The 72,089-nt window shown below is 44.5% G+C and overlaps 10 non-coding genes and 1 pseudogene across 10 annotated transcripts; all 11 read right to left on the reverse strand.

Moving 5' to 3' along the window:
* Nucleotides 1–9,903: 9,903 nt before the first annotated feature.
* Trnaq-cug lies at nt 9,904–9,975 on the reverse strand. The gene has a single exon. It is a non-coding gene; the product is annotated as a tRNA-Gln (tRNA).
* Nucleotides 9,976–11,002: 1,027 nt separating this feature from the next.
* Nucleotides 11,003–11,697, reverse strand: LOC120845342 (annotated as a pseudogene).
* A 607-nt stretch (nt 11,698–12,304) lies between these two features.
* On the reverse strand, nt 12,305–12,376 carry Trnaq-cug. Its single transcript has one exon. It is a non-coding gene; the product is annotated as a tRNA-Gln (tRNA).
* A 6-nt stretch (nt 12,377–12,382) lies between these two features.
* On the reverse strand, nt 12,383–12,454 carry Trnae-cuc. Its single transcript has one exon. It is a non-coding gene; the product is annotated as a tRNA-Glu (tRNA).
* Nucleotides 12,455–12,525: 71 nt separating this feature from the next.
* Trnaq-cug lies at nt 12,526–12,597 on the reverse strand. The gene has a single exon. It is a non-coding gene; the product is annotated as a tRNA-Gln (tRNA).
* Nucleotides 12,598–22,481: 9,884 nt separating this feature from the next.
* On the reverse strand, nt 22,482–22,553 carry Trnaq-cug. The gene has a single exon. It is a non-coding gene; the product is annotated as a tRNA-Gln (tRNA).
* A 6-nt stretch (nt 22,554–22,559) lies between these two features.
* On the reverse strand, nt 22,560–22,631 carry Trnae-cuc. The gene has a single exon. It is a non-coding gene; the product is annotated as a tRNA-Glu (tRNA).
* Nucleotides 22,632–28,729: 6,098 nt separating this feature from the next.
* Trnae-cuc lies at nt 28,730–28,801 on the reverse strand. The gene has a single exon. It is a non-coding gene; the product is annotated as a tRNA-Glu (tRNA).
* Nucleotides 28,802–34,559: 5,758 nt separating this feature from the next.
* On the reverse strand, nt 34,560–34,631 carry Trnae-cuc. The gene has a single exon. It is a non-coding gene; the product is annotated as a tRNA-Glu (tRNA).
* Nucleotides 34,632–52,857: 18,226 nt separating this feature from the next.
* Trnaq-cug lies at nt 52,858–52,929 on the reverse strand. Its single transcript has one exon. It is a non-coding gene; the product is annotated as a tRNA-Gln (tRNA).
* A 6-nt stretch (nt 52,930–52,935) lies between these two features.
* On the reverse strand, nt 52,936–53,007 carry Trnae-cuc. The gene has a single exon. It is a non-coding gene; the product is annotated as a tRNA-Glu (tRNA).
* Nucleotides 53,008–72,089: the final 19,082 nt, after the last annotated feature.

The following is a 72,089-nucleotide window of genomic DNA, read 5'->3' on the forward strand; positions in this document are numbered from 1 at the left end:
GCCCCGCTTCGACCAACTTGAGCTTGGCCACGTCGGTATGAAGTTTGAGCAGCCAGACGTGGGACATTTGGTATGCCCCGATGCCAGCCACTTCCCTGATGACACCCAGTTCTTCCAGCGGCCGCCGAAAATCCTCAATGCGGTACGGTCTTCTGGCAATGTCGCAGTGCCGAACAACTGCCTTCTTCATTGCATCACCTGATGGCAAGGGCGGCAAAGAAATACGATATTCCTTCGGAGCAAAAGAATCCGAGTCACCGCGGCCGGCGTCGGCCGTTATCGCAGCTCCGTGGGAGCCAGTCATCTTGCGTCCGCTCCAATCGGCTGCCGGAAACAGAATGCTCTGTACAATTCTCTTAAGTAAACAATATGCTCGATAAAGTAATCCCGCACGGGGCGAGCATCGACGTCAGCATGTCGCACAGCCATCCTCGATTTCCACATGCTGTGCAGGGCCAAGGCCATCAACATGTCGTAGGGAACGCCCCCTTCACTTTCTACGGGAAGAAAACGGATGCCATAGGATGACACAGGGAGACGCTTTTTTAAAGTACGCTGCATAATGTACCAGCGGAATACCGCATCCGAGCAATCCAAGAAAATATGATCGATAGTCTCGGGTTTCCGGCACAAGAGGCAGTTAATCGACAAAGGAACAAAAATGCCTTTTTTCTTCAAGCCAGGGCTTAACGGGAAGCGTGCCGGTGTGCAGCTGAAAAAAGAAAGACTTCACGGCTGGCCTTACTGGCATCCGTTTATATCTTTTGAGGACATCCTGGCCCGGGACCTCACAGAAAAGAGACCGATACAAAGGCACGGGGAAGACCACCTCGACTAAGTCTTTGTACAGGCGCTTTCGTGTAACTTCGCTTAAGTACTCCAACGAAAATCGAACCTTGAGAAAATGGAAAGCCAAAATCACTTCGCGCAGAAAACCTCGAACCCGCGTACATCTGACATCACTCGGGGACACAACAAACTCAGACAATGCATTACGGAGCCTAACTTGTAATACAGTCCGCAGAAAAGGATCCCCCTGATCCCGCAGGAACATAAATCTTGACACCACTTGCCTCAGAAACAGATGAGCCAGGCCTAGCCCGCCACTTTTCACAGAGCGGAACAAATTTGTACGACCGGTGCGCTCCCACACCGACCCCCACACAAAAATCGCGAACACTTGGTGAAACTTTTGAACGCTGGAGCACGTGGCTAAAGCCTGGAGCACGTACCAGACTTTAGCCACAATAAACAAATTACAAACTGTGGAGCAAGCAGACATTGAAAGATTTAGAACCCCCCCCCCTCCCCCCCCCCCCCCCCCCCACACACACACACACACACTTTGCCGTTTTATCCCGAGCCCTCTCGACTTCTTCCCTCCAGTAATCAGTAGAATCGTGGTAATGCTCAAGCGGCACTCCGAGGTACCTGCCTGGCAAACAAGACCAAGTAACTCTTTCAAAAATAGCTGGTGTACTTTCCCAGCTACCATGCCAGTAACCCACGCATTTATTGCAACTGATAACACTGCCCGAAAATTTACACAAATTAAGTGCTTCTTTGACTACCTCGCAAACACTTTCTTTGTCGTCGCAGAAGACAGCAACATCGTCTGCATACGAAAGTACCTTGATTTCACTCGACAACAGCCTAAAACCGCGTATTCTTTCATTGAAAAGAAGTTTTAAACAAAAAGGTTCTAAATAGAGAGCAAACAACAATGGCGATAATGGGCATCCTTGCCGTACCGAGGAGAGTACTTGAAAACTTTCAGTAACTTTCTTATTAACCATCACACTCTTAAAACACTCCATGTAGGACATTTTAACCCAATCCAACGTACAATAAAAACCCAACGTTCACGTGCTCTAAAATACAAAAAAGGACGCCATGTGCTACTTTATCAAACGCCTTTTCGAAATCAAGCTGCAACATGGCTACGCGACCTTCGAAAGCATCATAACATTCCAAGATACTTCTTGCTACGTGTATGTTAGTTGCAATCGTTCGCCCCTTGATGCCACATGTTTGGTGGGGCCCGACGATAGATTTTATTACACCTTGCAGCCTTCGCGCTAAGACCTTTATGACGATTTTATAGTCAGCGTTTGTTAGGCTAATGCGACGGTATGACTTAACAGACAACAGTTTCACGGGATCATCACTTTTGGGGATTAATACTATATGCGTTTTCCGGAAGGATGGAGGCACTGCTTTTCAATCGTACGCCTCCGCTATCATGCGGTGCAGGACCTCCGCCACATCAGCTTTGAAAGCCTTGTAGAAGGCGGCACCTAAGCCGTCGGGACCGGGCGATTTCCCTGGATTCAGTTCGTCGATAGCCTTCTCTATTTCTCTCACGCTAATCGGTGCCTCAAGGTCGGCTTTAATTTCGTCATCTAATTTTGGCATGAGTGGCAAAAGGACGCTGGCAAATCCTTCTTCCACGTGTCTGCGGTGACCCAAAAGATTTTGATAATATTCCACGAAGGCGCGTTCGATGGTCTCTTTATCGCAAGTCACGGCGGCCCCATGCTCTATGTTATAACTTCGCCTCGGTGGTCGTCGACCGAGATCCAGACAACAGACACCCGGCTTCGATCGCACCCGCGTTCCAACTGGCACGAGGCTTTTATTTGTGAGACAAAGAAGAAGAAGACCAAAACACGCGACGCCCTCCTAGCGGAGGTAAATCATTCAGTTACTACATTTCCCCACACTAATCCAAAACACACGTTACACAGTACAACAGCAACACTTCAACTTGGTCTACCAACCAGGCAATAAGTAAGCCTGTCGGGTTGCCTACTTATTCGCGTGCTGTGCCTTACAGAAGGAGCGGGCACACCAGGTTCGTCATCGTCATGACTATTGAAGTGGTTCTCAGGCTCCGAGTCCGAGTCATCTGAATCCGTGGATGCTGCCGGCTCACCGTGGTCCACCGGTGAGCTCCGTTCAGTATCAAATCCATTTTGGGATTTTGGCCTCAGGTGATCACGGTGTACAAAACAAATCCTACTAAAGTCTCGCACCAAGTATGTAAGAGCACTAATTTTCTTCGTCACCTTTCCTCTTGCCCATTCCGTTTTCTCCCCTCTCACGTTTCGCACCCACACATTGTCTCTGACATTGAACTCCCTCGGCCCTGCCTGTTGGGTGTCAACGGTCTTCTTGGCTTCATTTTGTTTTTCTCGCCGAAAAGAAGCAGAACCGGGTTTCAACAAGGCAAGACGTGTCCGTGGCAAGCGCCCAAGAAAGAGCTCTGCCGGCGTCTTCCCATTTACCACGTGGGGAGTTGTTCTGTACTGGAACAAAAAGTTTGACAGCTTCAGCTGCATGCTCCTCTTTCCACCCCGCTCCCTGTCCTCCAGCACCTGTTTCAGAAGGGACTTCTTCACCGTCTGAACTGCGCATTCGGCAAGTCCATTGGATGCCGAGTGGTAAGGAGGAGTTGTCGTGTGCAAGATTCCATTTTCACGCATGAAGGATCTGAACTCTTCAGACACCAGCTGTGGTCCATTATCTGTGACCACTTCCTCTGGCAACCCGAATTGCGAGAATATCATCTGCAGCTTTTCGATGGTGTGCCAAGAGGTCGTAGACGACATTAGAATGGCTTCCAGCCATTTTGAGTGGTCATCAACTAGGATCAGTATGTTGGATTGATCTTTCTGTGCGAAATCTAAGTGCACGCGTTCGAAGATCCTGGTAGCCAACGGCCAATGTTGGACCGGAGCACGGGGGGGGGGGGGGGGGGGGGGGTTGTTCTGCGTTGCTTGACAGACGTGGCACGTTCGCACCAGATTCTCAATCGCAGCGTCTAATCCATTCCACCAGACATGCTGTCTCGCCAGCATCTTCATTTTAGATGCTCTTGGGTGCCCTTCGTGTAGAAGACGGATGATGACGTCATGCAATGCTTTTGGGATGACCACTCTCGTGCCCCATACCAAGCATTCCTGGTCGGTAGACAACGCTTTTCTTCTCTGGAAAAAGGGAATTAAGTCCGGATCGTCTACTTTCTTAGGCCATCCTCGTTTCGTGAGTTCGATGATTCGAGGTAGTAGGGTATCCTTTTTAGTCTCCTCCTGCACTGTCCAGCTTGTGATCGGAACATGATCGAGCGGCGAAAAGTAGTTAACCTGGTCACAGTCTTCTGTTTTCGCGGGAAGGGGGAGCCTTGAAAGGGCGTCGGCGTGACTAATGCTGGTACCCTTCGCGAAAACGATCACAAAGTCGTACTCAGCTAACAGAAGTCGCGATCTCTGAATACGTGCAGCGGCCATGCCGGTTGACTTCTGCCCTTGCTTCAAAAGTGTGGTGAGAGGGTAGTGGTCAGTGACCAATGTGAATCTTCTACCGAAAAGGTACTTATGAAACTTCTTGACGGCGAATACGATGGCAAGCGCTTCCTTTTCTACTTGCGAGTAGTTTTGTTCGGCCGTCGTCAATGTCCTTGAAGCGTACTCAACCGGTCTGTAAACTCCCTTCCTCACTTCATGAGCCAAAACTGCCCCTACACCATAATTAGAAGCGTCGCAGGTCAACCTAACAGGCTCACTTGGACAGTACAAGGTCAACACATCAGCACTACATAGAAGCTCTTTAGCTTTCCTCACACACTTCTCACATTCTTTTCACCACAACCATTCAGCCCCTTTTTCTAGCAAGTCGTACAGAGGCCGCAGCAGTGCTGCCAAGTCTGGCAGAAACTTGGCGTAGAAGTTTAACATTCCTAGAAAACTGCGGAGCTCATGTACATTTGTAGGAGGCGGAGCGCTTTTGACCGCTTCCACCTTGTCGGAGCAAGGCCGGAGCCCGTGTTTGTCAAGCATATACCCAAGGTACTTCACTTCGCCCACAAAAAACTTGCTCTTTTCCAGGTTCAAGCTCACACAATGCTTGGCAAGTCGTTCTAACACGCGTTTCACATTGTCGAAACATTCATCATGGTTCCTGCCTCCAATCAACAGATCGTCAATGTAACATGCAACCTTCGGCAACCCAAGCAAAATCTTATCCATGGTAGCCTGAAAAATAGCTGGAGCGCTCGACACGCCGTACGACAATCGCGAAAACTCGAAAAGACCGAGGTGAGTGTGTACTGTCAGCGCTTTCCTTGCGTTGCTATCAAGTTTCAGTTGCAAATACGCAGCACGCAGGTCAAGAACCGTCTACACGCGGCACTCCGTGAACGTTGCGAACAACTCGTCCACCATTGGCAAGGGGTAGTGTTCCGTACGCAAGTTCGGATTTACTGAGACACTGTAATCGCCACAGATACGAATCTTTCCGCCGGGCTTCGGAACAATGACTAGCAGAGTTGCCCAGTCACTCGTCTTCACAGGAGACAAGATACCATCGTCAATCATTCGCCTCAACTCGCAATCAACAGCGTCCCTAAACGCAAAGGGGACGGTACGATGCTTGCAGAACACTGGCTGAGCATTATCCTTGAAAACAAGGCTTGCCGTGAATCCTGTTATTGCTCCGGATTCTTTCTTAAACACTGACGGAAACAACACTTTCAATGTTTCAAGAGATTTCTCTTCTGCTGTAACTGCGAAAACTGACCTCCAGTCCAGCTTTACTTGCTGCAGCCAGTTTCTACCAAGCAGCGTTGGTAGCCGCACATTGCCGTTTCTTACCACCACTAAAGGCAGCACATGTTTCCCATGACCGCAAGCTACCTCGACGTCGGATACACCGACAACGTTAACTTTTTCCCCGGTGTACGTACGCAAGCTGAGCTCACACCGTTTTAGCACTCCTCGAGGTAGAATCTTTCGATACGCCTCTTCTGGCATAAGGGTAACTGCAGAGCCCGTATCAACCTCCAACTCTACCTCGTGACCTGCTATTTCCAACGTAGTCGTAACCGGTGGCGCCCCCGCGACTACGTTACAACGCACAACGCACACGTCTCCGGGACCCACCTTAGGCCAGCTCTTTGGCTTACCCCTGGTCTGTTCTCCTGTGCACATTATTTTGATGTGTCCTTCTTTTCCGCACTTGAAGCACTTCGCTTTAAGGAATGGACACTTACAAGGTTCATGCGCAGAAGAACCACATCGACTCCAGACAGTTCCTGGCTGTCGCTACTGTTCCTGGTCTTGTCTGTCCCACAACCGATGCACGTCGGTGGTATCCGGACCGCTCTGTCTCTGCAGCTCTTTACTCTGCTCTGTAGTCAGTTCCCTTGCCAGTGCCACCTTGTAGACGTCCCCGAATATGGAACTGCCATCCATCTCGAGAAGCGGTCGCTGAATCTCGGCATCGAGGCAACCAGCAACGAACCGGTCTCGAAGAGCAGTGTCGAAGAATTCACCAAAGTCACAAGTCATAGCCAGCTTCTTGAGGGCAATCACAAAGTCTGCCAGGCTTTCGCCGTCCTTCTGGTACCTCCGGTGGAATTTCGTCCGCTCCGCTATGGTAGACTTGGCCGGCGAGAAGTGGTTCTTGAGTACACATGTCAATTCTGACAAGCTCTTGGAAATCGGAAGCGCGGGCACCAGCAATTCTTTAAGAGTGCGATATGCATTTGTCCCGAGGAAGTTCAAAAACGTTGCCGCCGCATCCTCTGGTTTTACAGCATTCACTTGCACAAAAATCTGGAAGCGTTCCAGGTAGTCGCCGAACGTTTCCTCGTCCGGGCGGAACTCGTGGAACTTCGGCATGCTGTCTGTTCATCCCATCCTCGTCGCCAGTTGTTATAACTTCGCCTCGGTGGTCGTCGACCGAGATCCAGACAACAGACACCCGGCTTCGATCGCACCCGCGTTCCAACTGGCACGGGGCTTTTATTTGTGAGACAAAGAAGAAGAAGACCAAAACACGCGACGCCCTCCTAGCGGGGGTAAATCATTCAGTTACTACACTCTATTTCTTTTATTTCATTTTTGCGTCGCATATCTTTTTTTATTCCCAAGTGAACGCTTCGTCGGCGTTTCACCCAACCACAGACGTTCGGCGCGGGCTCTTATCACGGCTCCTCTATATTTTTCGACATCGAGAAGCTCCAGTTTACTTTTTACTTCTTTTATTTCTCTCGTAAACTTTCCGGGTTGTGCACATTCAACGCTTAAAAGGAAATCTAACTGACACTGTAGCTCTTTTTCTTTTTGCTTTTCCTGGCGGCGTAAGATACACGATCTTTCAATCGCGCTGATTTTGACTTCATCTTTAAAGTGCTCCCACAGTTCAACAGAGTTTCCCGACTCAGCCTCCAGCAATCTCCCAGTGCTTTGTTTTACCCCGTCCATAAAAACCTCATCTCTTAGTAGCTTATCATTAAATTTCCACAATTCCCAGTTGAACTGCGATTTTGTGTCCTTCGATCCGATTGAAAATATTACCAGGCTATGATCACTAAAAGAAACGTGTTTCACTTCGTAATTCTCGCACAGGGGAACCAGGGCTGCGGAGATATACGCTCTGTCTAACCTCGCGTGACTCTCGCGTTGGAAGTGTGTAAACTGGGGAAAATCAGGGGAAGATTGGTGGCCGAGTGGTCTAGCGCACACCAGCTCGGAGCACGCGGAGCGAAAGCTCGCGCTGGAGAACCCAGGGATCCTGGGTTCGAGCCCCACCCCTGCCCGTTTCGATCTGGATGAGCATCGTACCGGCGTGCGGTCGTGTATCACTACTGCGTGATGCACGTTAAAGACCCCAGGCTAGCGGGTGTACCGCACTGGCTAAATTTCTCATCTACAGCTGGGAGACTCGTCGCCCCTGTGAGGCAGACCAAGTTCTAGGCTGTATAAACACACACACAACCCAATTTTTTGGGGGAAAATCTGCCATCGACAAAACAAACCCGACGTCCTCTAAATTGCACTCCTGCACTAACGAGTTCAAAAGTAAAGCACTCTGGTCCCGAAGCGGCAGCTGTCGCGCCCTGTCTTCTATTGCGCCGACGCAGTTAAAATCACCCCCAAAAACAAATTTTTCACAGTTTAGGTAAGATTCAACGCGTTCGGAAAACATTCTCCTATCACTCTCCCGGTTTGGCGCATAAACGCAGATAGCTCGCCACTGCAACCCCGAAAAAGAAAAATCACAAAAAATCAAGCGGCCTGATTCACAAACAATCACTGTTTCTTCCACAATTCCCAAAGAATTAAGCAAAAAAAGAGCACAACCCCCTGAAGTACCAACAGAGTGGCACACACATACATTGTATCGCGATCTGAAAGGTTGCAGCATGCGGTCCGTTTGCTCTTCGCCTTCCACCTTTGTCTCTTGGACAGCGTCTACGTCAAGGTAGTTTTCCAGGAAAAGGCGGCTCAGCTGGTACTGCCGCCGTCTTGCTCCCAGGCCTCGCACGTTCAACGTGGCGACGCGAAGCGCTGTCTCGAGGCTTACTGCCATCAAAAACTAGATCAAACGGGCCGCATGGTGCTCACCTCAAGTCGCTGAAAAACGACGACAGACTCACAGTCCCGGTGTGCCGCCCGGTGGGTCCGACGAGAGAGTTGGCCGAAAGTTCGGGCCACAAATCGGCGGCACGAGGACATCGTCCCCTCAAAGTCTTGTCGGTTTCCAGTTCGAGAAGAGGTGCCCGACAAAAAAAGAATCATCGCACCTACGGGGGCGGTGTCGCCGGTGGTCGGCTCTCCGGAGGGATGTTGGGCTTAGGCTTGAGGCTGACACGACGCACAGGAGCCGCTTTTCGGGGCTGTTCCTCGGGAAGGGCCGCACTTACGGTTAGACCTTCGTCGACGTCTTCGCGAGCCCGCTTGGGGACTGCGCCGCTGGAGCCTGCCTCCTCGACGCTCATGGCTTCCGACTCCTCGCTGGGCGTCGCCGCTACAGACGAAACTGCGGTCTCTGTGACACCTTTCGAAGCAGGGGTATCGCCGACAGGCTGCGTCTCAGGCCGAAGGCGTCGCTCACCGTCGCTCCTGCTGTCGGCTCTGCCCCCGGCGGAAAGCTCGGTGGGCGTCGCCTCTGTGGGAGGCTCGCCACCTTCGCCGCCGGCTGCTTCTTGGGACTCGACCACATCCATGAGTAACTCGGACGTGTCCTCATTCCCCACGGGCCCCGTGACGCTTGCGTACGTCCTTACGCACTAGCTGTCTTTGTGGCCGAAGCGCCGACAGAGAGCACAACGCGGCACACGACACCCTCGACGAATGTGGCCTCTCCCTCGGCACCGGAGGCACAGCGGCCCCCTGCCCGGTACAACCACGAGCGCCAGGTCCCCAGCGACGCGCAGCTGATGAGGGAGGGAGTCCACGGTGAGGCCGGGCTTGAGCCTGATGGACACCGAGCGCGTCGTGGACCACATGCCGGCGCACCCCTGGGCCCGCCACATGTCTCTGGCGACTTCCGTCACCTTTCCGTAGGGCGCCAAGGCCACTCGCACTTCGTCGTCTGGGACGTGATGCAGCAGCCAGTGGAGCTTCAGACGCGTGTCCTGGTTGCTTGGGTCGACAACGACGCACCGTCCCTCCTTGACTGTGAAGTCCCCGGCGGCGAGCAGTTTTTTGTTGCCCTCGACAGTCTTAAAAGTGACGGCCCAAACGTGGTTGTACTGGTACGCCCCCAAGGCGACCACCTCGGGGAGCAGCGCCAGGCCAACCAGGGCGTCCCGAAAATCTTCCAGACGTTATGCGCTCATGGTCACATCGGCGTGCAAAAAAAGCAGTATTCAAAATTGTTGTACCTGTTGGAAGCGTTGGCAGGATAACTTGGTAGTCCTGTTCGGCAGAAGCCATGTTCCTGTTACCGCGGCCAGCGGCCGCTAAACCCGCTCCGACGGAGCTCATTATCACACGTCCTTTCGCTTCGGCGGCCGGAAGTAGAATGGCCACTAGGCCACGCCGGAACGGAAAGAACAGAAAAGTATGCGCTTTTTCTCTGGTGGTACTCCAACTGCGAGGGGATTTAAAAAAGGAAAGGTCTCACCGAGATTTGAACTCGGATCGCTGGATTCAGAGTCCAGAGTGCTAACCATTACACCATGAGACCCAATCCTTCCGACGCCGGGAATCGAACCCGGGCCTCCTGGGTGAGAGCCAGGTATCCTAGCCACTAGACCACGCCTTTTTTTTTTATTATTGCCTGGAACAGGACAGGGACATTCACCATCACTCCGTACTTAAAACAACAGGGATAAAAACGAGGACATCAGCCAGCTCGGCTGGTGTCAGAAATGCTGAAAGTCTTTTAGGGTAGTTAGCCCCTCAAAAGCAGGCAACCAATCAAGTCGTGGTTTCTGCGCCTTGTACACTTCAATCAGAAAACAAACATTTTCAACGAAATACTTGCGAACAGGGCGTATATCAACATCTGCGTGGCGTACAGCCATACGGCACCGCCATATACTGTGCAGGCCCAGGAGCATTATCATGTCATACGGCACATCGTCCGCTCTTTCTGTGGGTAAAAACCTAATTCCCTGAGGCGTTATTGGGAGGTCCTTTTTGAGAGTCCTCTGAAGGACGTCCCAAAAGAAAACCGCGTCCCAGCAGTGGATGAAGACGTGTTCAATAGTTTCTCGCTTTTTACACACAAAACAGTTTTCGGACCATGGTACCGGTATACCTTTCTCAGATAACCAAGCTTTAACGGGGAGTGTTTCGCTGAAACACTCCCCGTTAAAGGGGAGTGTTTCAGCGAAATGGTCAAATCGCACAGGACCATGCGACCAGATTCGCAACTACCAACTCTGGTCACAGACCCAAGAGACTTCTTGATAAATAAAAGGCACCCCCCCGACGTTCCCACAGCGTGACTAACGCACACATCGTAACGTGACTCAAAGAGCCGCACCATGCTCTCCGTCCGGTCTTCGCTCTCTATCTTCGACTCTTGCACGGCAATGACGTCGAGGTCTTTCTCAAAAAACAAACGGCTCACTTGGCATTGCCTACGCCTCGCGTTTAAACCTCGCACGTTTGAAGTGCCTACTCTCAAAGGCCTTTGAAACATGAAGGGCTAGAGAAAGACCACGCGGGGAGCACGGTGCTTACAGTCTGAAGCAGGCAGCAACGTGCCGAGACGACTCACTGTGGCTACTCCTTGTGGCGTACAGGAGACGCGGGCCGGCTCTTGAACCGTCCCACCTTCCCGCACCACTCACGCTCGAGGCGTCTCAGCTGTCCTTCCCCACCCCTGGACGGCGCATCATCCAGACGGCGCTTCACTGTAGCGGTTTCGACGACCATAACGTGGTCGTCGTCGCCACCCTTGGCGACCGCGGGCTCCCTTCCTTGGACGGCATCCACTGGTGCTTCCGGAGTCGCCATTCCATCCCTCGCCGAAGCACCACTGGTTCCTTCGGGAGTCGTCTTGGACGATGGCTCCGTCTTTGAAGCGGCGGTCTCTGTCTCGCTAGGGCCTCCCTTGGCTTCCTCCGAGTCGGGCTGCCCTTGAGGCACTAACGGCGCCGCCGTGTTCCGCCTCTTCTTCGTCCATCAGAAGCTCTGTGGACTCCGCATTGGTACTGCCGCCGGCTGCACGGGCGTACGTCTTGATGCAGTCCTTCGGCTCGTGTCCGAAGCCGCGGCAATCAGCACACCACGGTGCCCTGCAGTCGCGGCGGATATGCCCAGTGCGACGGCACCGGAGACATTTCGCCGCACGCCCGGGCACCACGACCAAGACGTTTCCACCGCAGAGACGGAGCTGGTGCGGCAGGCTCTCCAGCGAGACTCCCTTGTTGAGGGTGATCCTCACGACGAGGGACGTGGACTCAACGTCGACGAGACCATCTACCTTCCACTTTTCCCTCGCGACTTCTTTGACGGTTCCAAATGGTTCGAAGGCGCGCCGAATAGAGTCCACCGGCGCGTCGAGCGAGACCTAGTGAAGCTTAACGCGAAGCTCCCTCCGGTTCGGGTCGACGAGCTGGCACGTCAAACCTGTCACCTGAAGACTCCCTGCTTCCAAAAGCTTTGCTTTCGCTTCCGGAGTTTTCAGTTTAAGCAGCCAGACGTGGCTCATCTGGTAGGCGCCCAGACCCGCCACGTCTGATAAAACGCCCACCTGTTGCAACGGCTGCTTGAAGTCTTCAATCTTGTACGGGCGCCCGTCGAGGTCAGCATGCAAAACGACGGTGAGCTTTGCTGCATCACCGGTGGGCAGTGCATACGATATTCCTTAGCAGAAAAAGACCTGTTATCACCGCGGCCGGGTACGGCCGCCACCGCTTGCAAGGAGCGATCCATATCACGTGCGTCCGCTATCGGGACCGGCAGTGGAATCCGCCACTAGACCACGCCGGAACGGAGAGCGCAGAAAAGTATGTGCTTTTTCTCTGGTGGTACTCCAACTGCGAGGGAATTTAAAAAAAGAAAGGTATCACCGAGATTTGAACTCGGATCGCTGGATTCAGAGTCCAGAGTGATAACCACGACACCATGAGACCCAATCCTTCCGACGCCGGGAATCGAACCCGAGCCTCCTGGGTGAGAGCCAGGTATCCTAGCCACTAGACCACGCCGGAACGGAGAGCGCCAAAAATTATGTGTTTTTTGTCTGGTGCTACTCGAACTGCGAGGGGATTTAAAAAAAGAAAGGTCTTACCGAGATTTGAACTCGGATCGCTGGATTCAGAGTCCAGAGTGCCAACCATTACACCATAAGACTTTTTTTTTTTTTTTTTATTGCTTGTTTTTGCTTTTGGTACAGATAAAGTGCTAAAAAACGTCAATCACTTCTTTGTCGACGTGGTTACATTAAAGTCTCTTCAGGAGAACCAAATCATTCAGGACCTGCCACCAGTCTGGGGGTTCAGGTAGCGCCCGATACACCTCGCGAATGTAGGCCACACTTTCAACAAAGTTTTCTCTGACCGTGCGAACGTTCACGTCCGCATGGCGCACCCCCATCCTCGTCTTCCATATACTGTGAAGGCTGAGTGCCATAAACATGTCGTAGGGAACCCCGCCGTTATTGTCAACGGGCAGGAAGCGAATTCCCTGCGCTGTTATGGGTAGCTCTTTCTTAAGAGTGTGCTGGAGGATGTCCCAGTGGAAGATGGCATCCCAACATTCAATGAATACATGTTCTATGGTCTCAGGCTTTTTACACAAGAGACAATTGGTAGACCACGGTACAAATACGCCCTTTTCCTCCATCCATGTCTTAACTGGCAGGACGCCGCTGTGTAATCTAAAGAAAAACGATTTAACGGTGGGTTTTACCGGCATTCTTTTAACTCTTTTCAAAACGTCTAAACCCGGGCTATTGGGATATAAAGACCTGTACAGGGGGATTGGCAATAAAACATCCACTAAGTCCTTATACAGTTTTTTCCGTGAAACTGAACCCAAATACTCTAAAGAAAAACGCACTTTTAACATCTGGAATGACAGCACTACTTCACGCAAATAACCCCGGACACTCAAACACATGACGTTACTTGACGACACTACAAACTCAGGCAACAAGTTTCTTAATCGCGTCTGAATAACAGTGCGTAAGAAAATATCTTCCTGATCGCGCAGAAACATAAACCTCGATACAATTTGCCGAATAAACAAGTGAGACAAGCCTAGCCCACCACATCGAACTGATCGAAACAAGTTCGTACGAGCTGAGCGCTCCCAGGTTGAACCCCAGATGAAGACTGCGAACACTCTGTGCAGCCTCTGCACGTTGATGCGCGACATGGACAAAAACTGCAACACATACCATATTTTTGCCGTCAGAAAAAGGTTACAAACAGTGGCACACGCAAACGTTGACAAATCCCGGCTCTTCCAATTCTCCGTTTTTGTTCTCACCCTCTCTTTCTCGTCGTTCCAATATGGTTCAGTATCTCGGTAATGCTCTAGCGGCACTCCGAGATACCTCGCAGGCAAGGTTGTCCACTGAACATTCACAAAAACCTTAGGTGTTGTGTCCCAGTTCCCGTGCCAGAACCCTGTGCATTTCCCCCAGTTAATTAAGCTACCCGATTTCGCACAATAAGAAGAAACAGTGCTGACTACTTCGCGCAAACTGTCTTGGTCAACACAAAAGACGGCAATATCATCCGCGTATGAAAGGATTTTCACCTCGCTAGAGTGCAGTTTAAAACCCCGAATATTATGATTACTGGTGAGTCTTAAGCAAAAAGGTTCTAAGTAAATGGCAAAGAGTAGGGGCAACAAAGGGCAACCTTGTCGCACGGAGGACCGAACTTCGATTTTTTTCGCTTACACTTTTCTTATTTATGACTTTCTTTTGTATTGTAAATGCAAGCAACTTTAAATATGAAGCTCCCGTGCCCACTTCTGTTTGTGTACAAAACTTGTTTTTAGCCGCCCTAACTGTGTCGTTTCACAGACTCGGTACTGTCGAAGTACATCAGCGTATGGGGCAACGCTCGGGTATTACGGTACTGTTTGTTGCAAATATAAAGTTTTCACATTATGACATTATCATGAAATAGGTCACAGGTGGTTTTTCGATGTAGTAACCAGATAGGTTGCTTGCTGCAAAACAAGTTCTATATTTGAACAGGCAGAGTGCATTGAATTGCTGTACCTATACAGGTTTATCACAGGTCTAAGACATTTTTTTTTTTCAAAATATGTGCAATACCTTTTCCAAACTATGTGCAATACGTTTTTCAAACCAGCGCATCACAGTTTTAGAATGTTGTTATTTTTATACTTCTCTGGCAATTCGGGTTCCGTTACTGTTGCATCAGGTGTTCCTAGGGGTAGTGCACTCGGGCCTCTATTGTTTGTAATATATATCAATGACCTACCATCATCAATGAAATCGACCATTAGACTTTTCGCTGATGCTTGAGTTATTTACCGGAAAATTAATACACCTATAGTGATCACAGCATTGCCCAAGAGATTTAGATAAAATATCATCATGGTGTTCCGAATGGCAAATGAACATTAACACCTGTAAATGCAAAGAAATGTCCGTAATAAAGTCCTCCCCTAAAACACTAACCCAGTACTCGTTACTTTCCCAACCACTAGAACAATCATTGTCATACAAGTATTTGGGCGTGTATTTTACAGACTCATTATCATGGATTGAGCAAATAAAAAAGAGCACACTAAAAACACTTCGTTTGGGAAAGAGCCATTTTTATGAGAAAATTCTTGTGTTCAGTAAACACATGAATCATACAAGACATATAATAACCATATAATAACTATATAACATATAGGAACCATATAAGAAGCTTCTTATAAGTTTTTTTATGTTTTTATATATCTTATATAGTTTTTATATGGTTCTTATAGGGCTCTTATATGATTTTATGTATCTTGTTGTATGATTCATACGTGTTTATTGGACACAAATTTCTCCTACAAATGAGATTTTTCAGTAGGAACCTGGCTTGATCCCATTAAGACAAAACTACTCGCATACAAAACATTCATCCGCTGACTCTCAACTGAATTTTTATTCATCGTGACAGCACAATAAATACTTGTTTGGTCAAGACCATAAAAAAGATCAAACAGTCATGTATTAGCCTCTAAACGTATTTAAATGTATTAGCGTCAGATTCACTAGAAAAACTAAACTTATTCCTTCAACCTACCGTATCGGTAGCATTACACTTGAACTGGCCTCGGAGGCTAAATATTTGGGAGTTATTTTTTCGTCCGATTTAAGAGGGAATTAACAGGTTGACCATATTACTGCGAAAGCAAGCCGGTCACTGGGATTTATTAAACGTAATCTTAGGATGGCTGCCCCATCTTTGAAGGAGACATTATGATTTTCTCATGTGCGGTCTGTCCTCGACTACGCCAGTGAGCTATGAGATCCGTTCAGTCAGAACCTTATAGATCAAATCGAAAAGGTACAGAATCGTGCGGCGAGATTTGTTACCGGTAATTATGATTTTAGAGCTAGCACAACTGAACTTAAAGGGATGGTGAACCGTAATTTGGATTTAAAAAAAAACAATGCTGGAGATGTAGGCGGGACGCTACGATCTCTACAACGCTACTCGTAATGCGATATCTCAAATGGACGGCCGAATTTTCGGAAAAAGAAGTCGAGATTGAACCAGGCCGACGAGGCCCGTGACGTCAAGATACCTAGGTTCCTCCTCTCTTCGCTTCGCTCCCTCAAGGCCGCGAGGCGGAGAAGACGCGAGGCCGTTCCCTCTCCTTGTCGGAGAAACATGACGTCAACATTCCTGCCAAATGCGCCCCTTTTTTCAAAAAATACAGTCATCCGTTCGAGATATCGCTGTATGAGTGATGCTTTGGTGTTTGTAGCATCCCGTTGCACGGTTTTGCCGCGTGTTTCGGGGAATCCAGATTTCGGTTCAGCATCCCTTTAAATCATCTCTAAATTGGATGCCCCTGAGTCAACGACGGAAATTGTTCCGTCTCAAAATGCTACATAAAGGTTTTTACAACAATAGAGCAATTATTACGTCCACGTATATTTTTTGAGTCTGCCTATGTATCAGAAAGAAGAGATAATTCAAGAAACATTTGTCCATTTCACAGCAGAACTGATGTTTCTCAATTATCTTTTTTTCCCGCGGTCTGTTGAACATTGGAATAACCTGCCAAGTGACATTGTGGAAACGGCATTGTCGGAGCTGTTTTTTTTCCCCAAAAGATTCAATGTTTCTTCTAACTACCGTTGTGTATTACTTCTTGAATGATTGTGTTTCACCTTGTGTTTGTAGTGTACAAATTTTATGTCTGTGCCCCTCCCTACTATAATGCCTCTTCAGGCGATGTAGGTATGCAAATAAATAAATAAATAAACCCTGCTACGATGGGCGGGGGCGGAGAGACACGACGCATGTGAGGCCGAGTAATTGCGTGATTAGCGCCGAAGACTTGCGTTTCTGTGTGCCCGAAGCTCAAGGAAATTTGACGCACTTGAAAGAAAGGCTTGCCCCCCCCCCCCCCCCCCCCCCCCACCCAACATATGGATTTCGAGGTGTACACGCTGAACCCTCACTGAAAGGAGGCAAAAAAACAAAAACAAAAAGAAACATGCAGATTCGCCCTGCAGCTTATTTTGTGCATTCTGAGCTAGTACTTGTACTTTACTAAAGTATTTTTTCTGCTACTTTTCGGGGAAAATACAACTCCTGACTTCAAAGTGCATTCCCCAAATTTGAAAACAAAAATAGCCGTAGTGTCATGTGAAAGCGCGCTATCGTCCCTCGAGACGTCATCTGGACATTTCTTTGAGTTAAGTAAAGGCGGCTATAAGACCGATACAAATGAGCGCTTTATTAGTTGATTGTGTTAGATAGTTCATCAGCGAGATTCAAGCAACTACTCAGTGGCGACTGGACTTCATCCAATATTTGCCGCATTTCCGAGAAAACTGATGCACTTCCGATTGTCCCTGGATCAATTCATACCTGGTAAAAACACTGTATAGCAGATGAAAGGGCATCATGAAAGATTGCGTTAAAAAGTATATGTAGTTTACTTTTAAAGTACATTGCATCTATAGTACTTTACTTGAAATACATTGCACCCGGTGTACTTATGACTATTTGAAGTACATGACCTCTGATTAAGTTTGTACTTTACTTCAAGTGCTTTTTGGGTGTATTCCGCGCAACACTGTAAAAGGGAACACACTGTCTGCAAAAACAAGCTCAGGCAGTGCTAAACCTCAAAGTAGAAATGGAACATCGCGGCGCAGTATATCATTGGCCAAAAAAACAAAATAAGTACAAAACAATTAGGCATGAAGCAGAACCAGTTATTAAAGCATTTCTGTAAAATAACAAACCGCTTTATATTTGGTTAGCAGAATTTTTCTAACGGATCAAATCCTATATGCACTTTCTTTTCACCATAAAAAATAGAAGTAACTTCGAAAGTAATTAGCTACTGGTTACTGCGGTTAGTAATTTACTCAATTCCTTTTCATTTAAGTGATTTCTACTCTACTCAAATTAATTTTGAGGCCAATATTCAGTAACCTAAGTTAATTGCTTTATTTCAGTAACTCTTACATGTCTGGTTTATGGCTCTGCATAAGCTTGTCAGTTTTCCTGGAGCGGAACATAGCGCACCTCACTTTTGCCTGCTATTATCTTTAGATTGTGAGAGAACCATGTGTAAATATGGAATAACGACAAAACTTTTGTTTGCATCTTCTTTGCGGGCATTGTCCCCACTCTCGATTTCTTTGGGGATAGTCTCAAATATGTAATAACGTTTCCGTTATGGTGCTTCCTTTATGGTGTCTTCTGTATGCTAGAAGTCGGGGTGCGAGGTTTGGTTCAAACATGGAGCTTCATGCTTCCCTTACCAATGACTGTTTTTCATGTAGTTGAGTGGAATGTTTTTTTGTCAACTTCTTTATTTTCTATCATAGAAAGAAAAAAAAATCTAGTCATTCAACGCTCTATTGAAAAGATCACTATGTAGATGATCCGTCAAGAACGCAATCTTGGCTGTGTATTACGGTGAAAAATACTTTTCTATGTTAGTGTGGTGTTTTGAGATACGAGTCCAGAAGCCTTTCGTCTAAGCCTTATACGAAAGGCAACCAAAGGTATCCACTGTGTGTGTGTGTGCGCGCGCGTACGTGCGTGCGTGTGTGCGTATATCTGTGTGTGTGCTCATGTGTATATGGCAGTTCAAAAGCATTGTACATTTTTTTGTGACCTCTAGCTGTCTGGAAGTTTTTCTGTCTAAACCGAAAGGTGGTTGTTTTTTGTAGGTGGCCTCACTTCGTATTCTGATGTCGATAAGTGTTGCACACGCGACCTTGAAAATCAGGATGTTCGGTGGTTCTGTGGCGGTTGTAGTTCTGTATATACAGAGGTTGGGTTGAATAAAATGATTGGCTGAGTTAGAGACGCTGTCTCTGCCTGTTATCTTCTCTTTTAATGTGAAAAACAAACTTTTTCTTCCTTTGCCCCAATCTCGGGATAACTGGCAAACTGTATAAAAATACGGCAAACAAACTGCAAGTATTATGCCTTTATAAATAACCATGATCCCGTACGAGTTACAAAAATTAAAAACAAATTGAAATTTGATTAAAAAAACAAAGTGAAAGTTATCAGAGATTTCTGGACATTCGCAATGACAACCAAAAGTATGAGACACGATTCACTCTAGCTCTAACGAGCAGAAAGCAAACACGCACCAGTGTGAAGGAAATTATAATAATTAAGTGTCGTCGGTACAGAAATTGCATACGAAATGAAAAGGCATTTTATTAGCATAGGCACGTGGTCGGGGAAAAATACAAAGTTGAGATAACTGCATGCTGGTGAGAAATCAAATACGATCTATTATGCTTCTTCCATCGACACCAACTGAAATTGATAAAATAAAATGAAGTTTAGAAAATGATGTTGTTGCTGGTGATGATAAAATAAAAGCACTCCCAATTAAGTAAACCGCGAGCATAATAGGTCCTATATTATCCCACATGATATGTGGGATAATGTGCTTGAGTGCGGCGGTATTTTTCGTGATGAGCTAAAATTAGCGAGAGTAATTTCTTCTACAAGGAAGGCGGAGAGACATCAGTTATAGTTATAGGCCCATTTCAGTCCTCCCGGTGTTTTCAAAGGTTTCCAGGCGTGTAATCAAGAACAGGCTAAGTAGCCTTTTAAAGCATCATATTACAACTCTTGCTCAATATCGTTTCCAGAAGAAAAAGTATGCTAAATCAGCACCCGTCGACAACACAAATAAAATTGATGAAAATATTAAAATGTACACGCTTGGTTGATTTTTAGACTAAAAAACCTTTTGACACTGCAAAACTTGATATTTTACATTAAAACGTAAATGTACACATTGTACGACGAATAGGGCTGAAGTTAATTGAAACCAATCTCACTGAACCCTACCGATATGTATGCTTAAATAATAATTCATCTAGCAAAATGAAAATATAACATGGCGTTCCCCAAGGCTCTATTCTATGGCCTTTGCAATTTCTTGTGTATCTAAATGATATAATGGAAATACCAGGTGTCCTCAGCTAATTTTGTACTCACATGACACTTAAGTTTGTTAGCTGGTGACACTAAAATGTTCGTAGAGAAATTAGCCAATAACTATATTTTAAAATTTTAAGGCTGGTTAGAAACCAATCCTTTAAGTCTAGGTGCGAGTAAAACTATGTAATTTTAAAACACTGAAGTCATCGGAAAACAGCCCGGGTGATATGCTCTCCGCGTTAAGCAAATCTTGTAGCAGCCCCTTTAGCTCCGTAATTTCTTCTCTTTCCCCATGTGCTAAGGCAACAGATCTTTCAATGGCGCTCATCTTAAATTCTTGTTTTAACAGTGCCCATATCGCCTCGACACTTTTTCCTTCTTTTACTTTAACTAGTTGCTCGAGACTTTTACGCACCTCACTCGCAAAAGTATCGTATTGTAAAAGCTTCGAATTTAATTTCCACAGATCCCAACTGAAATTATTGGCTTTTTCCTTTGAAAAGCCCAATGTAAAAGAAACAAGACAGTGGTCGCTGAAAGACACTGGGTCCACTGCATACGTTTTACAGGACCTGACGAGTTCCAAAGAAACATAAGCTCAATCCAACCGTGCGTGACTAGCACCTTGGAAGTGAGTAAAAAATAGGCAGGTAGGACTTGACGCACATAGACCCACGTCTTCCAATTCACACTTCTGGACCATATCGCTTATAAAAATGGTACTCGTATCTCTATACTGTGTGCTGTTCGATCGGTCACGCGGCTCGCAAACGCAGTTAAAGTCCCCTAACAAAATGACAAGCCTATCGGTTTGGACGAACTCGAAAATGTTTAAAAAAAATACTAATCTTTCTTCCGCCTTATTAGGGGCGTAAACGCACAAAATACGAAACAGTTTACTTGAAATGGTCAAATCGCACAGGACCAGGCGACCAGGCTCGCAACTAACAACTCTAGTCACAGACCCAAGAGACTTCCTGATAAATAAAAGGCATCCCCCCGACGTTCCCACAGCGTGACTGACGCACACATCGTAACGTGACTCAAAGAGCCGCACCATGCTCTTCGTCCGGTATTCGCTCTCCATCTTCGACTCTTGCACGGCAATTACGTCGAGGTCTTTCTCAATAAATAAACGGCTCACTTGGCCTTGCCTACGTCTCGCGTTTAAACCTCGCACGTTTAAAGTGCCTGCTCTCAAAGGTTTTTGAAACATGAAGAAGGGCTAGAGAAAGACCAGGCGGGGAGCACGGTGCTTACAGTGTGAAGCAGGCATCAACGTGCCGAGACGACTCACTGTGGCAACTCCTTGTGGCGTACAGGAGACGCGGGCCGGCTTTTGAACCGTCCCACCTTCCCGCACCACTCACGCTCGAGGCGTCTCAGCTGTCCTTCCCCACCCCTGGACGGCGCATCATCCAGACGACGCTTCACTGTAGTGGTTTCGACGACCATAACGTGGTCGTCGTCGCCACCCTTGGCGACCGCGGGCCCCTTTCCTTGGACGGCATCCACTGGTGCTTACGGAGTCGCCATTCCATCCCTCGCCGAAGCACCACTGGTTCCTTCGGGAGCCGTTTTGGGCGATGGCTCCGTCTGAGAAGCGGCGGTCTCCGTCTCGCTAGGGCCTCCCTTGGCTTCCTCCGAGTCGAACTGCCCTTGAGGCACTGTCGGCGTCGCCGGTGCAGCCGCTTGTTCCGCCTCTTCTTCGTCCATCAGAATCTCTGTGGACTCCGCATTGGTACTGCCGCTGGCTGCACGGGCGTACGTCTTGACGCAGTCTTTGGGCTCGTGTCCGAAGCCGCGGCACTCAGCTCACTAGGGTGCCCTGCAGTCGCGGCGGATATGCCCAGTGCGACGGCACCGGAGACATTTCGCCGCACGTTCGGGCACCACGACCAAGACGTTTCCACCGCAGTGACGGAGCTGGTGCGGCAGGCTCTCCAGCAAGACTCCTTCGTTGAGGGCGATCCTCACGACGAGGGTCGTGGACTCAACGTCGACGAAACCATCCACCTTCCACTTTTCCCTCGCGACTTCTTTGACGGTCCCAAATGGTTCGAAGGCGCGCCGAATAGAGTCCACCGGCGCGTCGAACGAGACCCAGTGAGGTTTAACGCGAAGCTCCCTCCGGTTTGGGTGGACGAGCTGGCACGTCAAACCTTTCACCTGAAGACTCCCTGCTTCCAAAAGTTTTGATTTAGCTTCCGGAGTTTTCAGTTTAAGCAGCCAGACGTGGCTCATCTGGTAGGCGCCCAGACGCGCCACGTCTGACAAAACGCCCACCTGTTGCAACGGCTGCCTGAAGTCTTCAATCTTGCACGGGCGCCCGTCGAGGTCAGCGTGCAAAACGACGCTGAGCTTTGCAGCATCACCGGTGGGCACTGTCGGCAACTGCATACGATATTCCTTAGCAGCAAAAGACCTGTTATCACCGCGGCCGGGCACGGCCGCCACCGCTTGCAAGGAGCGATCCATATCACGTCCGTCCGCTATCGCGACCGGCAGTGGAATACCAGCCACTAGACCACGCCGGAACGGAGAGCGCTGAAAAGTATGTGCTTCTTCTCTGGTGGTACTCCGACTGCGAGGGGATATAAAAAAAGAAAGGTCTCACCGAGATTTGAACTCGGATCGCTGGATTCAGAGTCCAGAGTGCTAACCATTACACCATGAGACCGAATCCTTCCGACGCCGGGAATCGAACCCGGGCCTCCTGGGTGAGAGCCAGGTATCCTAGCCACTAGACCACGCCGGAACGGAGAGCGCTGAAAAGTATGTGCTTTTTCTCTGGTGGTACTCCGACTGCGAGGGGATATAAAAAAAGAAAGGTCGCACCGAGATTTGAACTCAGATCGCTGGATTCAGAGTCCAGAGTGATAACCACGGCACCATGAGACCCAATCCTTCCGACGCCGGCAATCGAACCCGGGCCTCCTGGGTGAGAGCCAGGTATCCTAGCCTTCCGCCTTTAATCTAACATTTTCGGTCTCTTCATTCCAATAATTTGTGGTGTCTCGATAATGTTCTAATAGACACTGCGAGATACTTCGTGGGTAAAGTCTCCCAACTAACATTCATGAACACTTCTGGCTTTCTTGACCAGTCACCGTGCCAGAAACCCACGCATTTATCAAAGTTCACCACGCTACCAGTTTGCGCGCAAAAATACGAAATTTATCGCTTCACGTACGCTGTCTCGATCGACACACAAAACAGCGACATCATCCGCGTAGGAAAGAACCTTTACTTCACTTGACTGAAATTTATAACCACGAATATTACTATTATGAATAAGCTTTAAACAAAAGGGCTCTAAATAAAGCGCGACCAGTAGTGGGGAAAGTGGGCAACCTTGCCTTAGAGAAGTCCTAACTTTGATACCTTCAGTGACTTCCTTATTTACAATCAAACTAGTCGTGCAATTTGTATATGCCATCTTTACGCCCTCAAAAATAACAGAGCCAATGTTCGCATGCTCTAGAACACTAAAAAGTACTTCATGCGAAACGCGATCGAACGCTTTTTCTAGGTCGAGCTGCAGCATCGCCACTCGTCCAGAAAAATCATCGCAGCACTCAAGCACCGATCTGGCCACGTGAATATTTGTAGCGATAGTGCGCCCTTTAATACCGCACGTCTGGTGCGGCCCCACGAGACATTGAATCACGGATTGCAACCGTCTAGCCAGAACTTTCATAAAAACTTTGTAATCCACATTGGTTAAACTGATTGGTCTATACGCTGATACAGACAGAAGCTTTACTGGATCTTCAGACTTGCGAGTGAGCACATTCTTCGCCCTTGAAAACGAGGGCGGCAACAAGTGAATTTCGTAGGCCTCGGCCAAAACCGTATGCAGTGCAACTGCTGCCTCACTTTTAAAAGTTTTATAGAAAACTGCCCCAAGGCCATCCTGCCCGGGCGTCTTGCCGGGACTTAATTCGTCGATAGCTTTTTCAATTTCTCTAATACTGATTGGCACTTCCAAGCTTTCGCAGACCTGCTCATCCAGTTGCGGCATCGATGACAAAAAACAAGTTTTATAACCAGTATCTAAAGGGAGACTGTTCTCTAGCAGATTGCGGTAATGTTCTACGAACGCTTTTTCAATCACATTCTTATCGCGGGTTAGAGTGGCGCCGTAACTTATCTCGTTGCGTTTTGATTTATCTTTTTTCGTCGCTAACCGAGCGCTTCGTCAGACTTTCTCCCATCAAATACTTTTCACTACGCGCTCGCACAATAGCCCCTCTGTACTTTTCAGCATCAATAATTTCCAATTGACTTTTAACATCTCTTATTTTTTTCGCGAACTCGCCGTGTTTCTTGCCTTCTTCGGCTATGAACATGTCTAACTTCCGCCGAAGATCGTTCTCTTTAATTTTTTCTTCTGATGAGTTATGACGCTACATCTCTCGACAGCGATAATTTTGACGTCCTTTTTAAAATAATTCCCCAATTTCCCCCCAATTAGCTTGGACATTCACAGTCAAATATTTAAACCATTGTCTAACTCGGGAAATAAAAGGTTGATCATTAACAAGACATCCGTTCATCTTCCACAGCTCCCATTCCCAACGCGGTAATTTCTTCTTGTTTTCAAGAGTAAAAAAAACCAAAGCATGGTCGCTAAAAGACACGTGTTTCACCTCGTAGTGGTCGCAAAGGGGAACAAGTTCATGTGAAATATACGCTCTGTCAAGCCTCGCATGGCTATTACCTTGAAAATGGGTGTGCTGAACCCCTCCTTTAGCTGCACAAACAGTGACGCCCTCTAATGTATTTCTTGCGGTAATTTCACTCAAAGAAAAGGCACTGGAATCTCGAAAACGCGCTTAATTTGCTCTATCATCTGGAGAGGAAACACAAGTAAAATCACCAAGAAAAATAACGACCCTATTACAGTTGAGATATGTTCCGATACTTTAAAAAACAAAAAATATTTACGCTCACTTTCTCGGTTTGGTGCATAAATACAAATAACCCGCCACCCAATGTTAGAAAAGAAAAAAATCACAATACACAAGACGGCCAGAGGAACACGAATGTACGGCCGTTTCTACACCTACTGACCGGCGAATAAATTATCAACAACCTCCGGAAAAACCAACCGCGTGCGATACGCATATATTGAAAAGAGACTGAAAGGGTCGCACCATACGGTCCGTCTGTTCATGGCTTTCGACTTTCATCTCCTGCACGGCGATTATGTCAAGCTCATGCTCGGTAAAACAGTCGGCTTAACTGGTATTGCCGGCGTCTCGCTGAAAGGCCACGCACGTTAAGCGTGGCGACTCGTAGGGCAGACTCTAGTCTAACAGCCATTAAAAATAAAAGGGACGGACTGTATGGCGCTTACCTCGAGTCGGGCGGTCCTCTCCTCTGACTCGTCACACACCTTCGAAGACATTCGCGCCACCACCGAAACCGTCACCTTTCCTACGCTGTCATGGGGGTGACTTGGCACCCCTGACTACACCTCCAGCAACGTTCGGGACGGCGCCGGGCCATCTCAACCTTGTAGGTTTCGTCTTGGCAGGCGGCTCCTCCTTATTTATTTATTTATTTATTTATAATTACCCTCAAGGCCCTAAGGGGCATTATAGAGGGGGAGTGGTTAGTTAGTGCAGTTCTAAATTTCGCGTTATCGGTGATGGTGACGATGTCATCGGCAAGGCCATTCCAGTTCACAATAGCTTCTGGTATGAGCGAATGTTGATGGGCTGCTGAAGTGGTCTTGGGACGGGCGATCTTGCATGAATGATCCACTCTTGCAGAAATATAGCTGGGCGGGCTTAGGAGAGACTGTGGTAATGGTTCAGAGTAGTAAATATTATGAATAAGGCAAAGACGGGAAATTCTGTGAGGAACGGAAAGGTCAGGAAGAGTTAATTGAGATTTCATTGCAGTGACACTAGAAAAGCGAGAGTAATCAGAAAGAATAAATCGAGCAGCACCTTTTTGAACAGATTCGATTGCGTTAGTTAGGAAAGCCTGATGGGGGTGCCAGATAGCTGAAGCATACTCTAGTTTAGGGCGAACAAGCGTGACGTAAAGAAGACGTTTGAGGTTAGAAGGAGCAGACTTGAAATTGCGACGGATACAGCCAAGTGAACGGTTTGCAGAGGATATTGTCTTGTCTACATGAAGAATCCAGGACATATTAGTTGTTAGATGGACGCCAAGATACTTGTACTGTGCAGCAGTCTGAAGGGTAATGCCGTTGAGTGTTAAAGAGTTTAAGGGCTGGGAAGAGAAACGTGTGAAGCAGAGGTGCATGCATTTGTTACTATTGAGAGACATTTGCCATGTGCGGCACCATTCAGCAATTTTGTTAATGTCGTTCTGGAGTGCAGTATGGTAGTATGGGTCTTTTATTAGTCTATAAACAACACAGTCATCAGCGAAAAGACGAACAGAGGACGTGAGGTGAAGAGGGAGTTCATTAATGCAGATTAAAAAGAGTAAGGGGTCAAGCACAGTTCCCTGTGGAACACCGGAAGAAACGGGCGAGAAAGAGGAGGACGTGCTGTTAGCGAAAACGAATTGAGAGCGTTGAGTAAGGAATGATTCAATCCATTGAAGAACAGGAGGGTCCACTTTTAGCGAAATATGTTTAAAGAGAAGGCAGTTGTGTGGAACTTTATCAAAAGCTCTGGCGAAATCAAGAAAAACAGCGTTAGTTTAACAACCAGTGTCAAGATTTTTAAACAGGTCATTAGTGAGAAAAAGTAGCTGGGTCTCACAAGACAGGTGTTTCCGGAAGCCATGCTGCGCGTTGGTGAAGAAGTTGCAGGAATCCAGGAAGTTAATCAGGTGCTTGTAGATGACGTGCTCGAGGATCTTGCAGGAGATACAGGTGAGTGATATTGGCCGATAATTTAGTGCAGATGTTTTATTGCCGGACTTGTGGACCGAAATGACCTTACCAATTTTCTAGTCGGAAGGTAACACACGTGTATCAAGGGACTGCTGAAATATCTTTGTGAGGTAAAGGCCGGATGCAAATTTAGTGCTACTTAGAACCTTCGCATTAATACCGTCTATGCCACATGATGAAGACATTCTGAGAGATTCTATCATGCTGATTACACATTGAAAATCTATAATAACAGGATCCATTGGAAAATATTTTTTTTGTAACAGGAGGAATTTCAGTAATGGGTGTAGAAACGGTGAAAGCATCAGAAAATACCCTGTTTAGAATATTTGCACATTCACTATTCAATATGTTATCACCAGAGCTATTCACTAGATTGATTTCTAAGTGTAATTTTTCATTAACAAAGCTCCAAAATTTTTTTAGGGTTGTTTAGTAACACATTAGGTAGAGTGCGCTGAAAGAATGTGCGCTTACACTCCCTCAACATACTTTTATATTCAGAAGAGCAAGTGGCATGCTTAGACCAAGCTTCTGGTGTATTTGCTTTTTTAGCGGTCCTGAAAAATGTTTTCTTCTTGTTAGATACACGACGAAGGGAATTATTGTACCATGGTTTAGACGCGGTAGTTCGAATTGTTGCGCACGGTATGTATTTTTCAATAAGTTCAAACAATTTGATCGCTGCCTCTGGGTCAGCGCCGTTGTCGTCCCGAGTCCGCTTTGCGGCGAGCTCCGGTGTCATGGCCGTCTCCATGGGCACGTCACCTGGTTGTTCAGAGGAGGCGTCGCCGCATGTGCCGGCTGCCTTGACTCCAGGCCTCGACGCCTCAACGGATTAAACGTCCGGAGACTCGGCCTTGCTCGTCGTCCCAGCACCAGGTGCCACGTTGACCGCGGACGTGGCCGCACCGCGCTCGGGCGACGCCGCCGCTCTCTGCGATAATGCCGCCCCGCTGACCGGACCCGCGACGGCCTCCTCGGCGTCGGCCTCGTCCATGAGAAGCTCGGATTTCTCCTCGCCTCCCATGGGGCCCACGACCGCCGCGAAGGTCCTTACGCACTGCGTGCCTTCGTGGAAGAACCGTCGGCAGATGTTGCACTTGGGGACGCGGCACTCCTTGCAGATGTGCCCCGTACGCTGACACCGCAGGCAGAGCGGCGCCCTGCCCGGCACGACAACGAGGGAGAGCTCACTGGCGACGCGCAGCTAGTGCGGGATGTCGTCGGGAGTCAGGCCCCCCTTCAGGCGCAGCACCGCCGTCCGTGTCATGGTGTTGACGCTGTGGCAGCCGTCAATGTGCCACCGCTCACTGGAAACGTCCATGACCTTGCCATTAGGCGCCAAGGCTGCCCTCACGTCGTCGTCGCCGACGTTAAAAAGCAGCCAATGGAGCTTGAGGCGCACGTCCCTCTTGCCCGGGTCGACGACAATGCACCGCCGCCCCTTGACGACGAGCTCCGACTCCACCAGTAGCTTCTTGGACCCCTCGGTAGTCTTGAAGGTGACGGCCCATGCATGATTCATTTGGTACGCCCCGAGGGCGACAACCTCGGGAAGTAGTCCTAAGCGAGCCAGCGCGTCACGAAAATCTTCGGCGCGGTACGGACGTCCCTTAACATCGCCATGTAAAAAGACCGTATAGTTACCACGAGTGACCCGGTGGGCAGCGAAGGCAGGATGATAGCATATTCCTTATCTTCAACGTTGCTGATACCGCGGCCCGCATGGGCCACCGAAACCACTCCGTCGGACCTAGATATTCCGTGTCCGATCGCTTCGGCTGCCGGAAGTGGAATCCTCCACTAGAACACGCCGGAATGGAGAGAGCTGAAAACTATGTGCTTTTTCTCTGGCGATATTCCAAGTGCGAGGGGATTTAAAAAAAAGAAAGGTCTCACCGGAGATTTGAAGTCGGATCGCTGGATTCAGAGTCCAGATTGCTAACCATTACACAATGAGACGCCAATCCTTCCGACGCCGGGAATCGAACCCGGGCCTCCTGGGTGAGAGCCAGGTATCCTAGCCACTAGACCCCGCCGGAACGGAGAGCGCTGAAAAGTATGTGCTTTTTCTATGGCGATCCTCTAAGTGCGAGGGGATGTAAAAAAGGAAAGGTCTCACCGAGATTTGAACTGGGATCGCTGGATTCAGAGTGCTAACCATTACACTATGAGACCCAATCCTTCCGACGCCGGGAATCGAACCCGGGCCTCCTGGGTGAGAGTCAGGTATCCTAGCCACTAGACCACGCCTTTTTTACATTTTATTTAAAACACCCATTATCTACAGGGTTAAAAGCCTCACGGCACTGTCCGCTTGTTTGACCGTTTGACTCACATTGAAGGGCAGCGTAGGAAATTTGCAGCATTCAACCTCACACAGTACAGCTCCTTACGAATATTAGTGCACCCTTACGGGCCACTCTGACATTTTCTACTGTACTCGCAATAAAGAGCAACCTTCTAGCGCCTTTCCACGCTTTCCACGTTGTCCAGCATTCAAGCCTGATTGTTGCGTTACCTCTATAATCGAGTCAACATACATAAAACCCTCGACAAACTGGCGCCAAGCTGGCTTTGCCCCTTCCGCTACAAACAAGTGATCATTCCGCGAGTTCCATAAGGCACGCAATCCAAGAAGAGCGAGAACTTCCCAGGCTCTGCTTTTCAGACCTGAGCCGAACTCCAAGTATTTGACCTTTTTCCAGTCCATGTAGAGATCTGTCCGCAACACCGCACGAAGCTCGGCCCAAAACAGCTCGGCATTCGTACAATACAAGAATAGGTGCTCCAGTGTTTCTGGAACCGGACAAAGTGCACAATTTTTAGACCAAGGTTCAAAAAACCCTGTTTTCACTAACCAAGTCTTCACAGGGAGTACCTCCCTATGCAGTTCTTTGACCCCATTTTAACTGGATAGCGCCGAAGACGCTGGAAAACATCAGACTTACACACACCTTCTGCACTAATGCGATACAATGGAGGCGGCGTCATTGATTCTAGCGTATTCCAGTACAATGTTTTCCTTTTAACCTTATCGAGACACTCCCTTGAAAACCTCGCTTCGAAAAACTGTATAGCATCCGCTATTTCTTTGTAAAATTTAAGCACGCGTGAACGGGCGACTCCTGTTGCACCATCAAGCCAGAGACTCAAGCATGCTCCTCCAAGTTCTCTGAATGACGACAAAATGAAAGCACTTTTATAGTCCCTAAAGAACAAGAAGCGGTTCACCCGAAGCTTCAGCTCAACAATTACTAATCCAAGCCCGCCCTTCTTCTGACTTAAGAACAGGTTATTTCGTCGCATACGCTCAAAATTTGACTCCCAGACAAAGGTTGCAAACAATCGATGCACTTTTGCAATATCAAGAGATACGCACGGCACCACTTGTGCCGTATACTATGCAGTCGGAAAAAAAACAGAGTTACAAATATGTGCCCGATGCGTGAACGAAATATATCTGCCGTGACAGTCTGCCGCTTTGAATCTCAGGCGATTTAAGTCCACTCCGCCTCGGCCCGTACTCAGCTGTTCGACATTTAAACAAACTCCCAAATAACTAGACACCTTGGACGTCCACGGGATGCCAAGAAAGCGCTCTGGCTTCGTGTCCCAGCCACCTAGCCAGGCTCCAGCCGACTTTTCCGGGTTCATTTGCGCGCCGGAAACGGTGCAGAAGTTCCTAATATGCTGCACCACAGCCTTTAGCTGAGTTGCCGACGAACACACCACTGCCACATCGTCGGCGTATGCCAGGAGTTTAAGTGAGCCTGAGGACAGCACCAAACCACTGAAGCTCGCATCGCGAACAATCGCTCTGCAGAGTGGCTCCAGGTACAGTGCGAACAAGATTGGTGAGAGTGGACAGCCCTGCCTCACTGATCTGCTCACAGAAATGGGAGCGGTCTTGTTCCCGTTCACAATTAGACGCGTAGAGATTCCGCAGTAGCACAATTTCACATATCACAGCAAGCGCGCACCAGTCCCGCACGACTCCAGAAGAGAAAAAAAGAAAAGAATGACACACTCTGTCAAAGGGCTTGCTCAGGTCAACCCGCAGCACTGCCAGCGGACACTGTAGCACCTCCGCCGTTTCGCACACTACCTGCATTGCATACACGTTCGTTGCAATCGTTCTTCCTTTGATGCCATAGGTCTGGTGGTCTCCAATGACGCTGCCAAGGCCTGACTCCAGCCGCTTCGCGAGAATCTTGGCCAGGATCTTGTAATCGCACGTTAACAGACTGATCGGTCGAAAGTGACCAACTCCAAGGGGTCCTGCGACGTTCTATTTTGGAATTAGCACGGTGACCGCTTGACGCATCGAAGGCGGGACCAGTCCCCGGCGCAGGATGTCGGCGAACACGCCCCGAAGAATCGGGGCCAGTTTCCCAGCGAAGGTGTTGTAAAAGAAGCTCTCAAGGCCGTCAACACCAGGTGATTTGCGAGGGGCCAACTTCTTGATGGCCCTCTCCACTTCGGCTGCCGTGATTTCTTGGTTGATTTTCTTTCTTATAGATTCTGAAGCCTTTGGCGGCGATCGTTTGTATATTTCAGATGTTTGGTCGTTTCCCTCCGTTGTAAACAGAGTGGTGTAAGCATTCACAAAGGCAGCCTCGATATCCTCTTGCCGCGTAACTGTGTCCTGGCCGACTTGTAGCTTGGTGATCTGCTTAGAATGGATGCTTGGGCGAGTTGGATATACATGTTGCTAGAGAAGCGCTAAAGTAGACTCACTCACCCTCACATCCACACTCACACTCACACCAAAAAAACGGTCACTCACGTCGCGCTGACTTTCAACTAAAATTGTATTTTCGTCTTCTTTCGTTTTTCTTTTGCCCATGTTAAATTTGTCACCTCACTTCTTTCTCTTCTGTGTTAGTAGTCCATCCAAAACGCTTACGGAAAAAATAATTGTTATATCTAGATTCTCAAAGGTAATGTGCGATAGACATTGCTAATGGTTTTGTACAGAAGAGAAAGAAGTGAGGTGACAAATTTAACACGCTTAAAAGAAAAATGAAAGAAGACGAAAATTCAATTTGAGTTGAAAGTCAGCGCGACGTGAGTGACCGTTTTTCTGGTGTGAGTGTGAGTGTGAGTGCGAGGGTGAGTGAGTCTACTTTAGCGCTTCTCCTGCAACTTGGTGATCTGGTTACGACTTGCGTGCTGTCTTTCTGGCGTCTTGAATATCTTACGGGGCTCTTCGTCCCTTTCCAAGGTGAGGGTTCTACTTCGAATCAAGGCACCTTTATAGTCGTGTTCGAGGAGCTCAAGAGTTCGGCCTTTGCACTCTCTAATGTCGCTCGTGAACACTCCAGGCGTTTTGTTTTCCTCAGCTATAAGAGTGCGTAGACTCTGTGTCAAGGAACACTTCACCGCCTTTTTTCGGGCGGCTTTCTCTTGGCTGAACCTAAAGGCTGCCAGTTTGATATCTTGTTTCAACTCCTCCCAGATCACTGCGTCCACAACCTTCCCGTCGCTTTTCTCCCCGATTATGTTCTTAATTTCTTCTAAAAGGCTTTCATTATATTTCCATCTACTCCACCATGACGACTTGCTTGTCTGGGGAGCCACCTTCCCAACAGCAACCGTTACAAGGGCGTGGTCGGAGAAAGCCAGCGGGAGAACCTCGTATGCCGAGCTGGTTGCCGCAAGTTCACTTGCAACGTAAATTCTGTCCAGCCTTGCATGGCATGTACCCTGCCAGTGGGTGTACTAAGCATGGGCCCGCAGCTAATTCATTTGCATCTTGCAAATCGAAGTCCCGTAATATTTTGCGAAGTTCCACGCGGCTGCTATCCGACCGCAAAGCCTTCGAGCTGTCAGCGACATGCAATACGCCATTAAAATCGCCAGCCAGTACAATTTTGCACGATGTGTCAACGTATTGCCGGAGAGTAGAGAAAAACTGCTTTCTCTCCGGTATCTCGTTTGGGGCATAGACCGAATCAAGCTTGTGTAGCGCTCCCTGGTACAGAACGTCCACCGCACAGACCCGACCGTTAAAGTCATTTTCCCATTCAGGGCAAATCGTGATGCCTCTGGATTTGTTTATCAATATAGCCGCCCCGCCACTCTGTGCGTTCGCCTTGGATATAAAGCAGTCATAATGCTCTCTCACAAAATGAGCCATATCTTTAACCTGCTTATCAGTACTAAGTTTGGTTTCTTGCAGAAAATCAACGTCTATTTTTTTTTGCAAAAGCAAGTTAAGGACCGAATGTTTCCGCTGTTTGGCGATCAGGCTTACACTGTTAAGGGTGGCAAGCTTTAGACGTCCCAGCGTGTGTGTTGTGGGAAATTAAGCACCCGCTGCCGGCAGTCGCGGACAATGGCTGCAAGTTGCGCGTCTGCCAGAAAAGGACCGGTACCGAAGAGCGAAAGCCAAGGGGATGCAGCCAGCCGGCGCTCTTCCGTAGGTATTCGCGGCTTGGATTTGAATCGCTCTCTCCGTGCTATCGCCATGCGCCACTTCAGCTCTGTTCGCACTGCGGCGGAAGCCTCTGCAGAGCGAACGTCCGGTGTTTGCTTGAAAACGGCATCCTCAGATTCAATCATCTCCGACTTGCCGTCGGTTACAGTGCCTGCGTTGCCCGGGTCCGTGTCTCCTTGAGGCTCGCTGTTGAGTGGTCTGGTCTGGTGGATGCTGCACGGTACCTTGAGCGGGGGCTCCACCATCGTGCGGCTTGGGTCACCCTTCTTCGGTGCATTCTTCTCTGTTACTTCTTTGGACGGCGTCGAAACCACCGCAGCGGACCCTCCCGGCGTGGTGCTCGCCGCGGCTGCCTCAGCCTCTTCTTCGTCCATCGCTTGGTCGTCGAAGTCCCCGCTACGGCCACTTCTGTCACCGCTGCGTAAGTGCGGGCGCAGTTCTCTTTCTCGTGTCCGACGCGGTTGCACTCGGGGCAAGCGAGGAACACGACAGTCCCTGCGGATATGACCCGTCCTCTTGCAACGAAGGCATTGGGGGCCCTACCGGGAACCAACACGAGCCCATTACCTCCCTGCACACGCAGCTGGTGCGAAAGAGTGTCCTTGGTAATGCCATTCTTGAGTGTCATCTTCACGAACCGGGTTGTGGATTGGACGCCCGCAAAGGCATCCGTTTTCCACGTATCGCTGGTAACCTCGCTCACCTTGCCGTACGGCTCGAGCGCTCGTCGAACCAAGTCGTCGTTCACGTGAAAGGGTAGCCAGTGAAGCTTTAGGCGTACCTCACCGTCGTTGGGATCTACGACGAGGCACTTCTTGCCCTTCACTTGCAGCTCCCGGGCTTCAAGCAACTTCCGCGAGACGTCCGGCGACTGGAACGCGAAGAGCCAGACATGATTAATCTGGTACGCCCCTCCCGCTTTTAGGGCAGGAAGGGCGCCCAAGCGTTGCAGTTCGCCCTTGAAATCTTCCATCTTATACGGGCGTCCCGTAATGTCGGCGTGAAGAATCACCGAGTTCAAAAACATATCTTCTGATGGCAGGGGGGGGGGGGGCAGTACTACTCGATAAGGATCCGGGGATGATTCAGCCGATTTACCACGGCCGGCGACGGCCGGCGACGGCCGCTATCGCCGCTCCTTGGGAGCTCATGACCCTGCGACCGCTCGATACGAGTGCCGGAAACAGAGTGAGCCATTAGACCACGCCGGAACGGAGAGTGCTAAAAAATATGTGCTTTTTCTCTGGCGGTACTCCAACTGCGAGGGGATTTAAAGAGAAAGGTGTCACCGAGATTTAAACTCGGATCGCTGGATTCAGAGTCCAGGGTGCTAACCATTACACGATGAGACCCAATCCTTCCGACGCCGGGAATCAAACCCGGGCCTCCTGGGTGAGAGCCAGGTATCCTAGCCACTAGACCACGCCGGAACGGAGAGCGCTGAAAAGTATGTGCTTTTTCTATGGCAATACTCCAACTACAACGGAATCTCACAAAGCATCAAGAAGATTCTCAAAGTCTACATAGGGTACTTGTGACAGACTGTGGATGAATTCAATTCAATTCAAGTCAATTCATTTTTACTTGTTTCTAGGGGTACACTGCTTGAAATGGCCCTTGACGCAAAAGGCGATAGTGAGGCTTAACAAGGCACCAATGTACAACAAGGGGGGGGAAGGGTGAAAAACGTGCATCAGCAAAGAGAAGAGGGGGGGTGGGAGGGGAACTTCGGATATATGTGCAGTAGGAAAAGCTTACTTTGTTCCTTAAGGAAACGCGCTCGCTCAAAACAAGAAATATATCACATTGTACACACGAAATAAATATACCCATAGAACACAGACAGCCATATTCATCGTCACTAACATCGCTAAATGCATCGCGGTAAATTACTAAATAATATAAATATACAAGTTGGAAAATAGCACCCATGATAAAATCACAAAAAAGTGGAGGTAAAACATGAAAACAAAATATAGGAAAGTGTCATTAAATAAATGAACGTATCTCCCATAGACAATGAATGAAAAATATGACACTAAGTTGTAAAAATTGTGCCAATTATAAAATCCACAAAAAAATGAAGCCAAGATAGAAACAAACGAAAATAGAAACAACAACAAAAAAAAAACTGACAAACGTGATGCGATAAAACAGCGCAAATAGGTACAAAAGGAAGAGACAACCCGGACGGGACTGGCACGAATTAATAAAAATGAGACTCTCTGTAATGCCGAACTAGAGCGCAGCTCTTGAGGAGGAGGAAGGGAGGGTACGGGGGGGTTATGCTCCTCCTTCCCTTCTCCTCCCCTCCTCCTCTCATGCTCCCCTTCCATTTAGCGGGAAATTTTTGCTACATTTCCCACTAAATTCAGCGGAAATTAACGGGGAAATCTTTCCGCTAAAATTGAGCGGGGAATTTTTTCCACTAAATTTAGTGGGGGAATTTTTCCACTAAATATAGTGGGGAAATATTTTCGCTAAACTTAACGGGGAAATTTTCCCCCGCTAAATGTAGAGGGAAAATTTTTCGGCTAACTTTTACGGGGAAGTTTTTTTGTTAAATTTGGCAGAAAATGTTTTGCTAAATTTAGCGGAAAATTGTTTTCTGGTAAATTTAGGAGGACAGTTTTCCGCTAACTTTAGCGGAGAATTTTTTCCGTTAAATTTAGCGGAAAATTTCTTCCTTTCTCTCCTCTTCCTCCTTCCTCGTGATCCTCGTGCGTCACTTGTGACCCTAGCGACGTTACACATGACGTCACGCGTGACGTCATTAAGGGAAATGCCCCATAATGCAATGCGCGGTTACGCCGGCGGCGATGGCGACGCCGCTCAAGCCGGAAACAGGCGCCTAAGAGCTGCGCTCTAAAAGCAAGGATTGAGCATATAATGTTTCGAAATCATAGACAAAAATAGCATCATTTTACACAAATTGTCTCCTCAAGAAAATTAAGTCGCCGAAAATGGCAACATTAAAAAATGAAAGACGTTTACAAATCTTGCGACATTAGAGCGCAGCTTTCGAGGAGGAGGAGGGGAAGGTGCGGAGGGAAGGGTATGACCCTCCTCTTTCTCCGTACCTTCCCCTCGTCCTCTCCTCCTTCTCCACCTCCTCCTCCACCCCTCCTTGTCTTCTCCGCCTTTCCTCCTCCTCCTGCCCTTCTCCTCTTCTCCCCTCATTATTTCCTCATCCTCCCCTACTCCTTTCCTCCTCCTCCTTCGTACCCTCTCCTCTTCCTCCTGCGTAACCTCCCATCCTCCTCTTCCGTACCCTCCACTCCTGTTCCTCCATACCCTCCCCTCCTCCCACAGTTTCCCCCCTAAATTTTGCTGGAAGATTGACGCCTCGTGACCTCTACACCCCCAATTCAGTTTCCCCGCTAAATTTACCGGGAAAATGACTTCACATGACTTCCTGTCACGTCACAATTGAACAAATTCAGTTTCTCCGCTAGATTTATCAAAAAACGTGACGCTTCATGATCTCAACACAAGTTCAATTTTCCGCTAAATTTAGCGGGGAAACTGAATTAGTGTTGAGGTCATGTGTCGTGCCGTCAGTTTTACCGCTAAATCTAGCGGAGAAACTGAACGCGCAGAGTTGCATTATGGGAGGTCACAGACCTGCACATGAATTCAGTTTCTTCGCAAAATTTAGCGGTTAATTGAGTTGGTGCAAAGGTTTGTAACGTCCCATAATGCAACGCGTGCGGTTACGCCAACGGCGACGCCGACGCCGTTTTACGCGGAAACAGGCGCCCCTAGGGCGCTCTAAACGTATAAACGTGATAGTACACAAAAAATATGTACACGAGATAATGTTTAGAGGCGTGAAAGAATTACGAAAAGCCCACCTATATTATCTGTAACTAGTGGGACATTAGAAAGGAACGTATGTCTTTCTTAAATGTATTTTCGTTCCAGTAATTATGAAATCAGAAGCAAACGGCTTTTAGGATTTGGGGCACCTGAAATTTTACCTTTTGTTTACCGTAGTTAGTTCTTATGAATAAAATTCTATATGCTCTAGTTGCCCTTAATCTATATCTAGATTTCGTGGTTTTCGGTTTTTATTTTTTCAAAATTCGGTGTACTTTTTTCGGTGTTTATATTAAGAAACTATTTTAGAGTTTTTTGGTGTATATTTATGCACAAAAGTTTACCGTTTTCTTTCGGTGAATATGAAAGAAACACCATCGGACACCGGATCGGATGAACCTTGTAACTCTGATATTTGTGATCCCTCAAGAAATAACAACACAGACACATAAAAAAAAAGAAAAAAAGCACAAGACCACTGTCTCGGGCCAACATCACCTAGATCTGAAGCCGCAGCGCTTCCCCCTCTCCCTTCAAGGAGCGTCGGCGTGAGAGGGCTGAACTGGTAGTGCACTTCTCCGCAAGGCTCCCCTTGACAGTTGGCTTTTTTGCAATACACGTTCTCTTTTACTTTCCTTCTCCCTCTATGCTTGACGCGTGGGAAAAAAAATAGAGTAAAAAAAAAAAGCCACAGCATCGCGTTTTTTTTTGTTTTTTTTCTTTTACTCTTTAACGGTCGTTTGTCGCGTTCCTTTCTTCAACGGCTTTTTTAGCTACACCTGCGGGTTGGCTCACGTATTTATTTATTTAAAGAATACTGCGGCTCACATCTGTGAGCCATAGCAGGGGTGGTTACATAATGGCATGATGTGATGTACAGTGGTAATCACACTTGTCTATAACGCGCGAGCGTGCGGCTTTCTGCGGGGAGCGCTAGACTGGTGGAATTCGCGGAAACTAAGCTAGTCACGTGGCACAACATGGAACGGCCCGCTCGAGGGGTGTCCTGCCCACTCTCTCAGCTTGATAAGCGATAAAAGTAAAATGCTTTATGATATATTTTTGTTTTTTGATGACGACATCGTTGGTACGCCTTCATGCTTTAGTCTGTTTATTGTTCGAGCAATGTCGTTTGTAAAAAGCGTGCGAGCAGTCTTCAGCGTCAGCCGTGGGCTGATAGAGTGGGCAGGACACCCCTCGAGCGGGCCGTTTCATGTTGCGCCACGTGACTAGCTTAGTTTCCGCAAAGGCCACCAGTCTAGCGCTCCCCGGAGAAAGCCGCACGCTCGCGCGTTATAGACTAGTGTGATTACCACTGTACTTATGAGCACTTTCTCGTGGCGGAAGCGATTGCTTCAACAAAAATATCAAGTGATGGGAGGGTGACTATTTCATTCGTCAAAGAATTCCATTCACTGATTGCCCGAGGAAAAAAAGAATATTTGAAGACATCGTGCTTAAGAGGATATTGTTTAATGGCCCTAGTATGGTTCAGTCTAGCTGATCCGCTTGATGAAAATTGTATGTATCGATCACTACTGACATTAAAGATTCCATTAATAAAAGAATATAAATTTCGCAGTCTGTCTATTTTAGCTCTAACCTCCAATGGCGGGATGTTAGCTTGCTCTAGTAAGCTCGAGACAGACACACTATATCTGAACTTATTAAATATAAACCTTCCAGCCAGTCTTTGTACGCTTTCAAGTTTACTAATTCCTTCTGCGGTGTGCGGATACCATACTGTGTGCGCGTACTCTAGAATAGGTCGTACAATTGATTGGTAAGCAGTCTTCTTTGTTTCGTTGTCCGCAAATTTTAAGGTGCGTCTTAGTGTGTATAATTTTGCCCTGGCCTTATTCGTTATGTCATCGATATGCTGGTTCCAAAGAAGTTTACTGGTTATTGTCACTCCAAGATACTTATAGTGGTCAACAAATTTAATGGGAATCGCATCTATTGAATAGCAATATTTCAAGGGATTCTTTTTCCAAGTAATTGTCATTGCAACGGTTTTATCGTTGTTTATTTTCATTTGCCATTTATCTGACCATTCCTTAATTTTTAATAAAGCCTCATTAAGTGCTACCTGATCTTGAGGTGATTTTATTTCAGAGTAAATGACACAATCATCGCGAATAATTTAACCGGAACTTGAACATCCTTAACGATGTCATTGATATAAATTAAAAATAAAAGTGGCCCCAGCACGGAACCCTGTGGTACCCCTGATGTTACTGGCTGAAGTGAAGAAGTCCCATCCTCAAGACATACATATTGCGATCTATTGGAGAGATAAGAGGTCATCCAATGATGCTGGAGGAATCAACTAGGAATCAACGTATCAATGAGGCTGGAGGAATCAACCAGAAGAACTCTAGAAGCGAGTAGGTTTTTGGACGCCGAGGGTCGGAAGTTCAACTCTCGAGTGAGATCGAGCACATTTTGGAATACAACACAACCGTGGCCTCGTGTGTGAACGTTGCTTTTCGATTGTCGGTGCTGTCATTCCGTAGAAATGTTTATCCGCGCTTGGACGGAAAACCGGATGTGAAAGTGTCCATATTTGAGTTTCTGCAAGGATGACTACGAAAGCGCGGACTATACAGAGAAGATTGCGAGACGGAATGTCCAACGAACCTGAATGTCCAACGAGACGGAAGATCCAATAATGGATATTCAGGCACGTTGGACATTCAGGCTCGTTGGACATTCCGTCTCGGTTGGATCTTTCGTCTCGATGGACATTCAGGTTCGTTGGACATTCTGTCTTGGCTGGGTCTTTCGTCTCGATGGACATTCAGGCACGTTGGACATTCCGTCTCGCCTGTCACGTGCTAGAATAATTTTCCTTTTTAAATGTACAAACTTGTGTGTATGTTTAGTCCGCGTTCCTGCAGGCATTGCTGTAGTTTCATCATATTAAAATGTCGTGCCACAAAAGCCGACGTTGACGGACCGACAAAGAAACAGAGCAGACACAAATATAATTTCATCTATAGGAAGGCTTGATGGTTAGTTAGCTGAGTGCCGATGCGCAGCTATGTACCAATCGGTTAAAGGTTTCGATTGTACATCGCCAAACGCTCCTTTGATATTAACAGTTCAAATGTTTGTAATGTTCCGATGACATAGGTCAGCCAATTTGAAATATATAATAGGGATGCAATGTCCGGGTGTTCTAGTGCATCGCAATTGGGGGACGTCTATGGAAGCCGCGCTTCAGATTTCAGGAATTTCTAGTCCAGTCCTCATCCCTGGCCATTTCGATTTATATATAGATTAGCTACATACGGAGACCCGCATTGTAAACACATGACCGCCCGCCAGCGCCACTGACTATGCGCAGAGTCATTATTTAATTTTTTAAATGGAGCTTTGGGAACTGTGGGTGCGAGGCATCAAGAGTTTGCACCAAGCGTAATTATATAGATATATTTAAAAAAAAATAAGATCTACATCTAACGCGTCTATAAATGCATGGAGGTGGGGGGGGGGGGGGGGGGGGGTGTGACCCGACAATTCCTGAGTAAACGCAGAACAACTGTGTGAATTTGACAAATTTTTATTTTTGTTCGTTTATCTCTGGAACAGACAACTACTCACTTTACATTGTAGTCGTCAGTAGTTTACATGCGCATGCATTTCCTGCCAATAGGTTTTTATGTCAGTGAGTAGAGCGATAATACTAGTATCACGCAGTACGCAACTTTTTTTTTTTTTGCATGTGACATGCATAGTGGTCTTCAGAAGCCCATGTAATTTAACTGGCTTCTGGAAGCATTCCAAAGCTTGCCATTCTGTCGAGGTAATTCATGACGCCTGAGCTTGACTGCTGATAGAGGACGCGAGCGCATCTATCTCGTCGTGCAGCAGAAGTTTCACACCCGGATGTACTAATAGCCTACGTCATGTGTGAATATAAGAATAAATCGTTCCACGTGGCTTTCTGTTCTTGTAGGGGAAGCGCATTGCAGCACGAATCATGTGACTTCGTCGAAATTTCATTGGTCTCTGGACAACTAGAAGAAGGACAATTCGTCGAATAGGGCAATTCGCCCTAGGCCGATTCGCAGAATGAAGAGTGGGGCGAAAGTGCCCGTTTGCCGAACTGTCGAAAAGAGTTGATTAGGGTTGGATCTGTAAATTGCCGGTGACAGTGGGGATCAACAATGAGACCTTCTTTCCAAAAAAGAGAGGATGGCAAATGCAGCTCTCAGAATTGGCAAGGGTCCGATAGTGAATCGTAACCGGGTTATTCAAAATGATAAAAGTCGGGTTCTTCGGGAATATGTTCACTCACAACTCTAGCATTATGGAATTTGGGAAGTCCGCGCGAGGGGCTGACTTCCTGATACCGTGGTCATATGTGCACTTCTAATCTGCCCATATGAATGAATCATGGTCGCACTGTCGCAGCGGCTCTGTGACAGAGTTAGAACCGGTTGAAATCAGATCACAGCCTTCGTATGCTACCTGGCCGCGTATCGGTGCGATTGCTGCATGCCACGTGACCAGAAAAGGCAGAAACGACGAAAGCCAATCCTAAAAGGTATTGAATTCATTATTAATATTGCCTACTTGTTGCTTAATACATGAATCACTGCGACAGCAATCGCTTTGGTGGCCGAAGCATGCGAAACTAATCGTCGCGATAAGCGTCAATGTGCCGAATCCTCCGGACAATCACCGGACAAAAGCTCACCACTTGAGGACATTACCTGCACAAAGGCTTTATAAAAGGAACGTTGTATTTTATCACTGATTTTGATAGGAGAATCGAATTTTTGTTTCTGGGGACCGAGAAGTCCAATTAGATAGAAATGTCTAAAACTTTCACGTTCGTTTTGTAAAAAAAAAAAAAAAAAAGAAAACAAAAACTACAATTTAGTGTAGTTACACATACTACACAGACTTCACATAACAATAAGGATAATACTAAAAATTCAATCAGGCGTTTTTCTCCCATGCGAGGGACATCATCTTTCCGGGACTAGGGACCCGAATAAGAAAAATACAGCAACTCGTACAATACGGAAAGACTGTGGCTGAGGATAAGCACGATTAACGATTCTAAGAACTCTCGTGGGTCCCACATTTGTTTCCGCTCCAGAGGAACGACAATTCTAAACTCAAACGCGTGACAGATTGTCTATGGTCAACGAGTTCGGTCTTTTATCTTGTATCATGTGTAACCTTTTAAATGTAATTTTTTTTTTTTTTTAATTTAGAAAACATCTTTAAGTTTCGATATATAAAACGAACAATAAATACATTGTTTTTGGGGTTTTATGAAGTCTACAAAATACACGAGCGTAGTTTTTATTTCATTTTGGGGACTTCACAGAGGCAACGTCAGTGGGACAAGCTTAGCGGCACACAAAAACAGCCGCGCATCAAAAATCACTGTACTGAAAAGCCCGGTGCCGAAGCGACCACATACCGAAATGATCGCGTACCGATATCTCCGCACCGAAATGTCCGGTTAACCATTTCATCGAACGCATTTTTCACCGCCCCGCCCCGATGCTGCTGCGCCAAAAAACCTCAAAACCAACCAACCAACCGCCGTAACTATCAGTTCTCCTGCAATTCAACAAAGAAATGTCTTCTAAATTATTTGCAAGGTTCATTCTATATCCTTTGAATATTCAGACTCGTTGGACATTCAGGCTTGTTGGACATTCCGTCTCGGTTGGATCTTTCGTCTCGTTTGACATTGACGCACGTTGGACATTCCGTCTCGATTGGACCTTTTGTCTCGTTGGACATTCAGGCACGTTGGACATTCAGGCCATAAGCGACAGCGAATTGATGGGAAGATCTCGCTCATTGACGGCACGGCAGGGTGAGAACTTTTCATTTTCGTGGTCGTGGTTTCGTTTCTTATTTCTACTTTTCCCTGAATGCGTACTTGGGAGTGGTTTGGTTGTGGCCTGGAAGCAACGTATTAAAATGCTGGCGCTACGTGTATATAGGAGCAGAACTAAATAAAAATGACTTGATTTATGAGTTCAGGTTGGAATGTTTTCGGAATGTATGCAAGTGATAGGTTATTGCGGTTGCAACCAGCAGATCAATTAAAAAGAACAACAACTGAAGTACACTGTGTCGTTTCTGCGTATCCTCATCGGAGCGCAGAAATGATCCGCTACAACTAACTAGTAGGGTCTATACTTTAGTGGGTGTTTAAGCTGTAGTTTGAAGTGCACGCAAGCCGGAATATGGTTCATTGACCAGTTTACTACTTATCCATACACCAGAGCCATATACTAACAATTAAGCTGGAGCTCCTTAGGCTCCCCAAGGAATCTCACCACACACCAGGAAGCTCTATGGAGCATATTATTATTATTATTTATTATTATTCTTATTTTCTATACCTGGTTTTATGTGATCGTGCAATAAGTATTATTATTATTATTATTATTATTATTATTATTATTATTATTATTATTATTATAGCGCATTCGGCACATCAAATTCAAGAATAATTTTGATGTTTGTGATCCAAAATACTAGATCACTACACTGCCAGTGTTTTCTCTCAAATACGGAATCACTTCAGCTGCACTTTAAAGAAGAGCATTCTTTTTTGTATTTTTATACCCATTTTTGATTACATTACCTTTTTTTGGATTAATATTACTTCCTACTTTTTCGTTTTATTTCTTGCAGAAGCGGTCAAATACCCATCCCGGATTCTGCTTTGATGAACTCGGTTTACTGTACGGCCTCCATGGGACAAGCTGAAAACTGACAGCTTAGAAAAGTGCTTCGGAATGCATAGGCAACTGGCTTGCTTCTAATATTGCGTCTCTACAAGGCACATTTACGAAGATAAAAACAAAATATTGTTGAGGAGTACGCTGTCAACGATCACTACAGCTAGCAAAGATGGAAACTAGAAAGATCTTCCCAAGAGAGCGGATACTTGACGCCCTACCTGCGAAATGGTATACCTGCAATGTGGCCCTGGGTTGTAAAAAATAAGACACAGCATCCCGGCCTTGGGTTGTGTGGGCAGCCGTGAAGTCTACACGACCTTGAAAAACCAAAGGGGCGAAAAATGCAAGGCCGCATCGACAGCACGAAACAAGTTGGCTACAGTTTGCTCGCGCAGGAAGACTTTGCTTTCGCTATAAAACTCGATATAGAAGGGCTTGTTTTTCCTGGTGTAAATTCTGTAAAACACAGCTATGTTGTTCACCAATTGGTGATGCCCAGCCAGTGCCGACGTGTTACATATCTCATAATTAAAATCCGAAAAACTCTTAAAAACACCCGCCGGTGGAATTTTTGTTAATTCGGATTTATCCGATAAACTCCGAATTGTCATGTGCCCATGCCACCGCCCCCCCCCCCCTCCCCCCCCCCCCCCCCCCCCATAGCAATTTTTTTTTTTTTTTACAATTTGAGCAGCGCGGGATCAATGGTCCTGGGAAAATGACACCATAATTATCTTTCAAGCCTCGTACCGTTGTCCAAACGGGGTCTTACGGCTTGTCTCGTCAAGGTTGGTTCAGGGCAACAGTCGTACCATTCGTGTCACAGCAAAAGCCACTCTTTTGGTTTCCAGTTTGGGCCATGGGATTTGGGATTTAGAGAAAGGAGAGGGCATGTTTCTGGGGGTAACAGGGAAAGCTATGGACCATAGAGATTGCATAAAATAGGGAAGAGGTGCAGTTGAAACTGCTCTATTACATCCTTAATCACTCCACCTCGCGTGGCCGCGGGATAGATTGATGGGATGACTACGAGCTTCCTTGCCTCTACCTCCAGCAGTTTATGGATTTTAAGGTATCAACGTTTACCAAAGCCATACTTGTGTGCGACTTTTGTCGTGGGACAAATTAGTATTGCCAATGACAACAACGCCAAATTCAACTGAAGAAATCTTAATTGACACAAGCGCTTTTTATTTTTTATCTGGCATACGTTTGCATCCGGTTGTTATTTTTTATTTTTTAATAGGAAACACTGCGAAATTAATCTCCGAATTTCGAAGAATTGAGGATTTACAAAAAATAAACTCATTAACTTCGAATTTTCGCTAAAAAATAAACTCCGAAAAACATCCTCTGAATTTTACGAAAAATAAACTCCGAAAACACGGAGCCCTGCTCATAATGGAACTACTCACAAAAAAAAAAAAAAGTCTTCCGACTTCGACGCCTGCGAAAATTAACACACGAGTGAGCTGAATTAAAAACACGCGTTGTTGTTGGAAGAAACTGCACAAGCATTTTCTTGTGACTTGTTTGCAGCAAGATGAATGTTCGCATTAATGTCAAAAATGCCAAACAAAAGAAATGAAAAGCTTAAACTCTACAATCAAAGACACTCGCTGGCAACCGTCACGGATGTCAAGAAGCGAATTCGGATCAAGGAAGAGTATGTCGGTTGCCTGTGTGATGAACCCATTGTGAGTTCGCACTGAAGCATGTGTTGGACTGCAGTGAAAACATTCAACTGAGGAACCTTTGTTGCAAGATGACAACAATATTGTAACTGCCAGCGCAACATCTAAAAAAGAAGCTAAGGGGTCAAGGCTAAACAAATCAGTTCCTGTCCGGCCAGCAACATGCTTGCGCTTCACCCTCATGCAAAGGCAACTGCTCTCTGAAGTCGGTGAATCTATTTGTGTGTGTGTGTGTGTGTGTGTATGCAGATAGATAGTCGGTGTCCTTGTAGCAGTCTCTTGGGTATCTTGTAATGCTACAGCGTAAATGCCAACATGCTACACAGATATTGTGTATCTCGGTGTCACAAAATCTACAGTCTCCGAGATGCATGTGTATAAATGTATTTCAAGATAGATATTTCAAGAACTTATGAATACCAGGAGGCTCGTTTCGCAGGGTTCAAAGGTGACCAATTTCTTATTTATGACTTTCTTTTGTATTGTAAATGCAAGCAACTTTAAATATGAAGCTCCCGTGCCCACTTCTGTTTGTGTACAAAACTTGTTTTTAGCCGCCCTAACTGTGTCGTTTCACAGACTCGGTACTGTCGAAGTACATCAGCGTATGGGGCAACGCTCGGGTATTACGGTACTGTTTGTTGCAAATATAAAGTTTTCACATTATGACATTATCATGAAATAGGTCACAGGTGGTTTTTCGATGTAGTAACCAGATAGGTTGCTTGCTGCAAAACAAGTTCTATATTTGAACAGGCAGAGTGCATTGAATTGCTGTACCTATACAGGTTTATCACAGGTCTAAGACATTTTTTTTTTCAAAATATGTGCAATACCTTTTCCAAACTATGTGCAATACGTTTTTCAAACCAGCGCATCACAGTTTTAGAATGTTGTTATTTTTATACTTCTCTGGCAATTCGGGTTCCGTTACTGTTGCATCAGGTGTTCCTAGGGGTAGTGCACTCGGGCCTCTATTGTTTGTAATATATATCAATGACCTACCATCATCAATGAAATCGACCATTAGACTTTTCGCTGATGCTTGAGTTATTTACCGGAAAATTAATACACCTATAGTGATCACAGCATTGCCCAAGAGATTTAGATAAAATATCATCATGGTGTTCCGAATGGCAAATGAACATTAACACCTGTAAATGCAAAGAAATATCCGTAATAAAGTCCTCCCCTAAAACACTAACCCAGTACTCGTTACTTTCCCAACCACTAGAACAATCATTGTCATACAAGTATTTGGGCGTGTATTTTACAGACTCATTATCATGGATTGAGCAAATAAAAAAGAGCGCACTAAAAACACTTGGTTTGGGAAAGAGCCATTTTTATGAGAAAATTCTTGTGCTCAGTAAACACATGAATTATACAAGACATATAATAATCATATAATAACTACATAACATATAGGAACCATATAAGAAACTTCTTACAAGTTTTTTTATATATTTTTATATATCTTATATAGTTTTTATATGGTTCTTATAGGGCTCTTATATGATTTTATGTATCTTGTATGATTCATACGTGTTCATTGGACACAAATTTCTCATACAAATGAGATTTTTCAGTAGGGACCTGGCTTGATTCCATTAAGACAAAACTACTCGCATACAAAACATTCATCCGCTGACTCTCAACTGAATTTTTATTCATCGTTACAGCACAATCAATACTTGTTTGGTCAAGACCATAAAAAAGATGAAACAGTCATGTATTAGCCTGTAAACGTATCTAAATGTATTAGCGTCAGATTCACTAGAAAAACTAAACTTATTCCTTCAACCTTCCGTATCGGTGGCGTTACACTTGAACTGGCATCGGAGGCTAAATATTTGGGAGTTATTTCTTCGTCCGATTTAAGAGGGAATTAACATGTTGACCACATTACTGCGAAAGCAAGCCGGTCACTGGGATTTATTAAACGTAATTTTAGGATGGCTGCCCCATCTTTGAAGGAGACATTATATTTTTCTCATGTGCGGTCTGTCCTCGACTACGCCAGTGAGCAATGAGATCCGTTCAGTCAGAACCTTATAGATCAAATCGAAAAGGTACAGAATCGTGGTGCGAGATTTGTTACCGGTAATTATGATTTTAGAGCTAGCACAACTGAACTTAAAGGGATAGTGAACCGTAATTTGGATTAAAAAAAAATCAATGCTGGAGATGTAGGCGGGACGCTATGATCTCTACAACGCTACTCGTAATGCGATATCTCAAATGGACGGCCGAATTTTCGGAAAAAGAAGTCGAGATTGAACCAGGCCGACGAGGCCCGTGACGTCAAGATACCTAGGTTCCTCCTCTCTTCGCTTCGCTCCCTCAAGGCCGCGAGGCGGAGAAGACGCGAGGCCGTTCCCTCTCCTTGTCGGAGAAACATGACGTCAACATTCCTGCCAAATGCGCCCCTTTTTTCAAAAAATACAGTCATCCGTTCGAGATATCGCTGTATGAGTGATGCTTTGGTGTTTGTAGCATCCCGTTGCACGGTTTTGCCGCGTGTTTCGGGGAATCCAGATTTCGGTTCAGCATCCCTTTAAATCATCTCTAAATTGGATGCCCCTGAGTCAACGACGGAAATTGTTCCCTCTCAAAATGCTACATAAAGTGTTTTACAACAATAGCGCAATTATTAGGTCCACGTATATTTTTTGAGTCTGCCTATGTATCAGAAAGAAGAGATAATTCAAGAAACATTTGTCCATTTCACAGCAGAACTGATGTTTCTAAATGATCTTTTTTCCCGCGGTCTATTGAACATTGGAATAACCTGCCAAGTGACATTGTGGAAACGGCATTGTCGGAGCTGTTTTTTTTTTCAAAAGATTCAATGTTTCTTCTAACTACCGTTGTGTATTACTTCTTGAATGATTGTGTTTCACCTTGTGTTTGTAGTGTGCAAATTTGATGTATGTGCCCCTCCCTACTATAATGCCTCTTGAGGCGATGTAGGTATGCAAATAAAGAAATAAATAAACCCTGCTACGATGGGCGGGGGGCGGACAGACACCACGCATGTGAGGCCGAGTAATTGCGGGATTAGCGCCGTAGACTTGCGTTTTCTGTGTGCCCGAAGCTCAAGGAAATTTGACGCACTTGAAAGAAGAGCGAGCCCCCCCCCCCCCCCCCCCAACATATGGACTTCGAGGTGTACACGCTGAACCCTCACTCAAAGGAGGCGAAAAACAAAAACAAAAAAACAAACAAAAAAAAAACAGAAGAAATGAAAAAAGAAACATGCAGATTCGCCCTGAAGCTTATTTTGTGCATTCTGAGCTAATACTTGTACTTTACTAAAGTATTTTTTCTGCTACTTTTCGGGGAAAGTACAACTCCTGACTTCAAAGTGCATTCCCCAAATTTGAAAACAAAAATAGGTGTACTGTCATGTGAAAGCGCGCTATCGTCCCTCGAGACGTCATCTGGACATTTCTTTGAGTTAAGTAAAGGCGGCTATAAGACCGATACAAATAAGCGCTTTATTAGTTGATTGTGTTAGATAGTTCATCAGCGAGATTCAAGCAGCTACTCTGTGGCGACTGGACTTCATCCAATATTTGCCGCCATTTCCGAGAAAACTGATGCACTTCCAATTATCCCTGGATCAATTCATACCAGGTGAAACACTGTATAGGAGATGAAAGGGCATCATGAAAGATTGCGTTAAAAAGTATATGTAGTTTACTTTGAAAGTACATTGCATCTATAGTACTTTACTTGAAATACATTGCACCCGGTGTACTTATGACTATTTGAAGTACATGACCTCTGATTAAGTTTGTACTTTACTTCAAGTACTTTTGGGTGTATTCCGCGCAACACTGTAAAAGGTAACACACTGTCTGCAAAAACAAGCTCAGGCAGTGCTAAACTTCAAAGTAGAAATGGAACATCGCGGCGCAGTATATCATTGGCCAAAAAAACAAAATAAGTACAAAAGAATTAGGCATGAAGCAGAACCAGTTATTAAAGCATTTCTGTAAAATAACAAACCACTTTATATTTCGTTAGCAGAATTTTTCTAACGGATCAAATCCCATATGCACTTTCTTTTCACCATAAAAAAATAGAAGTAACTTCGAAAGTAATTAGCTACTTGTTACTGTGGTTAGTAATTTACTCAATTCCTTTTCCTTTAAGTGATTTCTACTCTACTCAAAATAATTTTGAGGCCAATACTCAGTAACCTAAGTTAATTGCTTTATTTCAGTAACTCGTACATGTCTGGTTTATGGCTCTGCATAACCTTGTCAGTTTTCCCGGAGCGGAATATAGCACACTTCACTTTTGCCTGCTACTATTTTTAGATTGTGAGAGAACCATGTGTAAATATGGAATAACGACAAAACTTTTGTTTGCATCTTCTTTGCAGGCATTGCCCCACCCTCTATTTCTTTGGGGATAGTCTCAAAGAAGTAATGCCGTTTCCGTTATGGTGCTTCCTTTATGGTGTCTTCTGTATGGTAGAAGTCGGGGTGCGAGGTTTGGGTCAAACATGGAGCTTCATGCTTCCCTTACCAATGACTGTTTTTCATGTAGTTGAGTTGAATGTTTTTTGTCAACTTCTTCATTTTCTATCATAGAAAGAAAAAAAATCTATTCATTCAAGGCTCTATTGAAAAGATCACTATGTAGATTATCCGTCAAGAACGCAATCTTGGCTGTCTATTACGGTGAAAAATACTTTTTATGTTAGTGTGGTGTTTTGAGATATGAGTCCAGAAGCCTTTCGTCTAAGCCTTATACGAAAGGCAACCAAAGGTATCCACTGTGTGTGTGTGTGTGCGCGCGCGTGCGTGCGTGCGTGCGTGTGTGTGTATATGTGTGTGTGTGTGCTCATGTGTTTATGGCAGTTCAAAAGCATTGTACATTTTTTTGTGACCTCTAGCTGTCTAGAACTTTTTCTGTCTAAACCAAAAGGTGGTTGTTTTTTGTAGGTGGCCTCACTTTGTATTCTGATGTCGATAAGTGTTGCACATGTGACCTTGAAAATCAGGATGTTCGGTGGTTCTGTGGCGGTTGTAGCTCTGTATATACGGAGGTTGGTTGAATAAAATGGTTGGCTGAGTTAGAGACGCTGTCTCTGCCTGTTATCTTCTTCTTCACGCACCAGTGTGAAGGAAATTATAATATTTAAGTGTCGTCGGTACAGAAATTGCATACGAAATGAAAAGGCATTTTATTAGCATAGGCACGTGGTCGGGAAAAAAATACAAAGTTGAGATAACTGCATGCTGGCGAGAACTCAAATACGATCTATCATGCTTATTCCATCGACACCAACGGAAATTGATAAAATAAAATGAAGTTTAGAAAATGATGTTGTTGCTGGTGATGATAAAATAAAAGCACTCCCAATTAAGTAAACCGCGAGCATAATAGGTCCTATATTATCCCACATGATATGTGGGATAATGTGCTTGGGTGCGGCGGTATTTTTCGTGATGAGTTAAAATTAGCGAGATTAATTTCTTCTACAAGGAAGGCGGAGAGACATCAGTTAATAGTTACAGGCCTATTTCAGTCCTCCCGATGTTTTCAAAGGTTTCCAAGCGTGTAATCAAGGACAGGCTAAGTAGCCTTTTAAAAGCATCATATTACAACTCTTGCTGAATATCGTTTCCAAAAGAAAAAGTCTGCTAAATCAGCACCCGTCAAAACACAAATGAAATTGACGAAAATATTGAAATGTAAACGCTTGGTTGATTTTTAGACTAAAAAACCTTTTGACACTGCAAAACTTGATATTTTACTTTAAAACCTAAATATATACATTGTACGACGAATAGGGCTAAAGTTAATTGAAACCAATCTCACTGAACGCTAGCGATATGTATGCTTAAATAATAATTCATCTAACAAAATGAAAATATAACATGGCGTTCCCCAAGGCTCTATTCTATGGCCTTTGCTATTTCTTGTGTATCTAAATGATATAACGGAAATACCAGGTGTCCTCAGTTAATTATGTACTCAGACGACACTAATGTTTTCAGCTGGTGGTACAAAACTGCTCGTAGCGAAATTAGCCAATAACCATATTTTAAAATTTTAAGGATGGTTAGAAATTAATCGTTTAAGTCTAGGTACAAGTAAAACTATGTAATTTTAGGCCGATAAATAATCGCGATCAAAGCGCTATCAACATAACATCTGAAGGCACGTTGCTGGATCAAGTTAAAGAGCAAGCACTTTTCAATGTGTGGTTTACTGAGGACCTTTCATATTCCACTCATGTTAATTTGCTCAAAGCTGATCTATACCGAATTACTGGAAGCATCTATAAAATACAAAATGTACTACCTACCTGGTTTAAACAAGTATTATACTTCACCGTATTTCACTCCAAAATGAGCTATGGCATCTTGGTTTGGGGAACAACGAAAGAAAATAGGTACTATAAACTTATTATATTGCAGAAGAAAATCTTTCGTATGTATAAATGTTATAGGGACAGAAGAAATTTAAGCGCGCAGCCACTTTTTAATAAATATATACGCTTAAGGCAGACAAAGTATTTTATTTCAATCTCTTACAAGTGATACACAAAATCAAACTCCACACTACAGCAACAGATAATCTGAACACATGCAATATTCGAAATCCAAAGCGAAAGATGCCGGCCATAAGAACTAACTATGGCTGACAGAGGCTAAATTTCTAGATTAGTCAAACTTTAAACAGAAAAGATGCTTCCGTGGACTTACATAATCTTTTTTATATTTTAAAAGCGATTGCAGAAGGAGGCTCGTGGCAAGTGGGATTGCTTCTTCTTCTGTGTAATGTTGCGAAAACTCCAGGATTGTTTTTCTTTTTAAATATAGGTGCACTGAATATTTGTGTATATTTTCGTTACTTGTTTCTTGATGCTGAAGTGTGACAGATTATTTTTTTTTTCTCTTTTCAAAAGACACTGTATTTTGACTGATTTAAGTGTTGTTGCATGCTCGTATTTAACGTATTGCTCAACTGAAGCATGTTTTGTGGCTTTCAGGTTTCAGTGTTTTTTTTTTCTTTTTATATATATTTAATGATACATGAAATAGAAATCTTGACCTATATCTACGCAAAGTTTCTAAAATCTTTTAGTTTGTTCTCTTGTTTTGAATCGCTTCGGTGGATCCCAACATTTATTTAAATTGGATTTGTCATCTTTGTTACGTTGTCGTGCCGCACTGCTCAAGTGTATATAAAAGAATTAAAATAAATGGGGAGGGGGAGGGAAAGAAAAAGAGAGCAGGGGGCGAGGACCTGTTGGGCACAGAGCCTTCATCTCTGCTCCCCACGCGGTAAAATCCGCCGAGCAAATAAAGAGAACAAATAATTGTAAACTTCCACCAAGACCGTTTCGCACTGACCGTTATCTCGTGAACTATGTGGGGTTTTCAAAAGAAAGGTCTCACCGAGATTTGAACTCGGATCGCTGGATTCAGAGTCCAGAGTGCTAACCTTTACACCATGAGACCCAACCCTTCCGACGCCGGGAATCGAACCCGGGCCTCCTGGGTGAGAGCCAGGTATCCTAGCCACTAGACCACGCCGGAACGGAGACGTGAGGAAAAAAACTTGCTTTTCTCCTTGCGGTACTCCAGCTACGAGAGGATTTCGCACGACTATTACACTATGAGACCCATTAAAGCAGTTATATTGGTCACCTTAGGGATGGTAAGATTGATCGAAATTCATGTCTTGCTTACTTTTTAGTATATATATTTTTTTTCAGTTCTTCTGAGAAAATAAAATAGGCGGCACATATTCTGGTAATTTATTTGTATTGTATAAAAATCTTATAAAACCCCTTACGTTCTCGAGCCTGCAATGTTCGCGAATTTCGTGAATTCGAAAAAAACACGAACTATGAGGGAATGCGAATATTTATATTTTCTTGGGGCGCGAATACCAGCCTTTAATATTTGCGATAAACAGTGTTTAATTTTAATTTTAATATTTCTGTGTTATAAAAAAGGCAAGAGTTACACAATTGCCATCTTCATTATGCATCTATCAGACTTGGTGCACTTAAGATGAGAGAATTACCGACACAGTAACTTGGCTAATTATTCATAATTTTTTTAATTAACCATTAAATTATTGGTTTTATAGGTTATATTGCTATATCATTATTATCGCCAATTGCGATTGATATATTCGCTTGATATATACATAATACGATTGATATACAGGGTGTTTTCACTTATTCTTTCACATTTGTTTAAAAAAGAACCGTGAAAGCTCCACTTTTGCGGTTTGCGCAGGTGAGCTATACGGCCAAGAGCACATAGTATAGGAAGATAGTTGCAACTATTAGTCGTCTAATTAAGTAAATTTTGTTAATTAACTTTTTAATTAGTGCAAGTAGATGTATAGTTGCAACTAGAAACTTGCTGAGCATTATCGAAAGCCATTAAATCAACTATTTCTAGAAGGTCGGGGCACGTCGGGGCAGCATTTTATGGCGTTCTGTAAAAACGCTTCATTTCGACGGAACGCATCTTTGCGCCCGCGGACCTCCTCTCTGGTGGTCGCGGCACGAATCGACCGCCTCGCCTCCCTTGTAGAATGGAAGGAAGTAGGGCGGATTTGTGTTGCGCGTCGCAGCCACTAGGGAGCAGGACTGCCGCAGCGTAGACGCACTCCGATAAGAAACCGAAATCTAGAAACGCGTCCACATGGAGCGCTTTTACAGGACGCCGTAAAATACTGCCCCGGCATTATATCCTTCTAAAAAGTGTTGATTAAGTGGTTTTCGATGATGCCCATCAAGTTCCTAGTTGGAACTATATGTCTAATTGCTTTAATTAAAAAGTTAATTAACAAATTTTACTTAAATACCCAGCTAATAGTTACGACTATCTCCCTATGCTATGTCCTCTTGGCTGCATAACTCACCAACACAAACCAAATAAGTTTAGCTTTCACATCTTTTTTAAAACAAATCTGAAAGAATAAGTACAATCAATATATTAAAGCGCGGCTCTTAGGCACCCGTTTCCGGGTGCCTAATTTCCCGCTAAATTTAGCGGGAAGTTTAATCGGTGTTGAGGTCACATGACGTGAATTTTCTTGCTAAATTTAGCGGGGAAAATGACGTCACACGACTTCGTGTTACGTCACCCATTAACAAATTCAGTTTTTCCGCTAGATTCAGCGGGAAAACTGACGTCACATGACCTGAACAGCGATTCAGTATCTCGCTATATTTAGCGGGGAACCTGAATTTGTGTTGTAGTCACGTAACGTCAATTTTTCCGCTATATTTTGTGAGGAAAATGACGTCACATGAATTTGTGTCACGTCACCCCTGAACAAAATCAGCTAACCCGCCCTCCCCCTCCGCCCCCCCCCCCCCTCCGCGTTATTCCCTCATCTAATATAAGCCTGATAAATACACAGAAAATACGGACCCTGCGTAGCTCTCACCCATAAAAGTGATAAGTATTAAATAAAATCACAATATGTATTAAGGTCGCGAATGTAACTTCCCTGCATAACTCGCAAAAAAATAAAACTGGTACCGCGAAATTAAAGGGTTTACATCAATTTCCTAAAATAAGATATATTGTTTTCATTATTTTTTCAAAGACAAACAAAAATTGTTCAACGCTTACTTTCAAGAAAAGTGAGTTAAAAATTTCGTACAAATAAATTGTTTCCAACACGATTGTGCGGATGTAAAAGTGAAACTCAACTAGGTTAAAACAGCTGCGAGAGCCTGTTCATCTAAATATCGTCTAATTTCTCTTACTAGGGATGGTTGTAAACCTTTAAGCACATAATATACATCCAAAAGTCAAAAACATAAAATATATTGCCACGTTCGTCAGCGAGCGACCGCGCGCGTGGCCGAGTGGTTACCGTGCTTGACTGTCGTGCAGAAAGTCTGGGTTCGATTCCAGTCAGTGGAATGCTCTTTTATTTGTTCTTTCATTGCGTTCTCGTGAGTTCGAGAACATTCTCGTCAGATCGAGTTCTGAATGTTCCAGTCGCCGAACAATCTAGGCCGATTGTTCCAGAACCCAACCCGCGTACATAAGGGACTCCGCGTGCTGATCTGCAGTTAGTTTTTCGCCCAGCGTTCGACTCTGCTGCTACGCCGACTTCGACGCCCGCTACGCTCCGTTATTATCTTTTGTACCCTTTTATTTTTGGCACAAGTTCGCCACATTAAACGTTCATTTCTTTCTGTTTATTTGTTGTTTATTGGTCACCACCCGTGACAATATCACCTTATATCAGTCATTTTTAATTTCATATTCATAGTGCTGTAAACATTGAGTGCAGCTATTTATTAATACACACTGAAACTTAGGTGACGACATACACTCAGACGCCATATTTATTGACTTTTTAAAGCAATTCAAAAGGTATTTTATAGTACACTAAGGTATAAGCTAAATCAGTCTTGATTTCTATTGTTAACCTCCTGAATAGCGCAATATTTAATCAATCGTTCTAAGTGCACTGCCATTACCGATTGCTCACCATCAAATTGTCGTGTCTAATTCGGAGTTCCCCAAGACAATAAATGCTGTGCTTTATCAGCAGCTTCTTTGTAATATTCGTAAACGACTTCACGGATGACATGGCGTTTAGTATTCAAATTTTTGCTGATTACTGCGTGATTTACCTGGTTATATCTAACCGAAATGATCAGATGCCTCTACAAACTGATCTTAACTCCATAAACGTATGGTGCGTAAAGTTGCCATTGACAATGAACTCCTTTTAAACTCGACTGATTTCTCTCACATGCGTACATAGTCCTCTTTCTTTTACTCACCCCCTGTGCTACCAACCATGTGCTCGTTTTTCAAATATCTTGGCAATCTCTGATCGAACGACCTTTCACAAAACACCCGTTTAAAACATTGTGTCTAACTCTAATCACTCTCTGAGATATTTTTGACGCAATGGAAACTTGCGTCGTCATTACGTCGTGATTACACTTGTCAGACACTAACATTACCTTAAAAAATGCCATGCTAACTTTGATTTACTCTCACTCAGAAGGAAATTGTCACGACTATCTTTTTTTTACAAAGAAAAAAAATACTATCATAATGCGCATCCCGCCGTATGCGAAGGAGCATACGTCGCCGGAGAGGGGGCGTCATTAGCAGACGATCTTTTCGGCTCAAAAGCGGCGCGCGTTCAGCAAGCGGCGACAGTCACAGAAACAAAAAACAGGCGCGGTAACAACAGGGAACTGCAAAGCAGACGACTAAGTACACGAACAAAAAACTGTGAAAATAACCCGGCAAACCATTTTTTAAATCGATTATGTGTCCATTCAACGTGTTTTATTAGTAAGGATGATAAAAAAATGCATGGGCAACTGATATGAGAAACCTCGCGCCGCTTTCGAGTCGAAAAGATCGTCTGCTTAAGACGCCGGCTCTCGGCGCCGTATACTCGTTCGTTGGCGGCAGTTGGCGTCACGACCGCTTGCGCCATCTCTTGTCTTTCGTGCGAAACCGCACCGTATTGTTTGAAGACCGGTGGCTTCGCTGCGTTTCCATAGGAGCTAAGACTTTTTCTTTCTTTACTTTTTCCTCAGATAAGTTCATTCTATGCAAATTAAAAAAAGAAAAAGTGCGTTATCTGTTGGCAATGCTGCACAAAGTCGTAGCGCTATAGGTTAAGAAGCCGAATCTTGCGGTCGATTTAAAGAGCCTTGCCACTACTAGGGGACACCCGGTAGAAGTCAGACCATTTGAAATATTTAGCGTAAAGGCAGTGGTTTTTTTAGATATTAATCTATGAATTTTGGCGTCTCTTCGCCCGATATAAACATTTCGCTTAAAAAGAGCGCCTTATGCCAACACCACCTAGATGGAAAGCCGGAGCGCTTCCCTCTCTCCCTTCAAGGAGCGTCGGCATGAGTAGGCTGAACTGGTAGTGCGCTTCTCCGCAAGGCTCCCCTTGACAGTTGGCTTCTTTGCAATGCACGTTCTCTTTTACTTTTCCTTTCTCTCTACGCTTGACGCCACGGCGTCGCGTTTTTTTTTTTTTTTTTTCTCCTTTAACGGTTGTTTGTCGCGTTCCTTTCTTCGACGGCTTTTTTTACTTACTCCTGCGGGTTGGGTCACGTGACAGTAAGGCTGGAGGAATCAACTAGAACAACTCTGGAAGCGAGTAGGTTTTTGGACGCCGAGGGTCAGAGGTTCAACTCTCGAGTGAGATCGAGCACATTTTGGAATGTGCTCTCGCGGCCTCGTGTGTGGACGTGAAACTAGCTGCCTTTCGGTTGTCGGCGCCTGGTCGGTGCTGTCATTCGGTACAGATGTTGTTTATCCGCGCTTTGACGGAAAACTGGATGTGAAAGTGTCCATATTTGAGTTTCTGCAAGGATGACTACGAAAGCGTGGACTATACAGCGAATCGATGGGAAGATCTCGCTCCTTGACGGCATGGCAGGGTGAGAACTTTTTAATTTTTCTCATCGTGGTTTCGTTTTTTTGTTTTTACTTTTCGCTGAATGCATTCTTGGGAGTGATTTGGTTGTGGCCTGGAAGCAATATATTCAAATGCTGGCGCTACTTGCGGGTGCAGAATTAAATAAAAATGACTTGATTTATGAGTTCAGGTTGGAACGTTTTCGCAAGCTACGCAAGTGATAGGTTATCGCGGTTGCAACCAGCACATCAATTAAAAAACAACAACAACAACAACAGAAGTACATTGTGTCGTTTCTGCGTATCCTCATCGGAGCGCAGAAATGATCCGCTACAGCTAACAGCTAACTAGCGGGTCTCTGAGCTGTAGTTTGGAGTGCACGCAAGCCGGAATATGGTTCATTGATCAGTTTACTTATCCATACACCAGAGCCATACACTAACGATTTAGCTGGAGCCGCTTCAGGCTCCCCAAAGAATCCCACCACACACCAGGAAGCTCTATTAATTATTATTATTTTCTCTACCTGGTTCTATGTGCTCGTGCAATAAGCATTGTTATTATTATTATTACTATTATAGCGCATTCGGCACATCAAATTCAAGAATAATTTTGATGTTTGTGATCCAAAATACCAGATCGAAACACTGTCAGTGTTTTCTGTCAAATACGGAACCACTTCAGCTTAAAGAAGAGCATTCTTCTTGTTTTTTTTTTCTTTTTATAACCATTTTTGATTACATTACCTTTCTTTAGATTAATATGATTTCCTCCTTTTTCTTTCTATTTCCTGCAGAAGCGGTCACACATCCCGGATACTGCTTTGACGAACTCTGGCTACTGTACGGCCTCCATGGGACAAGCTGAAAACTGACTCCTTAGAAGAGTACTTCGGAATGTATAGGCAACTGGCTTGCTTCTAATATCACGTGTCTACAAGGCACATTTGCGAAGATGAAAACAGAATACTGCTATGGAGCACAATGTCAACAGTCACTACAGCTAGCAATGGAAACTAGAAAGTTTTTCCCAAGCGAGCGGATACTTGACGCCCTACCTGCAACGTGGTATACCTGCAATGTGGCCCTGGGCTGTAAAAAAAATAAAGCACAGCCTCCCGGCCTTGGGCTATGTGGCCAGTGCAGTCTACACCACCTTGAAAAACCTAAGGGGCGAAAAATGCAAGGCCGCATCGACAGCACGAAACAAGTTGGCTACAGTTTGCTTGCACAGGAAGACAGAGCTGGTGTAAATGCTGTAGCGAAATGAATGTTTGCATTAACGCCAAGAATGCCAAACAGAAGAAATGAAAAGCTGAAACTCGATCAAAGACACTCGCTGCCAACCGTCACGGATGTCAAGAAGCGAACTCGGACCAAGGAAGAGTATGTCTGACGCCTGTGATGATGAACCCATCGTGAGTTCGAGCTGAAGCATGTGTTGGACTGCAGTGAAAACTTTCAACTGAGAAACCTTTGTTGCAAGATACACTAAGAGGTCAAGGCTAAACAAATTAGTTCGTGTCCGGCCAGCAACATGCTTGCGCTTCATCCTCATGCAAAGGCAACTGCTTTCTGAAGTCGGTCGATCTGTGTGTGTGTGTGTTGCAGATAATCGGTGTCCTTGTAGCAGTCTGTTGGGTATCTTGTGGTGCTACAACGTAAATGCCAACATGCTGCACAGATATTGTGTGTCTCGGTGTCACATAATCTACAGCATCTAAGATGCATGTGTATAAATGTTTTTGAAGACGGATATTTTCAGAACTTATGGATACCAGGAGGCTCGTTTCGCAGTGTTCAAAGGTGACCAATTTCTTCTTTATGACTCTACTGCATTGTAAATGCAAGCAACTTTGAATATGAAGCTCCCATGCCCACTTCTGTTTGTGTACAAAACTTGTTTTTAGCTGCCCTAAATGTGTCGTTTCACAGACTCGGTACTGTCGAAGTACATCTGCATATGGGGCAACGCTCGGGTATTGCGGCACTTTTTTTTTTGCAAATATAAAGTTTTCACGTTGTGACATTGCCAAGAAATAGGTCACAGGTGTTTTTTGATGTAGTAACCAGATAGGTTGCTTGCTGCAAAACAAGTACTATATTTGAACAGGCAGAGTGCTTTGAATTGCTGAACCTATGCAGGTTGATCACAGGTCTAAGAAAAGTTTGCCAAAATATGTGGAATACATTTTTCAAAATATGTGCAATACATTTTTCAAACCAGCATGTCACAATTTTAGAATGTTCTTACTTTTATACTTGTCTGGCAATTTGGGTCCCGTTGCTGTTGCCTCAGATGTCCCTAAGGGTAGTGTACTCGGGCCTCTATGGTTTCTAATATATATCAATGACCTATCATTATCAATTAAATTGACAATTAGACTGTTTGCTAATGCATGAGTTATTTACCGGAAAATTAATACACCTATATTAATCACAAGACGATTTAGATACAATATCATCATGGTGTTCCCTATGGCAGATGAACATTAACACATATAAATGCAAAGAATTGTCCATAATTAAGTCCTCCACTAAAATACTAACCCAGTACTCGTTACTTTCCAAACCACTAGAAGACTCGCTGTCGTACAAGTATTTGGGCGCGTATTTCAGACTCATTATCATGGATTGAGCAAATAACAAATAGCGCACTAAAAACACTTAATTTGTGAGAAAGCCATTTGTACGAGAAAATTCTTGTGTTCAATAAACGCATGAATCATGCAAGGTATATGATAACCATATAAGAACTATATAAGATATATAAGAAACTTCTTACAAATTTCTTATATTATTCTAATCTACTTCTTATAGGGCTCTTATATGTTCTTATATATCTTGTATGATTCATACGTGTTTATTGGACACAGAAGTTTCTCATAAATATAAGATTTTTAGTAGGGATCTTGCTCTTATTAAAGCAAAACTACTCGCATACAAAACATTTATCCTCCCACCATTAGAATATGCGAGCATAATTTGGAATCTACACCTAAGTTACCTATAATCTAGAGGCTCGAATCTTCAGAACAAAGCAGACAGATTTATATGTAGTGATTATTCATTCGAAACTAGTGTCTCCGCTTTAAAAGCTAGCATAAATCTTCCTAATCTAGAAAGAAGACGAAAAATAGTCTGATTGTGTGTTTCTTTTCTTTTTCCAAGATGTATATTACGCAGATTCCAATTTTCAATCTACTTAGTGCTGGGCTGCCAATTTCATATCATCCATATTAGATAATTCCTGCAAGATTGAACCATTTCAGTGCCATAATTACACTTTCCTTTTTTCTTCCTTAGTACTTTGCAACACTGACTAGAACTAACTACCTGACCATATTGTAACTGAGAGATATCCCATTTCATTGAAAAAGTGCATCAATTTGTGTAACTGAACTTTGATTTGTAAAACTGCATCATAACAATAACATGCTAATAAGCGGTTTTGTGTGTGTGTGACATTTTCTTTTTGTTGGTGTCTCTTTTATGTTCAATTACTATTTTGTCTTTTATTTTTTTTTAATTCCCCCTGATGTAATGCGTCTTTGGATGCCTTTGAGGTGAATGAAATTAAATGAAATGAATGCCTCTGCATCATTTATCCAATTGTTACTTCAGTTCGTTTTATCTGGTCCTACAACTTCGATTATTGTCATTTCATAGGGATTCTTTTTTATTACACAAGTCCCATGTCGTTCAGAGATAATTACACCACCCAGTCTCGATTAAAAAATAACACATCTGTCTCAAGATATCACTTTCTTGTATTTCACTACAATAATTGTAGGTTATAAGAATTTTCCTGCGTTCTAAAATTGGTTTTTTATATCACTCGGCGTTCACAGTTCTCACGTTAGCTCATAAAAAATAAATAGAGCGAAAACCCGCGTTTCTACGACGTTGAAGCTACGCGCGAAGCCTTCAGCTCAGCTCTATAGCGCGGCGCTCGTCAGCCTGCTGCCTTGACGTCACCGGAGGCGTGTGCTGGCCTTCTCCTCTAGGTGGTGTTGCTTATGCCCGCCGCCCGCAATGACACTCGGAAGACTGACGTAGTCTTAGGCAGTGTTCCATAATGTACTCAATCTTACTCCAGGTAAGAGTTTTGTACCTTGGCGTTCCAAAACCTACCTGCGTCCAGCGCTTTTATCTGTGTTGTCACGTGACACAACCCGCCGGAGTAACTCGGGTTCATTTGGGTAATATTTGGAACACAGCCTTATTCATGTCGACACTATCTCGGCAGTGTACAGTATTGACGGCGTCCTTGATGGGTCCGCCGACGGCACAAGTGACAATGTGCTGTGTTCAGACAAGGACGGTCATAGTGGTTTCACGCCTATCTCTTTGTTTTCAGTTAATCTTTTTTTTGTCACGAAGAGAAATCTTTGCACAACGGTTTACACTTTTTTGATTGAGGTACAATTAATTCCTTTTCTACTTTTTCAATTTTTGGAAAATTTTGGGAGCGATGAAAAATATAGTAAAAGTAGTAGAACGCTATATAGTTTTTAGAAATGTACTAGAAACGGTATACTCAAGGCAAAAAGAAAATTCAGGTTGAAGGATTAATTTTACAATGTACTAAAAATTCGCCGTAAAATACTTATTGCAAAAGAGTTTCTCAAAAAGCCAAGTTTGATATTTGATTTTTTTTAAAGTATATGATCAGATAAAATAACTTTGTTTAATTCTAGTAGTAAAGTTTGTATGCGTTCGGCATAAAAAAATCAATGACGTAGACAATTGTATTCTCTATTCTAGGGCCTTCAATTTTGCGGCAACGCGCAATTGGGAAAGTCGTGTTTTTAACCTTACCTTAGGTTTTTGGGCGCGATGAAAAATAAAGTAAAAGTGGTAGAATGCTATATATATATATCTTTCTAAAATGTACTAAAAACGGTATACTCGGGGCAAAAAGTTTCAGGTTGAAGGTTTGACTTTAAAATGGTGCTAAAATTCTCCATAAAATACTTATTGCGAAGGAGTTTCTCAAAAAGCCAAGTTATATTTTTTATTTCCGTTTAAGTATAGGATCAGATAAAATAAATTTCATTAATTCTAGTTGTAAAGTTGGTGTGCATTCGGCGTAAAAAAAATTAATAACGTAGACAATTGCATCCTTTATTCTAGGTGCCCTCAATTTTCCGGCAACGCGCAATTAAGAAAGTTGTGTTTGTAACCCTACCTTAGGTGCGATTTTTTTCTCACGAATACAGAAAGAAGTTTCTTGCAAATATGAGGTTTTTACCGTTGAGTGAACACATTGCTCTCCCTCATAAAAAGATCAATTGAAAATAAAAGAAAGGCGTGACACTACTATGACCGTCCTTATCTGAACATGCAGTACAGCACTCTTCTAACCGTCATTTTGGACAGGGCTTGCGGAGCTCTTTTTGCGCGCCATTTTTATATAAGGCAAAAAAAGAAACAATAAAAAAAACCAAGATTCTCTCATTGATTGATTAATATCTTAACAACCATTACAGTTGTGAGTGGCGCTCGTGTTTGTATTTTTCTTGTGTTCGTTATATTAGAGCTTTTAACCATGGTTAAAAACCGCGCCTGCTTGCACATTTTTTAAAATTAGTCTGGCCTCCAATAGTAATTTTTGTGAATTACTTTTAGAGGCCCGTGCAAGTACGTCTTGACCACTAAAACAAATAATTAAAGTGTTAATGTACTAACTTTAGTTAATCAGTCAAATATACCCTGACGATTATTCCCTGATTTAATGTCCGCCGGACCTGATAAATACACCGTGAGGACGGCGCTCGCCTAATCTTATCCCCTTGTAAAAAAAGAATATATGTATACATATATATATATATATATATATATATATATATATATATATATATATATATATATATATAAATTAATGGATATAGAAATAAGCGCCCTGTTTATATAAAAATAATGTTTGATGGTATAACAAACCTGCTTGTTTTATTCCATATATAAAAATACAGTCAAACGAGAGGGGCACTTGTGGTCGATTCTTTTCACCGCGCATAATGCTTCTTTTTCGTTTTTTTTTAAATCCCAAAGAGTATTCGACTAATTTCCTGTGTAAAAAGTTTGCACATTTTTCCGGGTTTCAAGTGATGCCGTGCGATTCAGCGGTATGGATTTTGGACAAAACATTAATGAACACATAGCTTTATCAGACGAGCTTTATTAGATTTTTTTCTTATTCTACGGTGGCAAGTTGAAAATTTAAGAACTATATGAACGGTAAGAATATCGGCTGCGTACTTGAAATCTGAGTTTATACGGTTTAGTTTTGTCAGAATTTCTGAAACTTGGTGCAACGGCCCAGAGATGGCGCTAGGCTACCAGGAATTTGGTGAGATTAAAATATTTCGCGCGAACATCACATTTTCGATCGAGGAAACGAACATACGTCATTCTGATGCCTGCAAAAATATAAATTCTTTTTACGAACGGCCGATTGATTTTATTGGAATAACACCGTCTGTCTTCGTTGCATTCCAAGTATCATAGACGAGTACGGGTGCATATGATGCAAGCAATTTGAATAAATTGAGAACACCTAAAGCGGATATCACCTTAACGAAGCAATGAACATAAAGTAAAGTTGAACATTAGAACTAAAAATAAAAGAAAAATATACGAGAACTATGACGACTAGTTTATTGACTGGATTAGGAAATGTTAATATTAGGAAACAGTTCAACTAAACACAACACACATTGTTCTTAATTAAAAATTTATCTTTTGTAATCACAGTCGGTTTCCCTTTTTCTTCTTTTCTAATCAAGTAAAATTAACCAAAAACATTTTTACGAAATATGCAATATAAATTACTTCCTGAAAGATGATGCAGGCTAGGATATATTAGAGTTTCACAATAATAATAAAATCTAGCGACATTCAGGTACTGTGTTCCCATGAAATCTGTAGATTTATCCTCCGATAAGTTGCGTAAAGGGTGAAAAGATTTATTAAAAGCACCATTTGAACCAATTCAAGATATCATACAAAAACGTAAATGTTCGAAAGCCACGATCAACACACACAAAAAATATTATCAAGTCCTTTCGACGCTTCAAAAGGGAGCTGGAAATTGTCATGCAGAATATAGTTGGTTTACACATTTATACACCCGGATTGCGAGAATTACTTTAAGCAGCAAAACTATATATCTCTTGCAAAGTCACACATTTGTTGCGCATTTTTTTTACATTTATAGGGCTCACATAGTGTGAAATCCAGCATTAATGTTAGACTTACAAGTTACTTTAGGATACTCCGATCTTTTTCACAATTTCACCTTCATCTCTGTGCGAACGGTACTAGCTTGCCTTTATAACAGCCTTGAGCGGATAACACTTTCATCATCCGTGTCCGATCCGCATCTGCAGATTTTCTATACGCATCTGAGGCGCATCGGCAATGTTCTTAAATAATTGTATCCGGATCCGATCCGAATCCATAGACTAAGTTTCCGCATCCAAACGGCATCCGCGAAATTCGGAACCCGTCCGGAACCTTTCATCCACAAACTCATTTTACATCATGAAGTCAAGGATGATTATTTATTTTATTTAGAGGATACTACAAGCCATCGAAGGCCCAAGTAGGTGTGGGAAACAACATATACATTCACACATAAAACGAAAGCAAATAACACGACATTAAAAGGTTTACAACTAACTAGCAAATATACAGGATATATTATTTAAAAAAAAAAAAAAGGGGGAGGGGGAAAAGCAAGCATCAAGCAGTATGTAATTCCATCATGCACTAATACAAAATGACCTATCCAGATGTAGTATGAGGGTTTATACAATCCTAATGTCCATGCGAAGAAGATGAAGGTGCAGCAATGTACAAAGCAAAACATGTTAGTTATCAAGACGCTCGAGACCTTCTACAAAGTTGGTGTCGATAAATAGTTTGAGAGGTAAACCGTTCCAGTCGCTAATAGTGCGAGGGAAAAAGCTAAACTTAAACATATTAGTACGCGCAAAAATGGGTGTTAGTGAAAACTGATGTCTGTGCCGCGTAGCTCTTGACGCTAAAGGGGAAATATATTGCAATGGGTCTATGCGAGTCTGTCCTTGCTGAAGATGAAACAAGAATTTCAACCGCGCTAGTTTCCTTCTGGCCTGAAGAGTCTGTATTCCGTTAGCCTGCATAAGTTGAGATGGTGAATCCAGCCTTCTATACTTTCCGTAAATAAACCGAACCGCTCGACGTTGCACCATCTCCAACTTCTGGATATCTTTCTGAGTGAATGGATCCCAAACGATATTTGCATACTCCAACTTGGATCTGACTAATGAATAATACGCATGTAGCTTAACCTGAATCGGAGCGTCGTTCAACTTTCTTTTAATGAAACCAAACTTCCTGGATGCCGAAGTACAGATATGTTTTATATGAGGAGACCAAGAAAGTGTGTCCGATATAATTAAACCAAGATATTTACATTCTCGCTCCACAGTAACCGGGGTGTCCGCGATATTATAAATGTATTCAAAGGGTTGCTTCTTTTTTGTAATACGTAAAAGTGTTGATTTAGCAGAGTTAAGCTTCATTTTCCACGTATCGCACCATGATACAACGGAATGCAAACTATGATCTAGCAATAACTGATCCGAGCTCGAAGTTATTTCTTTAAAAATAATGCAATCGTCGGCAAAAAGACGTATATGGACACCTGCGTCAATGATTGAAACAATATCATTTATGTACACCAAGAACAAAAGAGGACCTAAAACGCTCCCTTGGGGGACCCCTGACGTTACAGGCAGAACTGGAGAGATGCAACCTCCGACGGAAACAGACTGTGTGCGATGTGACAAGTATGCAGCAATCCAGTTAACAAAACCATGTGGAAGACCAAGCTGTTCAAGTTTAAAAAGCAGTTGTTCATGAGGCACCTTATCGAAAGCTTTGCTGAAGTCCAGGAAAAGCACATCGGCTTGACCTCCCCTATCGAGGATTTGCGCAAACTCATGGATGGTAGTGACGAGTTGGGTCGTAGTTGACAAGCCTTTGCGAAAGCCATGTTGAAATTCTGTTAGAAAATTACGACTGTCCAGCAGTTCATTGATTTGGCTGCAGATGATATGCTCTATTAATTTACACGAAGAAGAAGTCAAGGAAATTGGACGGTAGTTCTCAACTGCCAGGCGATCCCCTTTTTTGTGCACAGGTACCACTATGGCAGTTCGCCAATCATCTGGCAGCGAGCTGTTTGAGTATGATGCACGAAAAATAATGAGAAGATAATGGGCTAGGGACTCAGCGTACCGTCGTAAAAACGTGTTTGGAATCTTATCGGGACCAGCACTTGTTTTCGTTTTCAGTGACAACAGCGAAGAAACTATGCCGTAATAAGTTATAAACTCAGAGTGATAGTTTGATGTGGTGGAAATCACATAATCATGGTTACGGATATCGGAAAAAACCGACTGAAAATACTCATTGAAATGGCACGCTATAACACCAGGATCAGTTGAGACAGTGTCATTCACCACGATTTGCTCAACAGGCTTATTTGTTTCAGTCAAGTAGCGCCAAAACTTTTGGGGGTCATGTTTAAGATAGTTTAGAAGCGTACCGGAGAAGTAGTTGTTTCTAGCCACTGCAATTAGGCTACGAAGATCGCTCTGCTGATTGGTGACATCACAGTTAACTGGCCTTGATTTCTTCGCTCGTTTTATCCTGCGTTTGAGTTGTATGATTTTTCTGGTAATCCACGGATTATTACAATTAATACGCTTGTATTTTGTAGGTACAAATTTGTCAAGGCAGTATTCACATAAGTTCTTAAATTTTAGCCAAAGGGTATCAACATTTGTATCAGTGAAATTATCAAGATTTATGTCAAGATAATCGAGTATGCTAGTATCGTCAGCTCGCGAGTAGTCTTTGAAAGGCGAATATATAACTCTTTTTGTAGGTGAAAAGCGCTCAAGTAAACAAGTCAAGAGGACCAAATAGTGATCAGATATACCCTGTTCAACAGATATGGTGCAATCACTAAGCGAATTGTTTACGAAAACAAGATCAAGAATTGAGTGACTTGTACCATGTACTCTGGTTGGAACCTGAACTAACTGCGTCAGATCAAAGGCGAACATCATATCAAAAATAATTTCAGTCGCAGAAGAAGAACCACACATATTCGGCCAGTCAACGGACGGGGTATTAAAGTCACCAGCCAGGATTATTTTATGGCTGCTAAATTTAAACAAGTGGTCAAATAACCTGCACAAGTAGTCAGGAGTAGCAGAGGGGGGTCGATAAACAGTTCCAAGGATAACAGTGTTGCCCCAACAGTTAAGGCGTAGAAACAAGCTTTCATGATTTTCTATTTGGGTTTCCAGGACCGCTTCAATGCCTGGTTTAAGTAAAACAGCCAGTCCGCCACCCCTTCCATCACGATCCCTGCGAAATACATTGTACTGATCCGGAAATACCTCTCCGTCACTAATGTAATCAGTAAGCCAGGTTTCGGTTATAACACAAACATGCGGGTCATGCGTAAGAAGGATAGATTCAAGTGCGTGTGATTTGTTGCCGACACTTTGTGCATTTAAGTTCAAAAGTCGAAACTGTTTACGATTAGGTACAAGTCAGTCAGAACGGGTGGTTTTCATCTGGGTTGAAATACTTGCGCGTGTATTTTTGTTTTCGTCCCATACAAATACATCGTCATTCACGTGAAGCTTATCATTAAATAGATAAACACGGGCGCCTTTATCTTTATCGTTTCTGGCACTCTCCCACAGCATTTTTCTTTTCATGAGTGTAGCCTGCGAGTAATCATTGTTTATAAACACTTTCGAGCCTTTAAGTTTTTTAGCATTACGAAGGATTTCCGTTTTTTCATTGTAATCCTGAAAGTATAAAATAATCGGTCTTTTGGAGCCATGTTTACCAAGCCTGTGAGCACGCGCCACGGACGAACACGCAACGCCCAGTTTATCTTGAAAAAGTTCAACGAGTACTGTTCTTTTTAATTGGTCGTCGGTTTCATTGGGAGTTTCGGGGATGCCATGGATTACAAGGTTTGAACGGCGACTTCTGTCTTCCAGATCAGTAATTTTTGCATTTTGTTTCAATATAATTTGCTCAAGAGTAGTTACAGTTTGCTTTAGGGAATCAATCTGCATAGTCTTTATTTGTAGATCGCTCAGAGTTCTCTCGATTCCCGTGCATTTAGACGTTAGGTCTTCAATTTTTTTGTCATTACGATCGTGTCGAGCCCTGAGCTCAGATATTTCACTTTTAATCGCGATTTGGCCATCAATGATTGTCTGAAACATTTCTTCAGTTGTAGGCCCCGGGTTTGACTCCACATCCCCACACAAAAGAAGCGTACATACTAACAAACAGTCATGCGCAATGTGACACAAAGTCCGTGGGCACGGCACAACTACAATCGTAATATCATCACTTCTAAACGATCTGAATGAATAACCAACCTGTAGGAAGAGCCAGCAGAAGTTAGGCGACATGCTTGCTCGACAATCGCCGTGCCCACTGAAGATGAAATGTTGTGGCAGCTCCCTTTGAAGGTGTCTCACAGGTGACGTAACCGCGGAAGCGGAAATCGATCCAACCGCTGCGATGACCGTGGTGGGCTTCAGCGCGTGAAGATGACTGGCGTCCGGCACGGGTTTACTGAGCGTCATCGTGGGCGTGGGGGCCAGGTGGCTAGTGATGTTGCATTCCCCGTTGGAGCATCCGTAGAAGCATGACAGCGCCTGTAGGAAGAGCCAGCAGAAGTTAGGCGACATGCTTGCTCGACAATCGCCGTGCCCACTGAAGATGAAATGTTGTGGCAGCTCCCTTTGAAGGTGTCTCAAAGGTGACGTAACCGCGGAAGCGGAAATCGATCCAACCGCTGCGATGACCGTGGTGGGCTTCAGCGCGTGAAGATGACTGGCGTCCGGCACGGGTTTACTGAGCGTCATCGTGGGCGTGGGGGCCAGGTGGCTAGTGATGTTGCATTCCCCGTTGGAGCATCCGTAGAAGCATGACAGCGCCTGTAGGAAGAGCCAGCAGAAGTTAGGCGACATGCTTGCTCGACAATCGCCGTGCCCACTCAAATTACAAATTAAAAAAAAAAAAACATCCCAGGAAGAGACATCAGTTAAAAGTTATAGGCCCATTTCAGTCTTCCCGGTGCTCTCAAAGATTTTCGAGTGTGTAATCAACGACAGGCTTAATAACCTTTTAAAAGCATCATAAAATAACTCTGGCTCAATATCATTTCCAGAAGGAAAATTCTGCAGATACAGCACTCGTCGACAAAAAAGATAAAATTGCGGAAACTACTGACATGTTGCAAAAATATTCCAAAAGCCGGGAATCATAATGATCAAAAAAACTGCTCCGACTTTACTCAACAAGATTAACAATTTAATCAAACGTTTCGTCTCCCATGCAGGAAACATCGTCAGTGAAACCTACAAGCAGGAATGAGAGAAAAAACTTCCACAGTCCTATTTAAGCAAGTCCGCGTACACATCGGGGAGGGGGCCGCGGTTCGAGTTGCAAGCTGATGAGTCACTTCGGATGAACCATGATTCCACGAACCTGCGTGGACCCCACCTTTGTTCGCGCGCCAGAGTGGACGCATTCTCAAAGTCGAAACAGTGACCCGTATTCCAACAATGGTCTACGAGTTCCGTCTTCGCTCTTGTCGCATGCGTGCTGACATGTTGACATGACATGCTGACATGCTGACATGTTCCCACTTTGTTGATTTCTGCATTAAAAAAACATTTAACACTGTAAAACAAGATAATTTACTTAAAAAAAACTTTAGTATCTACAGTGGACGATGAATAGGGATAACGTTAATTAAAAGCTATCTCACCAAACGCTACTAAGTAGTATGCTTAAATAATAAGGCATCTAGCAAAATGAAAATAAAACACGGCGTTCACCAAGGCTCTATTTTATGGCCTCTGCTATTCCTTGCGTATATAAACGATATAACGGAAATACCAGGTATAGACTCATATAATGATGTAGGCAGACGACACTAATGTTTTCAGCTGGTGGTACAAAACTGTTCGTAGCGAAATTTGCCAATAATTATTTTTTTAAACTCTAAGGATGGTTAGAAACCAATCGTTTAAGTCTAGGTACGAGTAAAACTGAGTATGTAATTTTAGGCCGATGAATAATCGCGTTGAGACCACTATCAACATAACATTTGAAGAAACGTTGCTGGATCAAGTTAAAAAGCAAATCTTTTAGATGTGTGGTTTACTGAGGACCTTTCATATTCCACTCATGTTATTTCGCTCAAAGTTGATCTATCCCGAATTACTTGAAGCATCTATAGAATACAAAATTTACTACCTACATTCTTTAAACAAGTATTATATTTCTCCCTATTTCTCTCCAAAATGAGCTATGGCATCTTGGTTTGGGGAAGAACGACAGCAACTTACAGTAAACTAATCATCTTGCAGAAGAAAATCTTTCCTATGTATAATAGTTATAGAGACAAAATAAATTTAAGCGCGCAGCCACCTTTTAATACATATATCCGCTCAAGGCAGACAAAGTATTTTATTTCAAACACTTACAATTGATACACAAAAACAAACCCCACACTACACAAACAGATAATCTAAGTACGTTCAATATTCAAAATCCAATGCGAAAGATGCCGGCCCAGGGTTCTCCCCAGGAATTTCTGAGTGGTGGACATGAACAAGGGGGGAAGGGGGAGGCGATCGTTTGTTTTTTTTTGTTAAGTTTTTTGGATCGTCGCGTCTGTATATGCCCCCCCTCCCCCCACCCACCCTGGACACTGCCGGCGGAGCGCCGCTGAGATAGAGAAAGAAAAAAAGAAAGAAAAAGAAACACGCCGAGCGCCCGCGCTCTTTGTTTGAAGCAATGTGGCAGTGGCGGTAGTCAGGGATGCGATAGCGAACGATAACGTGGCGGTGCGCGGACCTGCGGAGTACGACGGCGACTGTCTGCAGGCGTGGGTGCAGGCAAAATCGCATCGTCATCCCGCGACATAAAAAAATATCGAGGGGTGGGCAGTCAGTTGGAGCGGAGGGCAACCAGTCGGAGGGGTGGGCGGCGAAGCCGCTGCCGCCCACCGTGGGGGGAGCCCTGTGCCGGCCATAAGAACTAACTCTGGCCAGAAGGGGCTAAATTTCCAGAAAAGTCAAACTTTAAGCTGAAAAAAGATGTCCGTGGAAACTTTTTTTTTTTTA

This window comes from Ixodes scapularis, unplaced genomic scaffold, assembly GCF_016920785.2.
Source record: "Ixodes scapularis isolate PalLabHiFi unplaced genomic scaffold, ASM1692078v2 PGA_scaffold3__209_contigs__length_174095766, whole genome shotgun sequence".
Taxonomy (NCBI): Eukaryota; Metazoa; Arthropoda; class Arachnida; order Ixodida; family Ixodidae; genus Ixodes; species Ixodes scapularis.